Raw genomic sequence first — 60,989 nt, forward strand, 5'->3', positions numbered from 1 at the left:
AAATGTCCAAGTTTGGCATCAAAATCAGCCAAAATTTCTGAGTTTTTCAAACGAACACTCTGATTACAATCTTTCTCATTCATTTCTACACTCGTATCACTTTCAATATAATTTTGAATAGTCTTAGCATTGGCTAAAGTGGAAACTGGTTTTACAGAATTTCGGTCACACCTTTCAAAATACTCTTTTAACATGTTAATGTGACAAACCCGTTTCTCTTTACGTCGACCTGGTGTCTTAACTACATAGTTTACATCACTGATCTTGCTTTCAATTTCATAAGAGCCATAAAATCTGGCCTGTAAAGGATGACCAGGAATAGGTAAAAATACAAGAACCTTATCACCTGGCTTAAACACCCTATTTCTGGCATCTTTGTCATACCACATTTTCATTTTCATCTGAGAATTCTTCAAATTTTCTTGTGCTAATTTACAAGCATTGTAAAGTTTTTCTTTGAAATCAGACACATAATCTAAAAGATTAAGATCACTAGTCTCAGTCAGCCACTTTTCCTTCAACAATTTCAAAGGACCTCTAACTGTATGTCCGAACACCAATTCAAAAGGACTGAACCCAAGAGACTCCTGGACTGCTTCTCGTGCAGCAAATAGCACAAGATGAACCCCTTCGTCCCAGTCTTTTTCATATTGGTAACAATGGGTCTTCAGCATTGTTTTTAGGGTTTGATGAAAACGTTCTAGCGCTCCCTGGGACTCAGGATGATAAGCAGTTGATCTATATTGCCTTATACCCAACTCATGCATGACTTGCTGGAACAACCCCGACATAAAATTTGAGCCTTGATCCGACTGAATTGCCTTGGGTGCTCCTACAAAACTGAAAAACTTGGTTAGGGCCTTAACTATGCTCTTTGCCTTTATATTCCTTAGAGGTATGGCTTCAGGAAATCGAGTGGATGTACACATAATGGTAAGTAAATACTGGTTTCCAGATCTGGTCCTAGGCAAAGGTCCTACACAATCCACTAATACTCGACTAAACGGTTCTTCAAAAGCTGGAATGGGTTGGAGAGGAGCAGATGGTATCTTCTGATTTGGTTTACCTACCATCTGACAGACATGGCATGACTTGCAAAACTTCGAAACATCCTTTCTTAGCTTAGGCCAATAAAAATGACTCAAAATCCTATTATAAGTCTTATTGATACCTAAATGACCAGCCATAGGTGTATCGTGAGCTAAACTCATGACATCTCGATGATAAGCAGCTGGGACCACTATCTGGTGAACAACACGCCACACTTCATCTGGAGAAGCATCAGGTGGTCGCCATTTTCGCATAAGGATGCCATCTTTCATATAGAAGCATTCTCCAACTTTAGTAGCCTCTTCTGGTGGAAGTGCCCTCTTACTAAGTTGAATGATATCTGGGTCTTTATGTTGTTCAGAGAGTAAACGTTCTCGGCTGAGGATGTCCTTGCCTTTGCTAACTAGTGGATGCAACTCATCATCCTCACCACCAAATTTTGGTAACAGTTCTTTCTTCTCTTGCTTCTTGATATTGTGTGGTTCCATGTTTGTTTGAGTGCCATTAAGGTCAGATAAGAAAGTGTCATTCAAATCAATATCAACAGAGGAATTCGTCTCGTCAAAGGCTTGAGTATGGTCTGCCTCCATTTCTCGTCTTCTGGCCATCGCTCTAGTAACAGCACAGGCTGGATAAATGTCATCATCTTCATCATTATACATGACATCTGGAGTGATCTTCTCACAAACTATAGGATCTGGTACAACTTTTCCACCAGCCAGATCGTTGCCTAACAACAAAGAAATGCCTGGAACGGGAAGAGTAGGTCGAACACCTACGATAACAGGTCCAGTAACTAAATCTGACTTCAAACTAATTCTATGCAGGGGAACATCAATGACGCCTAGCTCCACACCCTGTAATAAAACTGACCCACCAGTAGAAGTCTGCTCAGACAAAGGAAGCACGCCCTCTAACAATAACGTCTGTGCAGCACCAGTATCTCTCAAAATCTGGACAGGTTTTATTTCGCTAGAGTCACCGAGTGAAACAAATCCCTGAGACATAAAGGGCTTATAATCCTCCATAGAATCAATAGAACTGGACTGTGAACCCTGGACATCAGGAGTGTCAGAACAAATCAAAACTAAGGCTTCTCTATCACCTCTAACTGCCGCACAAGCATGTGGTTGAGTTTTATCTAAATCATTTTTTCTCTTAAGTTTAAAGCATTCACTGATCAGATGACCCTTTTTCTTACAATAACTACAAGTAGGAAGCGACCCTATTCCAGACGATCCTTCAACACGTCCTGAACCGGACTTAAAACCACCTTGGGATGGAGACTGGGAACTTGTGAAAGACTGAGACCCTGAACCACTCTTTTTATATGTGTCTGAATTGGTAGAATTACTGCTAGTCTGAGATCTTGAAACAAAATTCTTTTTATGAGACAGAGCATAAGTATCAGATATGACTGCTGCCTCTTCAAGAGTTTTCACATTCTTATCTTCTAAATGTGTTTTCAAATCTTGAGGAACACATTCCTTAAACTCTTCTACCAGGATGACTTGGCGCAAATTAGCAAAAGTTTTATCAAGTTTCTTAGATCTAAACCAGTGATCGAATAAATCTTCTTTCTCTCGTGAAAATTCAACAAATGTTTGATTATCAAACTTTCTATACTTTCTGAACTTTTGTCTATACGCTTCAGGTACTAATTCATATGCTTTTAATATTGCTGCTTTGACCTTCTCATAGTCTGAACTCTCAACTACCCCTAATGCAGAGTATACCTCAGCCGCTTTTCCAACCAGTACACTTTGTAACATTGTTGACCAAACATTTCGTGGCCATTTAAGATTCTCTGCTACCTTTTCGAATTGTGGAAAATATTTGTCTACAGATTTTTCTTGAAATTTTGGAACTAATCTGATATTTTTTGCTGCATCAAATTCAGTTTTGACAACTGACGGTTCTGGTTGGTTCTGTAATTTTAATTTCTCTAATTCAAAGTTCATTTCACGCTCTCTTTCTCGCTCTTGTCTTTCTCTTTCTCGCTCTTGTCTTTCTAATTTGTCTAATTCAAATTTTCGTTCACTCTCTCGTTCTTCTCTTTCTCTTTCTAATTTTTCTCTTTCAAATCGCATTTTCTCTAACTCTAATTGAAACTGATATTCTGCCATTTTATAAGAGCCTAACTCTGATTTAACTGTATATTCTGGAAGATCGTATTTTTCAAAGATGTTTTCTTCTACTAGTTTGTTTGCAACCTTAATTCTAATGTCTTGCTTTTTCTGAGAGGATTTAACATCTAACCCAAAATGCAAACCTAATGCGATCAAGTCATCCTTTTTTAAAGTATCAAAAACCTGAACACTTGGTGAACTAAGAAAGTCTGTGACCGAAAACACCATGTTGATTTCTGCTGGCTTATAATTAAATTTAAGGTTCAATTAACAAAAATTCTGACAATAAACTGCAAAAGTGCAAGAAATTCTTTATCCCGGACGAGCCCCCAATTCTGTTATGGGTCAGAATTACCCGAAATGCCAGCAAAGATCAATAACACAATTTAAACTTAACAATAATTTATTTACAGTAATATATAATAAATATATCAAACATAAAGTACAAACTTAGCAAGAATCTAAAAATACATACATCAGAGTGTCCGTTTCTGCACACAATGTCCCAGTGAAAATATATATCCCAGTTATATCTCAATAGTGCTTATACGACAAAGTATATTTATGCATCGAATTGACAGGGTATTTATACAGTATCATAAATCTAGAATATTCTAGAAATTGTTAAAACATGATATTACTGGAACAATCTGGACATACACAAAATTTAAGAATGTTCTAGATAAAATGACCAAACATGTTGACCACTCTGGAATGTTCAAGAAACTTAATGTTACTAATTATATACATAATGAAACAATACACATCTCACAACAAGAATTTCTTAGATCATTTGTTTAAAAACATTGTAATCATTGTAGTTCCACATGTAACAACTGTAAGAATGTTAATATCTTAAGAACTTTTAACAGTTTCATATGTGCTTTAGGGAAATATTGTTGAAGAATGTCAGTTATCCGTTTATTTTTCCATGTCCAGTTGTTTTTTATAATGTTCACTACAAAAGATATCTTGTTAATTTCGTGGTAATCATCATAGCTCCAAATATAGCAACTGTAAAAGTATCCCAGGTAGCTGTTATGGTTGCGTTTGTGCTTCCGATAATTCTTTCAGGAAATGTCGTTGAAGACTGTGAGTTATCCGCTTTAGATTCTGAAATATGAATTTCACTTTCACGTTACCAAGCAAATTCTAAGTGTTTGTGTTTTAGTGAATGGTAAGCCATTAATTATGGCAAATTGTGTCAAATTTGTACGCACTATCATATGTCATGAAAAACTTATCACCAAAGTTTAAAAGATTTGAAATTACGTCAAAAATCAAAAGTAAATATTGTTCGGAAACATCTTGTACAGGCAATACACGTGTTATAGGTTAAGGAAATGAAGATAGATAACATTTTTAACGAGGTCGTGTCTAATTCGAGTGTGCGTGACTCTTCGCAGCTTTTTGACTTCATGCAGTCATAAGTGCGATAGAACAGCTTTCCCATATATTGTTATTTTAATATATAATTAACATTTTCTGTAGTGACTACTGTTCTGAAAATAAGATTTAACGACAATAATTAGGGGAAAAAAAGCTGAAATGGCTAAAATTACGTCACTGTTTTCCGATTTTATGAGCAAAGCACAGCTGGAATATGATACATAACTCGCATATACACAGGTATGTTTTAGACGTTTATGGATACTGGTGACAGAACATCAAAAGAAGAATACTAGCAATCGAAATATTGCTATTTCTTTTTTTTACCAAAATAATTATTTGCGCCTATTACTCATCTGCACCAAAATGTATTCATACTGTAATATTGCAATTTTAGAGGTATTTGGCATAAAAAAAACGTTAACTAAAGTGTCAAACTTCTACATCAAAGTCATTTGGTTACTAAAGTGGGGGAAAATAATGGACATTGCCCAATTCTTAACATTTTGTATTTTGACTTGCCCTGTTAGACAAATTTCATAATGATTATACCCGCACTTTCTAAAGAAAGTTCGGGTATATTGTTGTTACTCATGTCCGTCCGTCCATCCGTCTGTCACACTTTTCTTCCCTGAACTCCTCTTACATTTTACACAGTAGCTTAATCATCTTTTGGGAGATGGTTGGTGGAGTCATGTAGATGTGCAGTAAGGTTTTGGAATTTTGATTTTGCCCTGGGGGTCAAATGGGGGTCGAAAATTGATGTTTTTAATGCAAAAAGCCCCGTCTTCCCTGAACTCCTCTTACATTTTACTCAGCAGCCTAACCAGCTTTTGGGAGATGGTTGGTGGGGTCATGTAGATGTGCAGTAAGGTTTCGGAATTTTGATTTTGCCCTGGGGGTCAAATGGGGGTCGAAAATTGACTTTTTTTAATGCTAAAAGCCATTTCTTCCCTGAACTCCTCTTACATTTGATTTTGCCCCAGGGGGTCAAGTGGGGGTCGAAAAATGACGTTTTTTATGCAAAAAGCCCCATCTTCCCTGAACTCCTCTTACATTTTATTCAGCAGCCTAATCATCTTTTGGGAGATGGTTGGTGGGGTCATGTAGATGTGCAGTTAGGTTTGGAATTTTGACTTTGCATGGGGGGTCAAATGAGGGTCGAAAAATGACGTTTTTTATGGGAAAAGCCCAGTCTTCCCTAATATGCTTTTTCGTTTTAAACAGTGGTCTTATCCTTTTTTGGGAGAGTTCACTCTTTTGAAATTTTGTTAAAACATCAAGGTCAAGGGGTAAAAAATCATAGCATGTTGGGAAACATCTTGTTATGGGTAATGTTCACTTGAAATGTGAAAGTTGTATCTCTTTTCATTGAAAAGGAAATACAAGATTAATGAAAACTAAGTTAAACTTCAAGGTCAAGGTCACAGAGTCAAAAAGTCATGATACATTTGGAAAGGTCTTATCACAGGTAATATGAATGCCCTTTCATTTATCTTTCAAAATGATCAATTTAAAGCAATTAATTTGTTTATATTAAACTTCAAGGTCATGGGTAATAAAAATCATAGTGTATGTAGAATGGTATTGTCCCATTTAATACTAATACTCATGTTTAATATAAAAGTCCTGTCTCTTCTCATTCAAAATATACGACCATGATGACCAAGGTTAAATTTATTGTGACAGATGGGCAGATTGACAAACAAATGAGATTTAATGTACCCTACCTTTATGCATACCGAAAATCAAAAGTTATGGGGAAAAACAATAAAAATGTCTTTGCTGTTCATTTGAGAAGAAGATTTATGTTGGAAAAAGTCCTTATCCTGATGCATATTTAAATGTAAATTGGTTGAAATTGGCGCAGTGGTTCTTAAGAAGTTAATGGTTCAAAAGTGAAAAGTTTAGCATATGACAAACAGATGGACCAACAGAAATTAGTACATGCTTACCAAATAGAAAACAGTATGCTTATAAATAGTTAACAAACAAGGACAAAAACAATATACACCTTTGGGTAGCAAAATAAAGCTAAACTGGTATAATCTGAAAATTTCACATTTCAGAAAACAGAGCTTATAAATAGTTAATAGTGTATTTTAATATGCACAAGCTTAGTATTTTCAACCTTTTATCATGATTATTTTTTAAAATTTATATCACCATGTCTCATTCAAGGGAGAACTAGAGATATGACCAGATGTATATCTGTTGAATATAAAATATGTACATGTATACTGTGTTTTTTTAGTACAGCAACTGTTATGGCAGCTTTTGGCAAAGGTTGAAGTTTCTCAAATGTAAGTCAAACTCCAAGGTCAAGGTCAAAGGGTCAAAATTGTTGGTATCAAAGGGAAAGTCTTGTCACAAGGAATACACATGTGTAAAAAGAGAGAAATCCCTAGAACTTCCTCACCTGTTCAAAGGTTATTGCCAAGGTTAAAGTTAAATTCCATTCAACTCTAAGGTCTAGGTCAAAAATAATTATACCTGTTGAAAGTTCACAATGATTACACATGTTAGAGCATGAAAGTCCTAGCACCACCAGTTCAAAACTTAGGCCAAGTTTAAGGTATTTTTCTTGTAAAAGTGGGTCAAACTCCAAGTTTAAGAGATCAAGAGGTCAAAATTGGTGGTACCCATTAAAAGGTTTTGCCAAAAGAAATTTACCTATAAAATATTGAAGCCATGTGTATAGCCCAATCCACTTAAAACTTATGGGCAAGGTTCTGTGGACAGACAAACATACATAAACATAGGAAACAAAATATGTATATATAGTCAAATAAAATTTTTTTTTACTATTATGGAGTCATAAGTTCAATTGTCATTTCAGGTACAGGGAGTCAGTGGCTAGGGAGATCAAACCACCCCCCCCCCCTGGAATTAGCAGTTATTTAAATAAGACTATATATGTACTGTAGAGAATAAAAATGACTTTGGACATCCTCCCCCTTAGAAAACAGGGACTCCACCATCATTGTTTTTATTATCATTTTTTATTTGCTTCTCAGGAAATCTTGGGCTGATTGACTGAGGTGTGACACCCCCCCCCCCCTTTCTGAAAAAAAATTTCTGGATCTGCGCCTGTATATACTGAATGTCCGCAACGGGAGATAACTTGACAATGTGAAATTTGTCGACTGTGGCATGCGATGATCTTTGACCCTTTTTGAACTTCAACCTAACCATTTGCATTTATTTATTTTTATGCAATCTATACTAAATCTTGTACTTACCGAATGTCATAGGTCATGACAACGAATTCATGAAATATAATCCATATAATCCAATTAAAACACAAATGATTTTAACTGACCACACTGCATCGTCAGCATACATGTGCTATATAATCTCATTCGACAAACCGTTGCTGATTCCGTTGCCAGCATGAATCGGCCGAGGTGTGCCGAGAGGTGATATCTATAAATATGATAATGGGTGACGCAAACCCAATGTGAATGTAGAAAATAAGATGTTCACAAGTAACACTGTTTAGTACAAGAACAAATTTCAAACTATCATAATAAACTATGTTTTAACATAACTTTGCCATCTAGGTATATTTTTAAAAAATGTGAGAGTGAGAGAGAGAGCGTGTGTGTGTGTGTGGGGGGGGGGGGAGAGATAGGCATTGACAAATTAAACGGGTTGTATTTTCAATGGGTTTTTTTCCCGACCAAGTACTAAAATCAGTTTGCACATTTTGATAAATTCATCATTTGTACTAAAATTATATTTTATGTCGTTGAGAATGTAAATTTAAAAAGTTCCAAATTATGGGCAAAATATTTATCTGAATCTAATTAAGTAATTTACTTCAATCATTAATTAAATTCTGTTATTTCAGACTGGTAATGAATTAAGTATTCAAAATACATATGTGAGGCTCATAGATCATATGGTCACCTGAAAATTTTATGTTCAGTTTGACGAATACATGTACGGTGAAATTATAGAATTATTTTGACTTCTTCCTTGGAAAGTCCAATATGAAGGAGTGTGTATTTAGAGGCAAATACCATAGTGCGGGTATTACTGTCTCATGACAGCATCTAGTTGATTGATAGATTGTTTGCGTTTACCGTCCCTCTCGAGATTTTTCTCTTATTTATAGACGCCACCACTTGCCGATGAGGGATAAAAATTTTTAACATATATATTCGACACTTAAGGCCATTGAGCAGTGACTTTATTGTCAGTGGCTTACATGTACTAATACACAAAAACAATGTTCAGAAGCTCTTTTTAAGCAGTGAATTAATATTTTTGGAATGTCTTCGGTCCTATTACACACCTGGCCGAAGACATCCCAAAATATTAATTCAATGCTAATATTTATATTCTCTAATTTTTCCTCTTCATAACTGTTTATCTCGGTAATCTTTAATGTGGATTTAAATTTAGCGCCCTTCAAAACTTGTGTGCTTTGTAGACGTAAGAATCGTTTGTGACGTTTGTGACGTTGCAAAATTAAATAACGCAAACCAACTTTGCGAGAAAAAAAGTGACAAATTAATTTTAAATGCAGAATTGTTGTATTTTAACGTTAATGTCGGGCTTCAAGGGAATTTAATCACGTGACCAACTAAGAAATCATTTCCCAGAGAACTTTTTAACAATGTTGTTTATTTCTTGAATATCCATTTTTGAACATAATATTTACATATCCTCTATTTTACTGACAGTAATTGTCATTTATTTCATTTAAAAGTTGGCTATTACAAATAAAAATATATAATTTTTGAAATTTTTTAAAAGAGGCATTATAAACATTTAAGACTTACCTTTGCATGTATCATTTACTAAGTAATAATTTTCACAGCATTTTGTGATTTTTCCATCTTTAATTCTAAAAGAAAACAGTTATTCAACTTGATATAATTTATCAATTAAAACTAATTAACTATTGAAAACTTTTTCAAAATATTATGTGGGGATTAAATTGCCCTCACCTTTGATAGCACATTTCACGAGCAGCACTCCAGGTACATAAAAGTAGTAAATGAATAAAAACAATAAGGTAACAAAACCTCATACTCAACAGCGTCAAATGCTTCAAAACTTGTGAAAATGAACTTGTTAGTAACACACTACCTCTTAATTAGCTCAAAGATGATTAAAAATCGGAAATGATTTTTTAAATATACATGACATTGTATTTAAAATCTTTAAATAGAAGTTCTAATATTTCCTTATAATAACACCAGTCGATGAAAAATATAATTAAGTCTTTTTGTAAAGTTCCCTGAATATTAACGATACCAATTTAGATATCCGATAAAAAAGCTGTAAAATTTCGAAGAGCTGAAAAATTGGCTAAACATCAGATCCTTAAAAAGAGTACATGTACAAAACAATTAAATAACATCTTTGGGCAGAAAACCAATCATGCGTGTTATTTGGGTACTGTACAAGTATAAGTGTTACACAGAGTATTCCAAAAGTATGGAATGATAGGATCTATTTAAAGCTAAATATGGTGGAAAATAACCAATTCAAGTTTTATTTTCTGTATGAAAAATTAGTATGGGAACCAGTATGAAACACAGAAAATAAAGAAATTGAATATAACTGTTATTAAAATATTCATGCTCATTCTAATTCTTACAAGTAGGTGTGAAAACCTTCCTTAAATAAATTTTTTTTTCAAATTGTTTCTATGGGCGTATTGATCACAAATGATTTTCACTTACATGCATTCCTGGCGTACTAATCAGAATCAATTTTAACTGCCTTTTATAGTTCCATATTATTTATTTGACAACTCATTCCTGAGTAAGCACGGCCCATTGAATTAATAAGCCTCGCCCACTTGGACTGCTTTCTGAGACTGCTAGGACTGCTTTCTGGGACCGTTGGGACTGCATGGACCGCTTTGGGACTGCTGTGGGACTGCTCTGGGATCCCTGTGGGACTGCTTTATCAGTCAAAGAAAGCAGTCCCCGAGACTACTCAGACTGCTTTGTGTCAGGTTGGGTCTGGTCGGTACTGTATATAACATCACGCCAGTGAATTAGATTAAATCTTTGATGATAAAATGCTCATGTCAGGTTTCCTTTGAACTCACTTTAAAAATATTGTTTTCGTTATTCAGTTATTCATGACGCGTTTTCACCAATAGAACCCATGGATTTTATTATTGTCGATTTTTTTTTATATCTGTTATTTATTCTCTAAAAGCCATAATGATTGAACTTAAACATTCTCTTTTAATTGAAATACACGTCCGTAACATTTCAACCAATCTCTGATTGTTTTTAGAACTCATTTATGAGTATGCCCCTACGTTTACTGGAAATGGAAAATCCTATGATTTCCTCGACTTGTTTCTTCTTTCTGATAGGTGTTTTTTAGGTTTGGAAAATGAATCAAGTCAAAGGTTTACAGTACTGAAGATTTTTGTTGGTATGATAAAACATTAGATTTCTGTTTATCCACAAAACACTTACTCTTCAAGGAGGGTGAGTTTGGACGCTGTCATGAAGAAATATAACGTAAGGATTCCTGATTCTGTATCCTTACTCTCATAAACCTTTGACTTTTTTTGCAAAAACTTTGCATTCTAGACACCTGCAAAATCTGAACTGCCTCCCCGAATAAGTATTTCAACAATAAGACCACTAACAATAATATTTAAGAAACTGGCATATAAAACTGTCTTTGTCCTTTTGCAATAGTTTGCTCTTTTCAGACGTTTGCTGTTATTTTCAAGTGTATTTTATTGTAAATTTGTTTTGAGGGTTTTAAGCAATGGATGAACGTTTACTTATCTGTTTGAATTTTCAGATAAACGTGGATATCTACAATTTCTGATTTTTTAAATAATGGTTTAGATATTCTTACGTGCAGTCGTTTTCACTAATTTTTCGAAACATAGGGTGGCCATTGAGTACTGGGCTTTTTTTTTTTACTGTCAAATGTTTATTTAAAATAGTGTGCCCTACCTCCAAATTGTTTATGTTTCTAAAAGTCAAATATCTTAAGTGATAATTTGTTGAGTTTTGGCAAACGGAAAACTGGTACATGTAGTTGTAAGTCCTTGTCGTCATGGACGGTACCAACCCTTTGATACCCATCATTACGAAATCCCAGAAGGCTCATTCGAGGTTCGAGATTCGAAAGACGAGATTCGAAATTCGAGATTCGAAATTCGAGTTTCGAGATTCAAGATCCAAATCAACCAATCAAAAGGCAGGGTAAACTTTGATTACTCCCCTTTATTAAGTTTTACTATCAAGAAATCGTTGAATATATTCATATCAAATGGGTCATTTGCTTAAATGATAATGCAAGAAAAAAAGATATATGTATTAAAACGAAATGAAAAGGAATTTTAGGTTACATTTTGGAAAATATATATACATTCTTATTTTTCCTCATTAAACAAAACAATAGATACGTATATAGAATATTATATGGTCTTATCGTTGAATTGCGGAATTCTTCGGTTGACTTTTTTTTTAATAAGAACATTGATGAGGGAGAAAATTATTATTTATACGAAATACTAATGAGGGTACCTTTCGTTATATTGTGCCCCCCCCCCCCCCCATAATTTTGCCGATATATAAAATACTATAGAAAGCACAACTACCATATGCTTGTGCCCCCTCAATTTTGTGCCCCCTCATTAAAAACATCTGATGACTTTTTTTGCTTTGTTTTTGGTTGTCAAGAAATTTTTGGTTGTTGAAAACTGAAAATGTGTGGCTGTGCCCCCCCCCCCCAATAATATGAGCATTATGGTTTTACTAGTATATTTGAGTCTTTGACCATAACGCTATGGTCAGAGACTAAAATATAAAATAATAACGCCACAGTTCTGCAGCTTAGCTAGACTCATCTACTATTTGATATAAAATAAAATAAATTCCAGTCTGTATTGTATCTATGATTTTTAATTAATTCAAGTTATCAAAGCCTTAGACCAAGATAATTAATTGAAAACTTAATTTTTATGTATTTCCTCTATTAGGAAACCTACAACATATTTTGTGCCCTAGAAAAACGAAATAACGTAAATAAGAATATCAACAACTTGATTAATAATGATGGCAAATATGTAAACTAACAACAAGAGATCTTGGAAGAAGTTAGAAAATTTTACGAAAATCTACATAAAAATAAAGATCAAGAACTCGATGATCCTGAAGATGTATGAACTTGTGTAATGAATGGGTATGTATCTTGCTAGACCCGAGCGGTTTCCTTTTAAATAATTATCGAATATATATTTATTGTAACTTGAATGTTGCCCCCCCCCTCCCACTTGGCCATTCCCGTAATATTTTTTCTTATATAATATACTATAGAAAACAGTTACTTAATGCTTATGTCCATTCAAAAATAACTTCCAATTACCATGATAACCCCTATTTGAGGTTGGGGTGGGGATAAGGGGATTAACAATGATTTTTTTAAATTTATTATTCCCAATGGTTCATTATCTTTACTAAGCATGCATGTTTCAGCCATCCGTATTTAAGGGGCTGTCTATTGGTTTCATAAACTTGGTCACTGGCCACTTTCTAATACCGTGTCACAAACACTATCCACCTTGAAACCCGTAGTACTAATTATTACAGAGACGAAGCATCGATTTTGAAAATGGGGTGGAGTGGGGGGGGGGGGGGCAGACAAAAATATTATAATTTTCAAACCTGGAAATAAAAACTGACAGAAAAAAATTGTCCAAACCCGAAAATCCTATTTCGTGAAAGGGGACGGGGGGGGGGGATCGAACTTCATTTACAATGTAGTACCTAATTTCTTTTAATACACTACTACTTAAACTTCTTTGACTATACTGCACTACTGTACCAAAACGTGGAGGTTGGGGGTGGGGGCTTGGCAACCGACCTTTCGATGAACATTTTCAAGAGTAAAAAATTATGTTCGGAAAAAAGGGGGGATGCATGTACTGTTAATCTAAGTTTACTATTATGTCAACAACCCTGTATACAAAGTAGATAACACGAAATATATATATTCTTTATATAAATATCTTATGACATTTAAGAAGCTATTATAAATTAATTAAGCATATCTTGTAGAGCAAAATCCAATATTTCTTTAAATTTCGTTTTGATAATATGTAACACTTTTTCTTGCGTTGTAATTTAATAAAATGACCTCCTCGGTATTAAAATAATCAACGATTTCTTAATAGTAAAAATTAATAAAGGGGAGTAATTGAATCTCAAACCGCCTTTTGATTGGTTATTTTGGATCTTGAATCTCGAAACTCGAATTTCGAATCTCGAATTTCGAATCTCGTATTTCGAATCTCGAATTTCGAATCTCGTATTTCGAATCTCGAATGAGCCTTCTGGGCTTTCGTACCATCATATCATTATTGTTCATTAAAATCCACCTGATCATGTGTCTGTAAAACAGATATATTGCTGGAAGTTTTACAATTTCAGTGAATTTTTTTTTATTCTTAACAAGTTTTACAGCAGCTTCAATGAAGCATTTAATTTCGCTATAGTTTACTAATTCTTTAATTACTATTCATTTTTATTGCAGTGTCTCTAATAGCCTATGTTTTCAAGCTTCTCACAATGAAAATATGAGAAGATAAGTGGTCATATAAACTGATATCAATGCATTCGATCATAAGAGAAAGCCAAGCTTAACATTGCATCATATCTGTGTTATATGTCTTAGAGTTCATGTCATTATTTATTAAACAACTCTCGGATAGAACAGTAACTCAGGATTTTTTGCACTTTATGTTTAACAACATCTTCCAAAATTTCTATTTCCCGTTTGACAAACTATAGAGAGGGAATTGAAGATATCTAATAAACATAACTTTTTAAAGATCAATATCATATCTGACAAGCACTTCTACATACACCAAATAACAAACCCTACATTTATTTGGTTAGAGTAAACTCAGTACTTTTATGTTTCATGTATATTTCTAAGGAATCTGTTATTATCATTGGTGTTGTTCATTTCTGCGTAAATATTTTCCTCATTGGTATTAACATTCACTTTTCCATTCTCTTTTAACACTTTATAGAAAATGTACAACTCATACAAAATCCACAAAACAAGAAAACTTGATATGACTGTACAAAAATAAATTAAGAAAATCCTGAGGACAGTTGCATTTTCCACCGCTTTTTGGCGATAAATTGTATAAGAGTCAACAATTTTTGTGGTATGAATTTTTCTTTCATCAGTTTTTTTCCGCACTGAATGCTACAAAAAATATATAAAAAGAAAGTACTTTAACCTGAACAAAAAATCGACATAAAAGAAATTCAGTCAGTTGAATTGATCACAAGGTGTCAGTAATTTCACTGAGAATACAACTAAAAGATTTCCATTTGCTTTTAAAATGTTGATCGTTAGAACAACCCTTTTCATTGTGATACTGTGAAATCGAACAATCACACTTCAATGCACAAGATTTCCCATACTCCGGATATATACACTTCATATCACACTTGTCTCCAAAATAGCCTGCTAGGCATTCTTTGTGAGAAAAACATCTTATATTAGGCACAAAATATAATTAGAAGAAGAAATTTGCCAATTAACTCAAAATTATACTTTTTATCCTTAGAGAAACTCGAATTTCGTTGGTATTTTACCAATTTCTTTTGATAATTGTACTCAACCTTATTTTCTATTTTTATAAAATACCTATAAATATGTCACTGCCCAAAAAAATAATAACTAATTTTTTTTATATAGAAAGTGCTCTTTTTAGGTTTTTATTTGTTATTTGTCTTTATTACAATGAATAGGTAAAATTTCATTCTAAACAAATGTCTCTTTCAAATCAAATTTCAGATTTGCATACAGAACATGTGAAAAAGTCATTGGAAAATTATTTCATTCGATGTTTTTTTTTAGAATTTTTATTTCCACTCTTATTTCATCTTTTAAAAACAGGTTACTCAGTACAAATAATATTTCGTATCTTGGCAAATATTATTTACTTTGTAAAAATTGTAACAGCATTCGGAATCGGAATCATTTGCAACTGGTCTGAAGTAGAACCAAAATTGTTTTAAAGAAATTGCATAAATATGATTTTATTTTGACTTTACTCTTTAAAATCAAAATTTCATAAAAATTTAACAATCCGCTGTTAGGAACAATTGTATAAGACATACTTACCCAACCAAACAGGCGTCTAAACCAGCACATCCAAAGACTAAAATTAGAAGCTGAAGAAGCAAATTCACGCTTGAAAACTGCGTAAATATCCAACCCATTTTACCTACTATAACTGATATTTTTTGTTTCTTTTAAACATTCAATTAACATATTCTTTCATTTCGGGCATTGAATGTTACTGTATTTGCTCCATACCAATGTTTGTTTTTCTTCCGTATAAAATCGGAATTTACTCCAACATATTTGATAACAAAATATTTCTGTATCGTCTGGACCTTTATCGTTCAACATCAGCCTTGCACTGTTTGAAGTTTTTTTCCTCTTTGGTGCAAGGAATTTGCAATTATGTGCATGCGTGCAATGGTAAATATAAACGGGTTATTGGATATCGTTTTATTAAAAATTTATTCCATATTTGTAGCTGAATTCAAAATACTTAGATTTTATTTTTAGGGTATCTCGCATATGTAACAGTTTTCATCATTCAAACATAAAATTTATGATTTGTGAACTTAACACAATAAAAAAATCATTCATTCGGGTATCAACCATATTTTTTTAGTCATTGTCTCTTTATGAAAGATATGGAGATAACGAACAATATTCAATTGCAAACTCCATAAAACAATACAAAATAGGAGCAGAGCAATCACGGACCTCTAAACATCAGAGGTGGGATCAGGTGCCATGGAGGAGTGAGCATCCCCTGCTGACCGGTCTCACCCGCCGCGTGCACCCCGTCACAACCAGGAAATAACGGAAAAATCCGTCGTCAATTCTGTGTATAAATTATGGACTAACAATTGGTATGAAAAAACGTCAGTCTCATCTTTATCTTCACAATGGCCAAGGAGACTGTAAAATGGGAGGTGATTATAAATGCAATATAAGAAAAGGGAAATTGAAAGGAAACATACTAGTACGTATCTCTTATCTTCTTATATTTCAGATCATATTTTATTCTAAGGGAAAGCAAATTTCAACTTGTGAAAAAAAATTAGAAATTTAAAATAATAAAAAAAAAATAAATGATTTTCTTTAATTTTGTATGAGATTGTGTTATTATTCTTTTTTTATTATTTCATTGGAAATTAAAACACTTTTATGATGATGCAATGATTGTAATTGGCTATATCGAGGGACATGCTGGTATTATCATTAACTTTAATGCATAATTAGAGAACTAGATATAATGTATCAATCTTCTTGAAAATATTTTTCTATTGAAACTTTTATTTAAACTTCTGTGATTGGGAATAAGAGCCATATAATGCGTATTACCATTCTAAAAATATGTATAAAAGCTTTGTGTTTGTAAAAATCGTACATTATTATTAAATAACCACTGAAACGTTCAATCTTGTGTAAGTCAGTCTGATAAAGCTGTAATCATTTACATCAAAGTAATCAGATCATGAATCAGCTGTATTGTGAAGAATCTTCCAGACTCTAAGATGTGTCAAATTAAAGTTATTTTTATTCTTTTCAATTCCAAATGCAGATTTTATTGACTTATTATGAATACACACACATAAACACAAATATTTTTTAAAACAATTTGAATTGAAGCAAAACAACTAAATAGTTGCTGCAGGATCATTATTAAGCAGGAAAACGTTGATTTGTAAATAGTGGAGACAGTTTAAAAATATAACATCATATTTGGAAAGTATCAATTGAACAAAAATACTATAAATGTGAATTAATGTCCTTTTTTTGAATTCATAAAGTCATAAGAATTTCATTTCAAACACCTGTTTTATCTATACTTTAAAGATAATTTAGGTCAGATCAGTCGTAGCTGAACGGATAGGATATGGCGAAAACGAACAATATTCAATCTCAAAGTCCATTAAACAATATACAAAATAAGAGCAGAGCAAACACGGACCTCCGAAACATCAGAAGTGGGATCAGGTGCCATGGAGGAGTGAGCATCCCCTGCCGACTGGTCACACCCGCCGTGTGCTCCTTGTCATAATCAGAAAATAACGGAAAAAATCCGTTGTCAATTCAGTGTATAAATAATGGACTAACAATTGGTATGAAAAACGTCAGTCAGCATTTGACTCAATGATAAATTGTATTTGCTGACAAGGTCATTGTATCGACCATATATCCTAATGAATCCTTGTTAATTTCTCAGGTCACTTTCTTTAAGAACACAGTGAGCATTATAGATCCATATGTAACACGTGTAAGAAGATTCCTAGTAGCTTTACTGATTCCATTTGTGCTTTCGATAACTCTTTCAGGAAATATTCTTGAAGACTGTGAAGACTGTGGGTTATCCGTTTTAGATTCTGAAATATAAATTTCGTTTTCATATTAATAACGGACAATTACTCTAATTAGACTTTATTTCCTGTTTAGGATCAACTAAAATATATGTAAAAAAAAAAAATTAGGGAAATTATTTACTCTTTTAAAACTCAAATCTTTTGTTTTTATCAAATATATTTACTGATTGTCATTTATGCTAAGATCATTTTGTATATTGACAAACTCTTTTAGAAAAAAAATTGTAAAGTGACTTATTTCTTTATTCTCTTTCATCTTGTTTGCTAAGGGGACATATTCTTAATATTACTTTTAAAACATAAAACCCTTTTTTAAGATCTTTAAGGATTACACAGCAGATTTTCGCTATTGTATATCCATAGTTGAACATTATATTTACATACTCTCTATTTACATACAAGCATTTCAATACATCAAGATCCATACTTTCCTATCTCATTTCTCAGAAAAAAAAACAACAAGAGCCACTTGCAAGAAACTTAGATAGTTTTCTGACTATAATTGCCATTTATTTCAATTGAAGGTTTGCGTTTGCAAATAAAAATGTTTATTTTTTAAAGATTCTTAACGAGGCATTATAAATATTTAAGACTTACCTACATGTAGTATACATGTGTTATTTACTAAATGATAATTTTCACAACATTTTGTGATTTCACCATCTTTTATTCTAAAACAAAAAAAATCAACTTAATATCATATATCATTTAAAATTAAGTAATTAAGGGAAAAAACTTTTAAAATTAAAATTAAGGAATTTAATTGCCCTCACCTTTCGCAGCAAATTTCACGAGCAGCACACCAGAAACATAAAAGTAGTAGATGAACAAAAACGATAAGGTAACAAAACTTTATACTTAAACAGAGTCAAATGCTTCGAAACTTGTGAAACTGGATTTAATTGAAACAAACAACCTCTAAATTAGTGCAAAGATGATAAAAAGCAGGAAAGGTTTTTCTCCTAAATAAACATGTATTTAAAATCTTTAAATAAAATTTCTAATATTTCCTGTTGTAACACCAGTCGATGAAATATTGACAATACCAAATTAGATATCCGATCAAAAAATGTCTGAAAATTCTGGAAGAGCTTGAAAATTGGCTTAATGTCAGAGCGAGAAAATATTTAGTAATTTCAAACGATATTACAAAAAAGTACTTTATCAATGTCATATATTGAATAATTTACATGTGATATTTCCGAAAAGTTTTAAAGGTCAAGTACCCATTTCCATGAGTGTTTAAAAATTTGGCGTTGGAGTTTTAAGGTCTGCTTTCAATTAATTGCAAAAAAATCTTCAATCCCCTTTGTGTCAGAATAGAGAGCAATTAAACGCACTAAAGTAGGAAGGTAACCTTAATATACATTTTTGACATAAAAAGAAAACCTTTTAACATGTTGTCAGAATGGATCCAAAGAATCAGATGCATATTAAAATCTTCCATTAAGCGAATGATTGGTAAAATACAAAACAAAACAAAACAAAAAAAAAAAACCACCAAACAAACAAAAAAAAACAAAAACAAAAAAAAAAACAAAAAACAAACAACTATCCCTCTGTGTTCAATAATTCAGAATTGAAAACTAAATATAATTGAATGCACGATCAGAACGTATTGTCCCTTCTGACAAAGTAGGTATCAACATTATCTTTCTTTGAAAGGCTCACTTTTTAAATCTATATTTAAGAGGAGTGCAGATTTAATTCTACATATGATATGCAACTTATACCAATAGCTTCCTTTCTTATAAGGAGGAAATTCTTTAAATTATATACCAGTTTTGAATACCTTAAATATTCCCAACAACCAAAATGGTTGATTTAAGATATCTATATGGATTGCGACCTTCATGAAAATGCTTACAGACAAAGAAAAATAGCCTCTTTAAGTTAATATAACACCAAGCCTCTCTCTTTACTACTCAATAAGATATAAACAGTTACTGTAGTACTAGTGAAGGAGAGACATACATGAGGAGTACTGTGTAACAATATTTTCGAGAATTGGTATATATAAGATAAAAAATACATAAAAATTGTAAAGAACTTTTGTAAAATTTGAAATCACAAAGTTTTTGCAAAATTACAAGCATAACAATTTACAACCTTTCAACTTAAGGATAAATAACACAAACAAACTTTTTTCAGAAATCAGCATTATTTTTCATAGATTTACATTTAAATTGACAACCTGAATAATGTTTACCAAGTAGAGTGGGAGAATTATATAAGATTTTGTCATAAGGTTAAAAAATTGTGCAAAATTTTGTATGGAATTATATAGAAGGCAAAACAAAATCTCATATATAAGCACCAAGGAAATCCTACGATTTCTTTATATTTCAGGGATTTATTATTTATGTCATTTCAAATCAAAATCAGTCAAAAAATATATATCAACCCGCGCATCCATTTTTTGTTTGTGGTAAGTACCCTTAATATGCAACTTTTCCCAACAATAAATTAAAGCCCTGATTTTTTTTTACATTATTGAGAGCTTTTTTAAAATGAAATTAGAACTCGTAAATTTACAAACATTTTCAATAGTCATTGGCAAAATTTATTAAAAATCATTCTGATTACACACACGAGTACTCTGAAGTTGATATCAAAAAGAGGCTTGGGTTTCTGATTGACAATATCTTTGCAGTTTTTGGAGACCAGGTTTACTATGAATCTATAGGAATTCCGATGGGTACCAATGGCGATCCGTTATTACCAGACCTATTTTTGTATTCAAATAAAGTAGAATGTGTTCAAAATCATGAGGGCGAAAAGCTTTCTACTCGACATTTTGATACAATGTATATCGACGGCGTATTGTAAATTAATAATTACAATGCTTAATTACATCCTTATTTCTATGCAATAAAACTGTTAATTGTTTCCATGCTTATTTCAATACGATATTGGATTGAATCCCACTGTATATATGACGTATAGAGATGTCCCTCAGATTAGACCGTATGAATTGAAATCCCGTGTTGCAATGGTGCTGGTACGAAAATCCTCAATACTCAATAGCTGTGAGTGTCAAGCATAGGATAAAATTAGCTTCTCATCTCCATATGAGTGAGATTATGATAATATACGTATCAGCTCTCATTCATTACAAATCTGAAATTAAATGTATTCGCAGCACAGTTAAGGTTAAAAATGGAAATATCGGCGATTTTTTAAGATAAAATATACATACTTTATTAGGATGGGCGATTCTTTTTAGGAGTTCACTGATATAAAAAAAATGTAATGAGGTTTAAATCTACATGTTGGGGACATTTAGATTTTTTACTTAGACTTGTCATGTGATGTCGACGTCACATGACTTTGGCAATTATAGTTGCAGTTTAGAGGTCAATTATAAATTTTAATATTGCAAGGGCATAACCAAGTTAAAAATCTTAGTTTATTTTATAATCCCTTTCAACACTATATGTAGTTTGTGAAAAGTGCTGCGAACCTATATAGATTCCCTTTTTTAATTGGTAAAATTTAATTTATTGGACGGCAGGTTGAATATTTTGCTGGTCAACTACATTAAATATAGCTATAATTAATTCATTTGCAAGATTTCAAGAGGTTCGCAGCACTTTTCAAATATCTTAATGCTTCTTGAGTTTATGTGTAAAATTTTAACAAGATACATTGAGGGTATGCCCTTGCAATAAATCGATTTATTAGGGCCCTTCCATTACATTTTCAATGAATCTGCATACAAACACACGACAGTATCGCTTGTCTGGAGAATGCACGCACAGTTAATAAATAAAATACTAAAATATACATCGCATCCATGTTAACAGCTTTTTATTTTACTGCAAATAATATTTAATTTGAGAACAAAAGACATTTTTCATTATACAAAATGTGACTTGATTAGTCTCTCACTGTGAACAAACTGCGTCATTTTTGCGAGATGACATCACATTGACAAGTGCATTGCGATCGATGCATCGTTTATATACTGTTGTGGGATTTAACAAACGACAAAACTGCATGTAAAAGTAAGTGTGTATGTAGTATACAGCTATCCAGCTGTTTGAAATAGCAAATAATTTCATTTTGTGGTATTTTGAAGACCTTTTATTATGCATGACGTCATAGTAAACATTTCCCGTACAAATTAGGCCCCGCCTCTTTACTGTAACCTTAACTGTGCTGCGTTGTTTCAAAAATCATTTTTTACCTATAGCTTGCCCTTCTTGGTAGCCTAGCTGTTGAGATCTCTTGGTCGGGAAACCGGGACCCGGATTTTATTGTCGTTCTCAAAGCCTCATTATATCATACATCTTTATGTGAATTACACTTTTTGCACATTCTGGAGGGAGAAAATATAAACTCAACTCACGTGGATTTGCACATATTTCAAAAATGAAGAAATATCAATAAACAACATTAAAAGCAGTTAGGATAAGTACTTATGAGCTTATTGTCGTTGGTGACATACGTACAGTGTTTTAAATACCAAATCATTAAGAAACCCTAATTGTAATCTACATTACGTTATGTGATCTGAGACACATTCTGACGTTTGAGAAACAAAATGAGGATTTTATTTTAGCAGAGGGAAAAGTTGTACCTCATAATGGATATGTGCAACGAGATAATATGTCCTTTTCCGCTGACAATCCTGAAGACGTGAGTGGATCCAATCTTTGATTGGATTGTGACTGTCTGTTATTTTGTTTGTACCCCCCTTATTTTTCGTTGGCAGACAGTTATTCAGAGCATTTTATTTTTTTAAAACTTATTTTGTTTATAGATTGGTCAACATGTAATAAATGAATATTGCACTTTAAAAAAAGATTACAAGGTTTGAAGTCGTATTCTAAACTGCCTGACCTCCCCCCTTTTTTTCCTGTGTACATCATGTAACAATGTCATTATTGTGCCGAGGTTCAGATTGTACAATATTCTGCCTTAGGTGTTATGCTGTATATTTTAGTCCCCTTTTTCTTACCCCCATTTTTTAAAACTGTGTTTTACTTCTTTCGTCATTTACTTTAATAAACGACAAATTTCACTTTTATATGATGATATTTGTTTTTGCCTGCTTTTATATAAAAAAAAGCTCAGTCATATGGCAGGAAATCTACGGAACATAATGTATAACATGCCCTGTTATACATGAAGTTCAGTTCTTAGTTAATATTCTTTTACTAAAATCAACAGAAGACAAAGAAAAAGAAAAAAATCGAAATTACGTCTAAAATTTTATGAAAACTTAAATAATATTATATTTCTGTTTGTATCGAGTAAGCCTTTTGAAAAGTCTTATATTAAAACAAGGAACAGTCAAGACACTTTGGACTAACTTTAAGAGTTAGGACATATAACTTGCTTTAACAGATATAAATGATTTCACAAGACACATTTGCTTGCATGATACAGAAGTTGTATTGCATGTTGTTTAGTTTTTTTTTAAGGATGTTCACTTTTGAAATGGTTTAATTTTAGTCAAGTAGATCATATACATTCATCAGATATCTCAATATTTCTTGACAGGGCTTTAGAAATATTCTCTTAAATTCTTTAAAAATATTAATAATGATATTGAATTTAAAATAATATTTCCGAAAATAATTGAAATCAAATCTCATTAGGATATTTCATTAAACCTTAAGGATATTAAGAAAATTCATTCCGATTTTTTTTTATTTATCACAAAAAAGTACAATAAGATGATATTTAACTTTTGATATTTAATGTTCACAGAGTTTCTTCTTGCTACTTAAAAGGTTTTAACTGTGTTTTGTTGAAACAAAAATTCGACAGCAGATATTAGAACAGATGTTGTGCATGATGTTTACACGTATGCACAAAATGTAGGTACGTGCTTTTTAAATGTGTGACATACATTTAGTTACAGGTTAACACATCCTTTCAAAGACCTATGAAATATTTGTCAAGTCAGACAGTCAAGATTTCAGTATGACAAATCTCTGAGAAATGACTTTCTTTAACATTTTCTCCTCAGTTTTCAGTTGGTACAGTATTTAAGATTTGAAACAACAAAAGGCAAATAATCATACATTATCACATAAAAAATCCTGTAGCTCTCTCATTTGGATGTTTTCAAGATATATGTATATTTCTGTTGAATAAATCCAAAAGCTTCCTGCTAGAAATGAATTAGATCTACTCTTCTCTTTTGATATGAGTATATTAATTATTATTCTGTCTGTTAAGATCAGGTATTCAAACAATCTGTCTACCTTCTAAAACCAATATTATCACCTAAATGTTTCCGCCCTGGAAGAAGAATCCTTCTACGTGGAATAAAATTATCTTCATACGTTTCTAGTATCGCCATTGAGGCAAATCTGATATCAGTGTTACAACCAAAATACGAGTATACCAATCCATGCTATTCTGTAACACTGTCATTGATACAACTTAAGCAAATTTACTTTTTTATATACTTCGAAGAATTACTGCTTCAACACCAGTACCATCTGTATTTTCATAACATTGTGGATCAGCATTATTTGCATGTTGAGGTTGCATCGATTTTTTTTCGAAATTTCCGCACTTCCCTGACTAGTATTATTAAAAATACAACAGTTAGGAGAGTTCCGACGATAATTATAGCATAACTGTAATTGGAATGTGATATGGTATTTTTTGATGGTTTTGTGGTTTGAATGATTCCTTCCAATTTCGTTGTTAACATCTGAGAGGTGTTGAAATGAATGAATGTGTTCGTGTTGGAACCTGTAATATCATTTACTTTAATAAATAACATATTTCACTTCTAAATGCTATTAATTTTTTTTTTGCCTGCTTTTATTTTTAACCAAAAAAAAAAAAAAAAAAGAAAAAGAAAAAAGAAAAGAAACAAGCTGGTCGTTTGGCAGGAGAATAAATGAACACACATGTAAGATATATTTCACTTTTAAACCTTTATATATTAATATTGCATCATTTTAAAAAAATCATTAATTTGATGAAAAACTGAAAGGCGATCGCAACATGCATTCTTCAAAGGAGGTTTACTTTGATGCAATGAATTATTACATGACATTAATTTAGTTGTAAATACATGATTTTATTATTATAAAAAATACTTCAGGTTTTATGTATATATACGCTCTAATGAGAGTATACATAAGTTCAGATGTGATGTAAACTTTGTACGGACAGATGCACGGATGGACAGGACGATTTATTTAGTACAAAAAAGAATTACAACCACCACGAATGATTCCTGCAAAGTCTATTAAATTGAAACATCTACCTAGAAAGTTTAAGATAAAATGCAAAGATTTCTTTTTATGTACATGCATAGTGATAAATATGGATTCGACCTCAAACCTGTACAAAAATAAACCCAACATTACGACATGCCTAAGGTATTCAATGTATAACGACCATATTTTGTACCTAAAAGTGAATATTCTATATGAGAATGCTTCACCAAAGGAATTAGCAAAATGTTGATTATTATTTTGCACAAAAATGATTTTCTAAGAAATCTTTTAGTGAAAATGCGTAAATTCTCATAAATTATAATTATCACATACATGTATATACATAAATTCTTATTATCGTGTATATAGTTGGAGGCTTGTACCTGTATTTTGCTTACAGTCGAACGTTTGTTTACAGGCTGGACAAGAACAGGCAGCATCACATCCAGATCGTTGCATCAATCCCTCACAAGCTTGAAAACAATTACACTCAGAGCATCCGGAAGGGCACACTAATATAAGAAAGAGTATTATACATTAAATAAAAGTAATTTCCTATTACAGTAAAGTGTTCTCTTGAAAACATCTCAATTAGTTTGACATTTAAACAAATCTTTGACTCACCTATACAAGTATTGTTTACTAAGTAGTGATCTTTACAGCATTTCGTAATTTTTCCGTTTTCTAAGCTGAAAATATTTTTAAAAAATACAGCAAACTTTACTTTTTTTCTTACATCTGAATTATTATATAATCATTCTTTTTTTAAATTCTCTGTATTATATAAAAAAGAATGAATATTAATTTTTACCTGTCATAACAAGATTTATTTTCAGTCCGAAAACATGGAAGTAATATATAAACAAAAAGAAGGTTTACAAACTTCATTTCAACAGAGTGAAGTTTGAGGTAAATGTTTTGAAACTATATGGAAACTCTGTGTATCAATCCACTCTTTAAGTGTTTACCCACATGTTAATCATTCAAAAGGCGGAAATGTTGAGGAATTTGATTTTTGTTTTAATTTTGCAAGTTTTATTACATCCAGAGAATAAAATAATAAAATATAATTTACGTTTTAGTATACTCGAGCACATATAAGTAGTTTGAACTTTTGTTCAATGGCTTTGTTTGATGAATCATTCAAAATGCACCTGCATCCTTTAACACAATTGATTGAATAATTGTATATTGTTTAACGTCCCTCTTGAGAATTTTTCTCTCATATGGAGACGTCACCGTATGCCGGCGAAGGGCGTCAAATTTTGATCTTTACTGTGCACTCAGGGCCATTGAGCAGTGAACGCGGGTATGTTACTATGACGTCATAACATATAGGCAAGTAGAATATTTGGTTGTAACCTTAACCTACCTGCGAAGGATCTTTATCGTGCCATAACCTGCCGCTGACACGGGGCATCGGTTTGTAAGGTCTCATCCGAAGGACCCGCAACTTTCACTTCAAAGTGCCGAGCGCATGGCGAAGGAACAATTGCTACACATTTTATCAACTAGGTCAGTCGCGGCCGCGACTCACGACCTCCCGATCACGGAGTGAACGCTTTACCGACTGAGCTACCGTGAACGGTCCTTTAACACGAACATGTATGTCAAAAACCAACAACTAGTTACAGGTATACCTTTATTTATTTTGTTATGAAATGGCTTTTTAAAAATCATCAACAAACTGTATAACAATGAGACAGAAATATATAGAAATTTAATATATAACTCTTTGAAAGTCAGTAGTCAGATGATTGAATTTTTTTTTCATAAAGCCATTTTAGTTGTAACAAGCAGTTTTCTCATTCTCAATGCATGATCAGGATATTCCTACCGATGGAGACAACGTGTCCTAAAAATGAATCGTTTTCTTGATTACTTTTTTTTTTACGTACTGATATTTTTTTCTACAAAATATAAGACATTATCAAAGTACTGATGTGTTATCTTTTATAAAAAGCCCCTTGGGGATCCGGGTTAGAATATGTCCTCAGTACCCCCTTGCTTGTCGTAAAAGGCGACTAAATGGGGCGGTCCTTCGGATGAGACCGTATAAACCGAGGCCCAGTGTCACAGCAAGTGTGGCACGATAAAGATCCCTCCCTGCTCAAAGGCCGTAAGTGCCGAGCATAGGCCTAATTTGCAGCCCTTCACCGGCAATGGTGACGTCTATATAGTGCTAGTGCTAGGGCGGAGCTATATATAATATAAAGAGGTTCATTCCAATTTTATCGTTATCTAGCAACACATTTTAACTAGTTAAAAATTACTGTATAAAAAGTTGCTTTCTCCCCATATTTCACATTTGGAAACATGTTTGCCCCGTTTTGAATTTGCCCAGAAAGATTTTTGTTTGAGATAGTACACTGTTTACTTATATTTCGCCCCGTTGTAAGTTCGCCGACTTCCGACTAAGGTGAATTAAGGGCGAAAATTAAACGAGTGTAAAATATATAAAGTATTCAAAATTGTGCAGAATTGTTAAAAAATTCTCCATTATACACTGAATGCATAAAATAAAAGTGTGTTAAAATTTCAAGCACCTGTGATAGGGAGGATGCTGAGAAACTGTGACAATAATTTGGTACAGAAAGACACACCCGGGCGGAAACACAAGGGTAAAAATAGTATATCAACTCTCCTTAGGGATATATATTTATGATCTTGTATAAAGTTGGAGACTTGTACCTATATTTTGCTCACAGTCGAACATATGTTCACAGTCTGGGCACATACAGGCAACACCACATCCAATTCTAAACGTCAATTCCACACAAGGATGAAAGCAATTACACTCAGAGAATCCGCAAGGGCACAATTGTATTATTCCTTCATATAAGTGATGTTCTTTTACAATATATTTTTCTCTTGAAAATATCTAAATTATTCTGACTTTTAAAAAAACATTTGACTCACCTTTACAAGTATTGTTATTAAGTAATAATTATTACATTATTATATTATTAGCATGATATGAAATAAGAAGTGATTTGAGGTGTCTTGCAATGAAAGCAAAACCCTTTTACACTACGTATCATAGAATACATGACGGAAATAGAAGACAAAAAATGTCAAATAAGTATAAAAATCATGACAATTTCTCTGAATGGCTGGATACCTATCGTTAACATAAAATATATTTGTTGATCAATTTGAAATTAGAAAATGCATTGCTGATGTTTCAATTCTCTTGTTCTGCAAAAATATTGGATATTTGACAATTTTACCTATATCATATGATTAACTATAATCTTCAACCTTATAAAAATACTTTGGATAAATTCACATAACTTTGTGGATTCAGAGGTACTTTCATGAATATTTTTGATTACTTACATTGTAGTTGCTAATTTTATAAACCTGAGGATCGGAGTACCTTAAGCAATAATTTCCTTTTATTTTCAATCATTATAGTATATTCCTATCAAAATTATCTGCATTATAAAAGTATAAAAATCCTTTTTTTTTTTTTTTTTTTTTTTTTACTTTTCATAGCGAGTTTCAGTTATATCAGTTCGAAAACATGGAAGTAGCGTATGAATAAAGAGAAGAATGTTCACAAACTGCATATCAACAAGGTGAATTTTGCTGAAAATTATGCGTTTGAAACTCAACTGGAAACCCTGTGTATCCATATTTAAAAGTTTACCCAGATAGTTATCATTGAAAAGCGGAAGGTGTTAGGGATTTGATTTTTTTTTTCTTGATTTAGGTTTAATTTCAATTAGCAAAATTACAATTCAATTTCTAATACACTTGCGCAGGTATTAGCAGTTTATACTTGTATATAAAAATACATGTAGCTCATTCAAAATGAACCTGCATCAAGATGCAATTTTCCTATATATCTATTGAACAGTGAATTTGTTTTACACAGATGTCAAAAATTCAAACACAAAATTTGTTACATGATTACTGAACTTAGTTTTGTGGTGAAAAAGCTTTAAAAAATCTCAATAGCCCGTTTTTTATCTGTATGACAATAGGATAGAAATAGATAGAAATGAAATATATGACCCTGTGAAAGGCATATTAATGAGTCAGGTGGTTTATTTTGTATGAACTAATTTTTGTTTTTACAAGCAATAGTCTTATTCTCAGTGCAAACTAAAAATACTCAAAATACGATGTGATTCATTCGTTAAAATCTCTCTCTCTCTCTCTCTCTCTCTCTTATTAATACTAAAATTTGAATAAAAATTATAACAAGCTCTTATAAAAAAATATCTTAAGTTTGATGCTCGAGAACTCTTGAGATCAATTTACATGTGCAAATAAATTTCAAAAATTATAATCTCACCTTCGGACTTTATTCGTGATTCGTCAATCCAGGAATCTGACTATGTTATGTAAATAATTTTACGACACGGAGACATCACTTTATTGTACAAAAAGGCATTTTTTTTCAGGTCTGTCTTTTATTATTTCTATTATTCAAAATTCAAATTTTTTGTCATATTTTAAATTGAGATTCATTTAATGTGCTGAAAAAAAAATTGGGAGAAAAAAGATTTAGACAATGAAAATGAAAATAAAGAACTTGAAACAAAAATTCTTCAGTTAACAAAAATCTTTTTCTTTTTCTCAATAGTATCATTTAAAAGGATTCCGTGTTTAATAACTTCGTTATCTTTACATTTCTTTATACGAAAATTAAGGATCTATTTTTACCAAATGTAGACTTTGCTTGATTGAGATGAATAACATTTTGGCTTCATAACTACTTTCAAATACCTATTTTACTTAACAAATTGACATAGTGTAGGATTATAGATTTTTGCACAAAGAAATATACCGAATTATATATGAAATAAGAGAACTCTACTCCCATCGTAATAATTGAATTTCCTGTATTGATTTAAGTCAAACATATCCAAATGCAAATGAGGAAATGCTGAATTTCACTTTTATGAAGCTGAATTTATTTAATTCTGTACATCTACATAAAAAATATCGGACAGGAAAAGATAAGTGACTCTTATTTATTTCGAGGTACAATTTTTATTTCTTTATTATCAAGCAAATATTTTTGTATAATTCAGTTTCAGTTCTCTTAAAAAAATTCTGCTTTCTAAAAGATTAAAAAGAATTCTGACTTCTGTTAAAGAAAAAAGTTAAATTAAGCTAGATGACAACACAATTCCCCGATTCACCTCTTACAAACATCGTCACGGTAATTTACGTGGCACATGTATTACGCTCATCACATCTAAAAGAGAAATTCAAATAGGGCAAGTTATTCTACGGACAAACTGTCTTAGGTTCGAACTCTCTAGTGTTCTGGCGCATGTGTAGCCTGACATATAGATATGACATCTGGTTTAAGTTGCTTATATATTTTCCGTGTGGACCCTAGAGTCCACGCAATTTAATATTTGATGACAAATGCTCATGTCAGGTTTAGATTTTCTTTTGAACTCACTTTTGAAATATTGTTTTCGTAATTCAGGCCGCTGTAACGTTGACTTTTGACCCCGGTTGAAAATTGACCCGGGGGTCATTTTTCAACGGTGAATAGTGAGACCAAAGGTATTGAATTTAGACCCTAGTATGTTACAGGGATGGGGTAATTGAATAAAGTAATTGTAATTGAGCGTAATTAATTACATTTTTCAAAGTAATTGGAAGTAATTTGTATTTGAGCGAGCTTTCAATTACAAGTAATTGAATGTATTTAAAAACATTTCAAAAAAGGTCATGTATTTTCAATTACTTTTCAGTTACATTCTAATTACTTTTTTCAAAATGAAAGTTTATAAAAGAAAAAGGTGTCTTATACTGATGCACAGTTTTATACTGGTGGGTTTATACTACCTGTTCCCACTTTTAAAAAATCGCAATTCTTATTCCCATTTGCAAATATCAATGATTGTTTAGATAGTTAATTTGTTTTTACAGCAATTAGACTAACTACATTCAATTTTAGATTTACCTGTATTCTATTCATTTTATGATAGAAAATAATGGATGGATTTATGAGAAATATGATTTATTTCCTTCAAAAATATGGATTTGAGAAAGTAACAAAAAAGATCTTGCCATACACCATACAGGTGTAGCATGGGCTTCTGTTTGTACAATAATTAAATGTCTCATTAGTGTTTAATTTGTTTATTCAGTGTGTCACACTGCCCAAGGCATTAGGTAAAGGTCTAATTTTGTATAGGTGTTAAACCCTCTCATACCCAAGAACAAAAACACTGAATAATTAAAGGTTCACCATAGAAAAAAAATCTATTTAATAAAAATATCTGTATTCTTTAATATAAAATTAAAACTCAAGTAATTGAAAAGTAATTAATTACATTTGTCAAAGTATTTGAAAGTAATTAATTACATTTTTAAAAATCTATGTAATTGTAATTGCAAGTAATTGACAAAATCATCCGTGTATTTGAAAGTAATATAATTAATTACATTTCAAAGTAATTGACTCCAAGCCTGGGACTCAGTTGAAAACTGAGCCGGGTCGTGGGATTTTGATGATGAAACCGGTTCAAAATTCAACAGCATAAAAACACATATTTATGAAATATTCATAGTTTTCACAACTGTGATTTAATTCATAGGCGTCGGGAACGGGGGAGGGGGGGGGGCTAAGGTTTCTTACCCCTTTTTTGCAAAGATAGACACAATATAGGCCTTGAACAATGTAAAATTGGCTTACTTTCCCCCTGCTTTCAAAAGGCACGTTACAATGTAGTCAAAAAAGAAAAGTAGTGTTAAAAAAAAGAAATTGGATCCTACCCCTACCCCCACCCCCCACCAACCCCCCAACCCCCAACCCCCAACCCCCATAGGATTTTCGGGTTTGGACTACTAGTTGGACAATGGACATTTTTTTTGGTCAATTTTTTTTCCGATTTGAATTTGTCTTTCTTTTTCAAGTAGCCCCCCCCCCCGCACTTTCAATTTTCTTCTGACACCAATGTAATTAATGCAAACTTAATTCTGTAATTCAGTTATATTCTTAGAATAAAATATTTTTGAAAATATCTTAGATTTCAAAGTTACATGTAGCTTAATATCGCAAAATTTCGTGTAATATTTATCTAAAAAGAAGTACATTTATATATGTAAATCCTGAATATTAGTAAACATAGTTACACAATTTAGTTCATAAGTTTGTTTATTTATAATTTTTTTGCTGTCAGCACTTCATTTATTTTAATTTTAAAATTCCTAATATTAGTATAAATTTGGGAAATGGTGAGAGTTTAACGCATGATGCACGTACGTTTTAATGCGTATTTAGTTAAGCACAACATTAATAACTTTTATTTTAATGCAATAAGTATTTTGATACCCCGGTTACCCATCAACTGGTTAATTTCTTTCCATAATCCTTTCAAAGCTAGAACACCTTATCTTATCCTCCTCCAATGAGTAAAAAGTCTGTAAAACAGTTTGTCGTGTGTTGCCACCTTTGTGACGTTTAATAATTTGTTTGAAATTCTCAAAAGTATTATTAATAATGACATATAAGTTTTAGCAGACACAAGATATCAAGATGAGAAATAAAACCAATTTTGTAAAGGGAGATAATTCAAATTTACAGTAATTACCACTTAGATTTAACAGAAAAATCATGAAAATGGGTCTGAAAACGCTAAAACATAAATTTAAACAACAAAGAAATGGCGGAGGCGGGGCGGCAGGAGGTAAATAAATACCGAAACAAACAAATTGGCAGATATTTTTCCAACAAATTGTTTTCTTTTTATACAGAAAAAGGATAAATCTGGAAGGCATCAACATGCACTTCTAGACTCATCAAATAAACAAGCGATGGAAAATAAACCGCCGGGGTAAAAGTTGAAACTAAAACGAAAAGACCCGCATGGGTACAAACTTGCCAAGTACAAAAGACTGCCTGAAACTTGTACTTAGGACTTGCCTAAAGTACTGTAGAATTCCACAATATTTTAGTAATCAACTTATACCGAAACAAACGAATTGGCAGACAATTTCCAACGATTTTCCTTCACAGAAAAAGGATAAGTCGATCTGGAATGCATTGAAATACATTCATAGACATCAAATAAAAACCGATGGAAAAAATCGCCATATGCATGGTAAAAGCTGAAACTAAAATGAAAAAACCCGAACGGGTTTAAACTTGGCAAGTACAACAGACTGCCTGAAACTTGTACTTAGGACTTGCCTAAAGTACTGTAAAAATTCACAATATTTTAGTAATCAACTAATACCGAAACAAACTAATTGGCAGACATTCTTCCAACGAATTTACTTCACAGAAAAAGGATAAATCTGGAATGCTTTAAAATACATTCCTAGATATCAAATAGAAAAACGATGGAAAAAATCGCCATCTGCATGGTAAAAGCCGAAACCAAAATGAAAAAACCCAATGGGTTGAAACTTAGCAAGTACCAAAAAACTGCCTGAAACTTGTACTTAGTATCTGCCTAAAGTACTGTAAAAATTAAACCAACAACGAAACAATCAAATTTGCTGATACTTTTTCCAACCGAATTTTCTTCACAGAAAAAGGATAAATCCGTTTTACATTATTAGACATCCTCAATGCCTATCGTACTGTTAAGATAACAAAATGTTGTATAATTTCAAAGAATATCTATCTGAAAAATTGACGAACAATAAAAGTAACAAAATGGTGACAAACTTTTAATACTTAGATGTATATCTATTTTCTCGCTGAAATTAAAGCTCCCCTTATACTCCTATATAAATGAACATTCCCCTGACTGTTCAGATGAACTCCGTCGTGAACAAATTTACGACTGCAGTCTCCTTCACGGGGAGAAACGAAATAATTCCCATGTTCCCAAAATACGCAGTAACCCAGTGCTGGCAATGCATCTCTCAATATTGCGTTTACTTTGTCTGCAATATTATTGTACCCAAAACGAACACCAAATCGTGGCAATAATTTACAAACAATAATTTTTGCAACTTTATAGCGGCGATGCATTACCGATACCACAGATTCAATTTCTGCAGCTAACAAGGTAGCGTCGGTACTAGGACTAATATCGTTCTCCCCAATCATTAGAACAACTACATCTGGACCTAAAGCAAATACGCTCTCCATATCCTTAGATATTACATCACGAACCTTTCTTCCACCCACACCCCTGTACAGAACGGAATGCGTTTCTCCCAGACCAAGGCTCGCAGAATACCTAATGTCACCATATTTCAAGAATTCATGAAAACGACGCACAATTGAGTGTCCAAGAATGACAACTGAAGTTTTACTCATTGAAGACATAATGAAATAAATTTACTCACCAAAATCTTGATAAAATAAATAACAAACTTTGAAACAACGTCCGTCCTCCAAGGATGTAGATGGGAGAAAAGGCAGAGTAACGCACCGCATGGTCAGAATTTCATTTGTTAGATTTTAATTGGTCAGATTTTGATTGGTCAATCTCTGCCTCTCCTACCACGGTAAGACATGGAACAAAATTAACATTACAAAGCACAGCTATACAGTATTTCAGACTTTCACATTCAAGGAGGACACTTATTGATTACAATAAAAATTTTTAAGTAAACTTAAATTTATATAATGTTCAACTTGAAAAAGGGATTTTTTTCAAAATATAAGGTTTAGTGATCTTTTTCGCATATAGTTATTCAAACAGTTCAAGAACGAACCTCACAATTAATACATACTTATTTTATTAAGTATAGGATGTAAAAGGGGGGTAATCTCCCCTTTTTGGGATTATTTGAAGAATGTATTTTTTTTTCATTTGTGACTGGGATGTTTCCTTCATTTTTGTAGTTTTTTTTTTATTTATTAAATGTTTGCCTTAGATATACAACCCTTACTTTCAGCGTTATTTAATATTTGTAATGAAGTAGCCAAAATATAACATTGACCCACCTCCACCCCCGAATAGGAGAAACACAGGATTGTTTGTGAGGAATTTTTGAATCGGCCCTTCCATCAAATTAGTGAAACATGGTTTGGTTTTCAACTTTGGCTAGTTTCCCTTTCCTTTTTTGTTTGCTTGTTTGTTTATTCCGTTTCATTTATTTATTTTGTTCATGTTTTTTGTCACAATATTTCAGAGGGTTTTGACACCATACCCCCGCCTCCGATAAAAACTTTAGGATCCTCTCTCTCTCTCTCTCTCTCTCTGAAGAGGAATGGCTTTTTAGTTGTTTAGATCAAAAGAAGTTGCAGGGGCGGCGGTTTTTTTTAATTGTTCATATCAAATATGGTGGGAAGTGCAGCTTCTAGTCCATCCCAGAATCTAACTTAGTTCTCATTCTCAGGATTATGATCCGAAAACGATCGATTCGTAGGCAAAGGCAAGCTACTGACAAATAATTTTGTTACAGGGATTTCACCAACCTTGTTTAAAGTCAGCATTACTTACATGTTATGGTCGCTATATTGATCTTTTCACAAATATAACCTTACATTGGATTCATTTTGAGCGATGTGTTTCATTCTAATTTTTTGGCTTTTAATTTTGTTAATTTTTATACTGAATTTGACTAGATGGGATGTTCTGCCCACCTGATCACTATAATGTTATATACGGCTCATTTTCTAGACACCAGGTTTCCAAGATTTTTGTTTTATGCTCTATTCATGGTTTTGTACATGTAGTTATTTATGGATGTTGATTTTAGAAAATATTGTCAAAAATAAAATTGTCATGCTTGAAGATTACTGAAATCGTGTATCCAAATGTACATATATACATGGGATGATAAATTTATTTCTATTATTCTTGAAAAGGGGAAAAATTAAAACCGAAATATAAATATAGAGATACTGATAAACCCCGTAAAACAACTTCCCAGTTAAAAAAAATACTCAAACTCTGAGGTGGGGTCAATATTCCACAGGGTCTGTTTTCAACTCGTTGAAGTCATCGGGGATAAGAATAAGAAAAAAAATATCAAGCTGTTGAAAAATGACCCCGAGTATGAATTCAACGACTTTTGGTCTCAATTTTCAAAGTTGAAAAAACACCCCTGGTTCAATATTCAACGTTGAAAAATGACCCCCGGGTCAATTTTCAACTGGGGTTAATATTCAACGTTACATCGCATTTTCACCCTTGGAACTCATGGTTTTTTTCATTATCGATGTTTTTATTTCTGTTGATTATTCTCTTATAAGTTTCATGTCACGCAGAAAAAGAATTTAAATATATGTGCTTAACCATGAAAAGCATAGAACTTGGAGAGATCATTAACTCAAGAATTATTTTGCTCTTTAATCCTTAAACACATCTTCCAGATTTTCTACTTCCTGTAGACAAACTAAAGAGAGGAAATTTATAATATCTAATAAAAATAACTTTTCAAAGATCAATATCATATCTGACTAGTACTACAATATACACTAAAGTATCAGTCACATTATCCAGCGATGGGGTATACGATGAGAAACCGATGCGTTTTTGATGAAAATGGCGTGGTTGCCGCCCGGACACCATTAGTGATCGGACGGTGACTAAGGCCATTTTGCGAATCGGTGGGGTCATCGGTAGGAAATAATTCGTAGTTAAAAATCAGCGATGCCTCCAACGATGCCCCTCATAGCTCCTCATCGGCAACCCATTATTAACACATCTTTCACGGATCGGCCGATGTATGGCCGAGCATCACCCAATATCCGTTGAATCTGAGGTCATCCGAGTGGTGTTCAACAGATAACGGCCGATCATCGGTCGATGTTCAACCAAACATTGGCCTGTAGTCGACCGATGTTCGAACGATGTTCACCAACGTATGAGCGAAGTAATATACATCGGCCGATTATCCTGGAACATCGTTTTATGATTAGCAATGCATCGCTTGGCCTTTGTAAGTCCGGCCGGCAACCACGTCATTTTTATAATAAAAAGCATTGGTTGCCCATCGTATACCCATCGCTGGATAATGTGACTGATTCTTTAAGGACTACTAGTCCGATGTGGACCGATGTTTAGGCATCGCTCACACCATGGATTAAGTATCAGTCACATTATCAAGCAATAAGGTATACGATGAGAAACCGATGTGTTTTTTGATGAAAATGGCATGGTTGCCGTCCGGGCATCACTAGTGATCGGACGGGACTGAGGCCATTTTGCGAATCGGTGGGGTCATCGGTGGGAAATAATTCGTAGTTAAAATTCAGCGATGTCTCCAACAATGCCTCACATCGCTCCTCATTGATAACCCATCATTAACACATCTTTCAAGTATCAGCCGATGAATGGCCGAGCATCGTCCAATATCCGTTGATTCAGAGGTCATCCGGGGATTGAGTGATGTTCAACAGATAACTGCCGATCACCGGTCGATTTTCGACCAAACTTTGACCCGTAGTCGACCGATGTACGAACGATGTTCTTCATCAATGTATGAGCGATGTAATATACATCGGCCGATTATCCTGGAACATCGTTTTTTGATTAGCAATGCATCGCTGGGCCTTTGTAAGTCCGGCCGGCAACCACGCCATTTTTATCATAAAACGCATTGGTTGCCTATCGTATACCCATCGCTGGATAATGTGACTGATACTTTAAGGACTACTAGGCCGATGTGGAACGATGTTGGGGCATTGTTAACACCACGGATTACCACCAATTACAACCCGTCTACTGCCACCGGCCGGGAAATGTGACCTAGGCATAAATAAAATGTTTCACAAACTTGAAAATTGTAGATATTTTAAAATCATTTTTTTCAGAATTTAGTGTGTTTCAAAATATTACGTTGATTAATTAATAAGTCTTGTAGAAATTTTTAAAGGGGAATAGATTAAAGTTTTCATAATAAGTAATTAAGTCATCAATTTATTTAAAGTGACATGTGTACCTATATTTATATATGAACAAATCATATAAAATTAAAATTAGCACCTGGTCCATCTTGCCTATATGCCACTTTCATTACAAACTTGAAAACAATATAGAGAATAAAGATCACAAAATTAAAATTTTTTAATTGATGAATTCAAGCGTTTTTTTTTTACTAAAAAATTCAATAAAGGGTATGAATGTTTCGTCGTTGAATATGGAATTTATTTCACGAGTGTGACAGGAGTTTTTAATAAGATCACAAGTGAGAAGCACGTGTTTATGATATTTTCTTTGATTTTTCATTAGCCGAGCTGTCTTTTTGTAATATAGTTATAGGCTACATCACGTCATAGTTCTGCGGTCGAGACGTCATAGCTCAGTAATTTGAGATTTGAAACATTGTAAACATGGATTTTAGCAAAATATTTAATGAATTTTGGAAATTGTATTCTTTGTCAGAATAGATTATTTATCTATATCTCTCTTCCAACAGACCAAGGAAAATTTTTCAACACTCTCCGTTATGGGAAGAAAAATCACTAGTTTTACCGCACTTCTGATATTTGTCACACAAGAAAATGGTTTCATTAAGGTCTTCCGTTTCCAACGGAAGACCTTCTACTGATTCTGATGATTAAGATTATTCTTATTATTCATTTTTTCCTTTTCCTAGACGCCAATTTTGAGGCCTTATATTTCACTCACTTCTCAATGGATTTTGTTCAAGTTTTCAGAGTTTATAGACGTTACTAAACTCTTTCAGAATTTTGTCTAGCATTTCAAAATTTCACTTCCGGTTTTGAGTTATTTCCCTTTAAACGAAAATGTGTAGGCTTTCATTTCCAGACAAAGGCTCGGAGAGTGCAAAAGCTGGAGCAGAAACTTTACTGATTTTACACAATAGAAGGTTTGAAGTTGTACATAGCGGTTTTTGTTTTTCGATTTCTTTATTCAAAATGGTGCTATATAGGGGTCAAAAATTAGAACGCCTAAAAGAGCGAAAATTTACACATATTTTGCTTTTTATCTTCTAAACTAAACATATTTTGTTGAAACATATAGAACAAAATTTGTGCAGAATTACAAGATCTTTCAAATTATATCTCGAAAAAAGGGCTGACTCCTAAATTAAGGGATCTAGAGGGGCCAAGATTTTTTTCAAGAAATCTCAAAAAGTATTGAGAATTTGTAATTCGTCTAAGAAGCAAAGTTGTTCAAAATGTCGAGCTAAATCTTTTGAAGTCGTCAAAATGCGTCCGGCGACGTCACTTCTGGTCTAAATTGGAAGTCGTCAGAAAATGCATATTTTTGCCGTTCTTGACAAGGTTTTGGGTAACATATGTCACTGGAAGCATAAAACTTAATTTTCCGTCCGTCGACATCACTTCCGGTCGAACCGGAGGTAGCCAAAAATAGCTTAATTTTTAAGGTTTTGATGCAAAATTGAAATCATAAAGTGACTGGAGACGATTCAGCTCATTGTTTTCTTTTGTTGACGTCACTTCCGTCAAAACAGGACGGAAAACCTACTTGTTGCTTTGCAACGAGCTTTGCTCTAGTTTTGAAATACTTTCACACTGTCACAGAATATCATTTTTATTCAATAAATAATACAGTATTTCATTGTAGTAAAGTTTATAACTCAATATCTTGAAGCTAACCAACAACAACAAAAAAATAATTCTTTCGGATATCAGCTTTGCCTCACCGCCTCCTCTCTTTATTTTTTAAATGACTCTGATGATAACAACAAATACAATGAAATGCATGATATTAAGAATAAACAGCAACAAAATGTGGGTCATACTCTAAGGTCAAATTTTAAAATTGTTGGTATTCAAAGAACTGTCTTATCATAGGAAATACACCAGGCTTGGGGTCAATTACTTTGAAATGTAATTAATTACTTTCAAATACATTGATAATTTTGTCAATTACTTGCAATTACAATTACCTTGATTTTTTCAAATGTAATTAATTACTTTCAATTACTTTGACAAATGTAATTAAATACATTTCAATTACTTCGGGTTTTATTTTTATAAAAAAAACAAACTTTTTTTTAATAAGATTTTTTGTATAGCGATCGAATTCGAACTTTCATTCAGTGTTTTTGTTCTTGGGTATGAAAGGGGTTCACATCTTTTCAAAATTAGATCTTTACCATATAATGAGTGTGACACACTGTATAAACAAATTAAACATTATGAGACAATTAATTATTGTACAAACACAAGCCAATGCTACACCAGTATGGTGTATGGCAAGATCTTTTTTGTTACTTTCTCAAATCCATATTTTTGAAGGAAATAAATAATATCTATCACAATTTCATTCATTATTTTCTATCTAAAAATGAATAGAATACAGGTAAATCTAAAAGGGGATGTAGTTAGTCTAATTGCTGTAAAACAAATTAACTATCTAAACAATCATTGTTATTTGCAAGTGGGAATAGGGAGAACTTAGATTAATAAAACATGGGAATAAGTAATACAAACCCACCAGTATAAAATAAACTATGTATCAGTATAAGACACCTTTCTAAATATAAAATTTCATTTTGAAAAAAAGTGATTGAAATGTAATTGAAGAGTAATTGAAAATACATGACCATTTTTGAAATGTATTTAAATACATTCAATTACTTGTAATTGAAGGCTTGCTCAAATACAAATTACTTCCAATTACTTTGAAAAATGTAATTAATTACACTCAATTACAATTACTTTATTCAATTACCCCATCCCTGAAATACACGTGTGAAATTGGAAAGCCATTGCAAAGCCATAACTCAAAAGTTATAAACAGGGTTAAAGATTTTGCGGACAAACAAACAGACATATAAACATGCAAACATTTAAACAGACAGACAGACGGATAGGGCAAAAACCTTTTATCCCAAGAATCCTCGATTATGTGTGCACAAAAATATATCAAACTTATTGTTGAATAACCATTTAGATGTTAAAACCATGTGTCTATCAATCTTATAAAGCTGTCATCATTTTACATCATAGGGATCAGATCATGAATCCTTATTTGTGAACAATTAATCTGACATTCAGTTAGCAAGAGCATGCTCTTTCTAAAACGAGGTAATATATTGATAAGCTAGTTGATGAAACAAGAATATCAGCAGTCTCGTTTAAAGTCAGCATTTAGTAAGTTCTATAGTCGACACAATGACCTTGTCAACAAATACAATTTATCATTGAGTTAAATGCTGACTGACATTTTTTATAATAATTGTTAGTCCATTATTTATAAACTGAATTGACGACGGATTTTTCCGTTATTTCCTGACCATGACAAGGAGCACACGGCGGGTGTGACTGGTCAACAGGGGATGCTCACTCTTCCGTGGCACCAGATCCCACCTCTGATGTTTCGGAGGTCCGTGTTTGCTCTGCTCCTATTTTGTATGGTTTTATGGACTTTGAGATTGGGCATTGTTCGTTATCTCCACATCCTTCTTCATGCGATAAATGAAAGCTATTTTTATTCTATTCATTTACAAATGCAAGTAATATAGATAATTTTATGACGACCCATATTAACAATAGTTTTTTCCCGTTGACCGTCATCTTGGTAGTCAATCTTGTAATTTTCTCTCTTTGTCCTACCTAATATGAGAGTGTGTAGCAGAAGCATTTGGGGGGATCTTTATGGAATTAATATTATGAAATAAAGGAGGCTCTAACTAATATATATTTATCTATTTATCGGAAAAGCAATGCTTCTCAGCCCACAATTGCCAGTATAAAAAATTAATGTCGGTTGAATTATGAAGGAAAATGAGCTTTAAAAGCTTTACAGAAAATCTAATCATTGGGGGTTTGAAGAAAACGAAGTATCATCAACCAATGAAACAACAATTTGAAGAAGATAAAGAAAAAGAATATTACCTAAGAAAATATTCCAGATACTCTATATCTATCAACTGATGACGTTTGTTAACTAACTATAAATTTAATTTACCATTAATTTCTTGTAGTTTTTTTTTTTTTTTTTGATTTTACATCTCCTTATTTCTTTTGTATTCTTGTGCGTTCCATAAAAAATAAACTCTACACAATCTTTAAACTCCAATTTTGTCCTTATTTTTTCTACATCAGGTTCAACAGTTATTTATGGTATTGAGACCACGTTTCAGAAATAACTTTATTTTGCTTTATGATAGTTGAGAAATTTATTGAAGAAATATAAAATGCATAGATTTTAAAACATTGCTTTTATAAGTTCAACAACTTTAAAAATAACAAAATAGGCTGCAATTATTTGTTTTTGTATTCTGATAAAATGTAACATATAATTTCTTATGTAAAAGAATTTTTTTTAAATACATTTTTTCAATTTTTACAATGGTTATCAATTTTGATGATCGCGGTATCGCGGTAGAATAACAAACGCAGATTTTTCTTTCATTAGGTAGGGTAATCAACAAGGCTACTACTTGCACATTTCCTGAACGTGTGAGTGACGATTCTTATAAATGATAACTGAATGTGACAACTATTCAAGGGAGAATATATTGTTATCTTTACGTAGTGTTGCACATTTGAAAGAAATAAACTCCTGGCTTTTGCAAACTAATATCACTTGAAGACTGATGGTCATACAAAACTACGGCAATAAGAGTAATTCCATTTTGTCTAAACATTGCAACGAACATTTTTCTTACTGAATTTTTACTTCTAAAAAATGGTGATAAACTAAACAGATGTCATTCCTAACCATTGATGACTATTAATAACCATGGTTTTATAACGTTTTAAAACCACTAACTTTGCATTCATTTTAACATTGGTAACAAAAACAGTTTATTGCAAAATTGATCCTTGCAGCAATGTAAAAATTGTGTCCGTCCATCATGTAGTTAAAAGCCCAGAACTACAAGGTCAACCTTATCCGTATGAATACTGTTCGGTAAAATGCAACATATCATGTAATATATTTTAATTAATCAAGCCCTTAAACAATGCTTGAAAATAAATTTCCTTGTGGCAAATTTATTCTGATAAATCTCATTCATTTCCTTGTTGATATGTTTTGCAATTTGGATATGGTTGTGAAGCAACATTTCATGCAATTTATAATTATTTCCATTTTCCGATTTACGTAAGTTAGCTTTTTGATTGAGAAAGCTCTTTCTAATTCTAATCCTTTCAATTGTACATCAGTTTTGTTAATGAGCATATTTACACAATCGTTAATCTCATGATATAATTAACTAGAAATAATAATTTACCTGTAGGTATGGTTCAGTGACTGTAATGCAAATTTTCAGAAGGTTGGAGACGTTTGTATAGGTAATTACACATGCTTTTGTGTTAGGACAGTAAGTTAAATGGTTTAAACATTTCAGAAAATTGTCTGTAAATGAATTACTTTGAAATCATTTTTATTCGTGGGGTTCAATGTTCGTGGCCAAGCAAAATTTGACCTGTTCATGTGGATCTGATTTTGAAGGTTAATCTTAACTACGATGGTTCAATGAATCAATATTTAAGCAAAATGAGCATTCGAGGGGATGTATATTCGTCGATAAGGGTGACCTACAAAATCCAAGAACATTGGCCACCCCACGAACATTGATGATTATACAGTATCTAGGCCAGAAAACAAATATATATCATGCAGAATGTCCACCTGGATATTTTGGACGTGAGTGTAAGCAAAGTTGTCCACCACCAACATATGGCAGTTTATGCGGAGAAATATGTGACTGTGCACCTAGTGAATGTGATCCTACTTATGGATGTCCCGACAAAGAAAAGGGTAAGAACTGCATTTCGAACACATGTATTTTTCTATTATTTCAAAGTTCCTGACTTCTGTACTCGCAATTCAAATGTGTTTGTACACATGAAATTGGTGTCTGAGGTATCTGCGAACCTGTCTTTGCTTTAGTAGAGCACTTAGTAGAGCAGTTAGTAAACGTAAAATAATGATATACAGCCTTTACGTTCAAAATTATTAAATTTTCAGGAGCAAACGGCTGTTCTCAGGGGTAAGTTACATGTACTTTTCTGATCTTAGTCACATAAGTAGTTAAAATTGATGCATCTTGTTATAAAATAACATAATGAGTGAGAATTTATTGTTTTAATGCAGATTACTCATGGATGCAAACCAGGGATGTTGTTACAACTACCAAAAAATAAATAATACTTGTCAAGGTATTTTTGTTTATTCTGAAAATTCTTTAAGACAAGAACCATATCAGAACATGTCTCATACCTCAGAATTTTTTTTTTGTCTTTGTTTATGCCCTATTCTTAGATTTGTATTGTTTGTAATTTCTTTATAGATCGATTTGCGTTCGTAATCTTCATGTTTTTTCTTTCATACTATAAAATAAATGAGTGTTACTTTTTTTTTTAAATATTTGAACTTTCAAAAAACATTAATACATTAGTTTGCTTGTTTTAAAAAAATATTATTAATTAAAAACATCCTGTTTTTTTCCTAGCCTGTCCTCTTGGTTATTTTGATTTTGAATGTTCTTCTCCATGTCCCTTTCCATCATATGGTTTTATGTGTGCTTATCTGTGTAATTGTTCCAATTCTACCTGCAATCATGTGACTGGATGTGTTCCAACGATAGGTATTCTATAATTTGTATATCCAAATTATTTTAAGATGCATTTTAGTATTGTTTTGCAAGTAATGTTAAGAAATGCTTCAAGATGCACGGGTGATCTGGATTACCCGATGCAGCAAAATGTATTTGCAATGTATTTGCAATTCTTAAATGTAGCAATATTTCTCTGATTATCCGTAGCATTCTACAATTTTTATTTGATGTAGAAATTTCTTTCAGGTACTAATGAGATAAAATTAATACTTCGATAATTGTGCTTTAAAAATGTATGGGAAAAGTATATAAAATAAAATTGAAATTTCAGTTTATTACTTTTAAACATTGCCAAATTATCACCAAATACATGTACAATAATCCGCCATCTTAATTATTGAAATCCCTGATGCCTGGTGTTTGATAACTCTGGATGCATTTTATCTCAATCTTGCCTGTTGAGGCAATTCCTGGTTATATTTCCAGAGGATAAAACAATATAGAATGGGGAATTTTTCAGATGGAATTATGGTTTAGCTCTTAGTATATATACTATTATAATTTTTACATAACAATTAGATTTTATAGACAATGCAGAATTGGATAAACACTATCAAATTTTAAAAAACAAATGCATAACACACGAATTATTAACATTCGTTCAAATCTTAAAGCAAGAGAGATTTTCTCCATTAGATTCAAAAGGAAATTACGTTAGTTGTGTTGCCTCAAAAAACTATTGCTTTGTAAAACAATAACTATTTGTGTTTTTGGTAAAAAGCGGTATATACATACATATACACGTGAGTGTTCCATAAAAATATCGTTTTGATAAAAAAAATTTCGTTTTAGAATCTTCTCTGTCTATCAAACGTACCACAGAAATAATAGATATTGGTAAGTATAATTATATTTAAAAGCAAAAAAGCATGCCCCTTATGTTTTAACCATAACCTTGAAAAGATACTATGAGCCAGTTAAAACAATTTTATAGACTATAAGTATAAATAAAGATAAAAATGATGTCGGTTTATTTAATATAGTTATAATGTATAAAAGAAATCTTTGAAATGTTATACGGTTTCAATTTAACTGAGTTTTCCCACTTATTTTCTTATAATCACTCGAAAATTTGTTTTTGCAATATGGTAATATATCGTTATAAGTGTGGTCGTATAGTATTTATGATTGTAAATTTTTTTTTTAATAATTCTCTCGACTTTTTCAGGAACAAATTAAAAATATATTTAAATCGTCACATTCCTCGTGGAATTATTATGCAAGTTTAAAGAACACTGTTCAAAAATCTACTCATAAAAAACTACTTTTTAATATTTTTTCAATATCAGATTTTAACCAAATTACAACGAAGAAATTGATAATACATCTGGAATATATTGTGTAATATATGTTTGAAAATTAATGTAATTTGACATTGAAAACAGCTCTTATGACAAACGGGAAATAAACAATTATTTATAGAAATTACACTATAAAATATTTTACTAAATTTGTAATCCTTTAGTTGCTAATAAAAACTCGCATATTTGTGTGATTATAATTTTCCGTTTAAAAGTGAGATCCCTCTGTTGATAAGTGTTATCTAGATATTATCTAGAATCAAACTTCAAGCGATTTCCTGTAACCGCAAACCGTGCTGCAGTCTAATGGTTTATTAGGAAAAAAATAGAGGAATTTGATATGCATGATACGACATTTTTATTAAGGTACTAGTATACCTTTACTCAGATAACTAAAAATCCCACTGAAAAGAACGAAAAACCCCCTATTACACATTGTGCACCGATGATTCTTGTGTTAAATTTCCATTTCAAATAACTAGGTCAATGACCTAATTTTCATGCTAGTGGCTCCTGAGAATTTCTCGGAATTTCTCGGAATGTATCTCAATTAATTTATCACACTATGACCAATATTTTCTTCACTCACAAAATATTACGAGCAGCACAAATCTTTAAATAATGAAAACGTACAGCGAAAACAGCGTTGCTTCATATAAAAGAACGGTTAGAGTTTGGGCCATAAACTCAATAATTACTAATATTTTTCCAGATTTGTAATCGAATATTTAAAGATTTGAACGATAAGAAATCTAAAATATTTATTGCTTAGGTAACTTTTTTTGCCTCAATTCTCATGGTATAAAATTATATGGGGTCAATAATCAAATTATTGAGAGATGTTGTCTAGAATGGTTTTTGTTCATATTTTTGAATTCTTTATTTCATAGCATTTAATTATTTGAAATAATTTATGAGCTTTAACAGATATAATATTTACAAAATGATATTAAATAACACAGTCATGTAATGTTTACACTGTAATAATTATTGCAAGAATAGTAAATTTTGCCAAAAATGGAAAAGTGAAAATTTAGTCCGAATTTCCTCTGCATTTTTTACACAATGATATTTTTTTCCTGTTTATTTTCTTCAAATAATAAAATATTTAATTTTTAAATTGATATTGAGTAAAATCTTGGTTATTAAATCATTTATTGATTTAACATATTATACTTTATAAATTTTCCTTTCTGATTTCTAAAACGTGAGTAAACGTCATCCTTGATCAGATTTGTTGTCAAGTAGTACGATTCTCTGTCATTCTTGGACTTTCAGAAAGGCGATGCATTCTCGACCTTACTTAAATAACGTTTCACAAATGGAGAAAAATTCTGAATGATTAAAAAGTATTAATAATAGCAACTTTAAATTATTGTTGACAACGAAGAAACGACTTACATGTGTGACCGGTCGGCAGGGGATGCTCACTCCTCCATGGCACCTGATCCCACCTCTGATGTTTCGGAGGTCCGTGTTTGCTCTGCTCTTATTTTGTATATTGTTTAATGGACGTTGAGAATGAATACTGTTTGTTATTTCCATATCCTTCTTCTTACATGTAAGCCCAACCTTTTTTGTAGTACAAAAAGCGGCTAATGGATCATCGCTTCAATTGTTGACATTCGCTCGAATTTCTATCCAAGAGGCTGTGTAAATTTCAGGCCCTTGTTATGTAACGTGGTGAATACCATGCCTTACTGAAAATTCAAGGACAACGGAGGATTACTGAGTATACTACATGTAATAACGAAGTCGACCGGTCATATTTGCAACTTTCTCAGTTGCCTGATTCCCCATTTTTATTTCCAGGGGTCGTGTTTTATTCACCCTTCTCAAATATATGCTGTTTATAGAATTTATGAGAACGATAATCTTTCATTAATTTAACATTTTTTAAAAAGAATAATATTGAATAAATTTTATTTGAGTTACAATAACCAATTATCTCTTGTAATGACAGTAATTATAATATTTTTTCTTATTAATTGTTAATTACCAAGAATATAGTAAAACATGCACTATGCATATACATGTAGATTATCATATTTTTTTTTAGAAAATTTAATGATCCTTATATCAAGATTCAAAATAAATATTTAGATTCCAGGTAAAATATGTTGTAATAAATTAGTCTTAATAATCATATTTGATTTAGTGCCCAATCAAACAGGTGAATTGAACAACAGTAATGCTTTCAAAGATTTTACTTTGCGTCCTGCAAATGCGTACCATTCAAAGACAGCAGTCATTGTTTCAGTAGGAACAGGCATAATATGCATGCTCATATTCTATATAATATACGAGATCCGAATATGTCGACGTCAATGTGTGCCTAAAATTACTCCAAGAGAATGTGATACCATTTAAAATGTTTACGCAGACCTTGTTGAAGTTAATGTTGAGGATCATCAATAGAAAATGGTGAAACAACTTAATTTAAAACGTTTCAGCAGACGAACTGGTGATAAAGAATAAGAAAGAATGAAAGACCGACTTGTTTCGGCATTTTCATCCTTAAAATTATGTTTTAGAAAATTGTGTTCATGAATGCAATATAAGTGAAAAAACATTAAATATATAATATAATATATATGATATTATAATAGTTTAAATATTTTGATCAATAATTTGATCTTATACAACATGAGAATAAATACTATTCATTCTACATTAGTTCCTTTTTTATTGTTGAAAGCATAAACATAGCTAATAATACTAATTCGTTTTATGCTCATTTAATTTCTCCTTTTTTATTTATTATTATTTTCAAGAAGAACAATGTATATTATTTTCACATTCAATTTAGTAAGTAATAAATGAATGTTGGATTCGCTCTTTTTACATACAGCAAATTAGATTTTTATGAATAATTTAGATTTAATAGGGATGTGTGTTGGGCATATGAAAGTTAACTAGGAGGTTTCGTTTAGATCTTTTGTAGCAGACCCCTAAAAACTTCTCTAGATCAAATATTAGTGTACAGAGATGTATGTCATAGGAAAGTCATTGACATGAGAGGTCAGCCGAGGTCGAATTGTTAATTAATCCACTCTGTCCTTAAAATATTATTCTATACATGTGGATGAAGATGTAAACCAATATTATACCAAAACATTTTCTCAGTGCGGTTTCCAGAAGTGTTAACAATATGCTCTCATTTACTATTAAATGATTAAATACTCAAAATATAGACAAGAAATATATCGATAAGACTGAAATTTGTATATTTGTCTGTTGTGAACTCTTTTTCTTCTGTTTATGCAGGATGCTTAGTATATGTGTTATGAAATTGACTTTTTCCACTAAGGTCATCAACTAGTAAATGTGGGCATTTAAGTTAAAGTGGGCTATTATTGTCATCTCCCTCGGGAGATGACACATTAAGATTGTATGCCGGAAGCGAAGTCCTAGTGTAAGCCTCCATTAATCTTTCGAGAATCCTCGAGTTTTACAATATCTCAAGTGAGAATCTACACAAGGAGTTCCAAGTAGCATGTAAACTGGTTTCCTTTTAGAAGAACTAGCTTAGAAGTGTGTGATCTACTTTCGGTTTAGGCCTATTTGAAGAAAGCCAAGGAAAATTTAGAAAAGAAGTACGATGCTGATGAATATCTATAGTTTGGGTGTGTCGTATCTATATATATTGAATCTCAATACTGAGGCCACCCGAGGATCACCGACTGTCAGTTTGATGATGATGCGATTTTCTAAATATAGATTGAGCGCTAAAGAGGCCTTATTATTCAGAAAGAAAACAAGCTGCACAGAAATCATAGAGAGTCCGACACACATCGCCTGGGTGGTGGGGGTTCTTCAAAATATACATGTGCACTGTACATGTATGTTCTCAGACTCATGCATAGTCTTCTTGGTTATTACGTAAATGATGGTCAGAACTTAACAGAATTTCCTAACTAGGTCAGCGCGTGTGTAAAGATCCTCTGCGGCTTACGCGTGGATCCAAGAATTCACAGATAAACAGCATCAAATTTAAAACATTGATATAAGTAATCGCATTAACTGATATGGATTGATGGTGAAAATTATAATTTTTTGGTTCATTAGTCATTCTATAAAATTGCAGTCATTTTTTAAATATAATACAAGTCTGATTAAGCGATCGAATGTATAATTAAGTGAGTAAATAAAGAAACTTCAGAAATTAGAAGCACATATTATAAGCGGATACATTGATGTCAATAAGAAACATTGGAAGATTAAAGATCATGAAGAATCATTATGAGTATTTTCTTGCATGTCTAATTCTATTCTTTTTTAAGGAGTTTTCATGTTTATAATTAAAGAACTTGCAATTAATCATTTTCTTAATGCAGTTTTAATTGCATTAATGGCAACAAAGACATCAAATCATTTTCTCCTATATTATTGAAATGAGGCCAAAATTATAATTATACAGAATTGTTTAAGTTTAGTATGCAGAAAAAAGTTGACTCTCGTAAGTTCGGAGTTTCCAAATGAGGACTCTTTCCAGATAATTTGAAATACTTAATTTTGGTAGAGAGCATTTAAATGTTATTACTTGCCTAATTTTAAAAGCACGTGTGCGTTATTTCTTTGGATAAGCTAAGTGTGTATAAAACGAAGGTTTCATATTTTAAGACTTATATGCGCTTTGCAAGTTAATGACGTTGATCATGCTGATGGCAGTTTTCACTATCCTGTGCTTTATTTTGACAGTACCGTGTGCATGTGCTTATATTTTATAAAGCGTTTATTAACAGGTGGATCCAGAAGTCTTGAAAAGGGTAGGGTCCCAACGTCCCACCAAAAACTGAATTACCGGTATTAAATCTTATGGATATTTTAGACACAAAATTTTACAAAATACAAATGACATTCATAAAGTGACAAATAATTTCCATATGAAAGAGTTTTCTTTTAAAAAACATTATTTTAATTATTATCAATAGTTCAGTGTGAAATGCTTTCGGAACATATGAATCATGACATTATTCAGATACATGTAATTTAGGAAAATCGAATCTACAAATCTGTGCCCTAGCTCTTTTAACCCTGTATTGTTGTAATTGTTCACTTGAATTTGTAAGCAACTTTTGATTGCTTTAGGAGGTTTCTACATTTTATAAGATCTACTCAGATACAAGTTTTGTTAAGTTGTTTGTATGTTGTTTAACGTCCCTCTCGAAAAGTATTCACACATATGGAGAGGCCAACAATTTGCGGTTGAAAGCTGCAAATGTTGTCCTTTACTCGGCACTTAGGGTCATTGAGCGGTGAGGGAACATTTTCGTGCCAGCACCTACTGCGACACGGGATCTTGTTTTAGAAATACAGTCAAATCCGAAGGACCAGTCACCGATTCCCACAATGGAGTTCGAACCCGCGACGCAAGGATCTCTGCAACGCTCTAATTAAACACTGTGTCATGTGTGCGACCTCAGACACAAGTAGTGATCTGAACTCGGCGCTATCAATTACTGTTGAAGTGACCTGAACCTAATATCATAATGACATCTGATCCTCTCTGGAATAACTTGGAGGTTTATGTATGCTCCACTTCTAGTTTGTATTGTTTTATAAATGTTTGAGCTTGCATAAATACTGTTTGTTATCTCAATATATATATTTTTCAACGCCGAACATTATTATCACATGTATTTACGAATGCATGTATAGTGCATTATATTGAATTTCATTTAGAGACATCAGCATTAATCTGTGATCGTTATACAATGACAAATATGGAGAGACCGAACATTTTTCAAGCTCAAAGGTTTATTAAACTATACCAAATAGGAGCAGAGCAAACATGGACATCAGAGGTGAGATCAGTACCATGGAGGAGTAGGCATCCCCTGCCGACCGGTCAAACACTTCGTGTCTCTCTTGTAATGATGGGAAATAACGGAAAAATCCGTCGTCAATTCAGTGGGTAAATAATAGACTAACAATCAGATTGAAAAAAAAACGTCAGTCAGCATTTGACTCAATGATAAATTGTATTGGCTGACATGATTATTTTACCAACCATAGGCCTTACAAAATAACGACTTTAAACGAGACTGCTGATATTCTTGTTTCATCAACTTGCTTGTCAATAATTTACCTCGTTTTAGAAAGTGTACATGCTGTATCGAATCTATTGAGATATATAATAAACTCTAAATGCAGATGATGAAGGTGTATTGCTGCATAAGTAAGGGAAGATGACGATAAAAAGGTTAAAGTACATGTACATGTATCATAGAGCTTGGTTGTTAATTATTATTACCATCTTTTCAAGTAAAATATTTAAATAAGAAACAGATGTGTCAGAATCTGTGGTATCATTTATCACAAACACACTTGGATATATCGCATGGACATAAGAATGGAAATAATCATTTATATTTTAGAATGTATTTAAATGTCGAGTTTAAGTTCAAAGCAAGAGAGCATGTGAGAAATATGGCGGCCGACGGGAAATAACTCTTGTTAATCTTGGTCTACTAAAAACAAATATCTATTGATTGAATAAGACTACGAACACATCTAAGCAAGTACTTCTGAACTATCAGGAAAAATAATTGCTGCGGGATCATTACCAACCAGGGATTGATTGATCTGTGAATAACTGAAACCGTTAAAATGAGGCAGTTACATGTGCGCTTATATAATTATGTAAAAAAAATATGATAAAAATATGATAATCGTGCATAATGTTAATTCTTATCTTTTATTAATAAAGTCAAGAGGGTTACTTTTCAAACACCAGTTTCATAATTATAATATTTTGAAGATAAACTTGGTCAGTTCTATAAGTGCACATGTACGCATTTGCACTGTATCTTAAGACTATCTGTGAACTTTATGAATGTCTCCGATCACTTTGTTCAAAAATAAAGTTACCATAGTTCCAAACATAACAACTGTAAGATTATCCAAAGTAGCTTTTATGGTTCCATTTTTGCTTTTAAAAACTCTTTCCGGAAATGTTATTGAAGACTGTGCGGTATCGGCTTTAGATTCTGAAATATGAATTTCACTTTCATGTAAACAACTGAAGCAAATTCTAGTTGTTGGTGTCTTTGTGGATGAGATACTATTGATTACGGAAAATTGTGTCAAATTTGAATTCCTGTCATATGTCATGCAAAACTAACCACCAAATTTAAAAAAAAATATTTGAAAATTAGGTCCAAAATGAGGTCACGATGAAAGGGTAAAAATTAATAGGAAACTAATAATAAACATCTTATTACAGACAATACACAAATCATAAACAAAAGCCGTTTTTCTACATTTTAAAGGGAAAGTATTTTTTAAAAAGTAGATCGAACTTCTAGGTCAAGGTCATTGGGAAGAATTTTAAATATTTCTTCCAATTTTGAATGTAATCATTCTTAAAACTTTGATCACCAATTGTGGCCGAGCTCTTGTCATGAGTCATCACTTGAACAAACTTGAATCTATACTACCAGGGAATGCTTTCATAGAACAATGGCGTTGCAATTCTTAGGAAAAAGATTTCTAAAGATTTTTTTTTCTAAGTATTGCTACATGTATGTTATACATTGATACCCGAATATGGCCCCCGCCACCAAACCCACAGGGGTCATGAATTGAACAAACTTGAATCTACACCATCAGAGGATGCATCTTTATCACAATAAACAATCATGGCTTTGTTGCTCTTCAGAAGATTATCCTAAGTATTCCTATGTTAAAATTTGATACCAAATTGTGGCCCCACCCTTGCTCCGGGGGGTCATGATTTGAACAAACTTGAATTTATACAACTAGAAGATGCTTCCACTTGAATTTCCTCTTTTTTGGTATATTTGTTCTTGGGGGAATTTTCAAATATTTTATTAATATGTATTCCTATAAAATCCCCCTTTATACAGTTTTTAATTTCTGATGATTTTTAACAAGACGTTATTAAGATTTAATACTTACCTCGGCAAGTATCACTAACTAAGTATTAATTTGTACAGCATTTTGTGACTATGCCATCTTTAATTCTAAAACAAAACAGTAATTCAACTTATAATATCATTTATTAATTAAAATTAAATAATTATCTAAAAAAAATCATAATAAAAAGAGGAATTTAATTGCTCACACCTTTGATAGCAGGTTTCACTAGCAGCACTCCAGAAACATAAAAGTAGTAAATAAACAAAAACGATAAGGTAAAAAAGTCATTCTCAAACACTGTCAAATGCTAAAAAAAACTTTGAAAATGGGTTTATTTAAAACTCAGTATCTCTTAATTAGTTCAAAGACGATTTAAATCTAGAAATGTTTTTTAACAAATATTCAGGACAATATATTTAAAATCTTTACATAGAAGTTCTAATATTTCCTGTTGGTAACATAAGTTGATTGTACATGATTTAGTCTTATTGTGAATTTCTTTAAGCTTGAACAAAAACAATAGCAATTTAGATATCCGATTAAAAATCTTTAAAATTTTGAAAGAGTTGGAAAATTGGCTAACGTCAGAGTTCAGAATATACTAAGTCCTTTCTAAAGAGATGTTTGAATCAATTTTATTTTTTGATAAATTACAGCTATCCAAAACAAAAACATATTTTACTGGTTTATCAGAATTTTTTTACCAAGTTTTTTGACTTGAACAAAAAAAAACCAATACATTCCTAGAATTTATTTAGTTTACTTTTCTCTCCATATACTCTGGTATTTTTTCCAAATTAACGGCTCTTACATGTACGTCTTAAAGTACATCAGCATTAAGGACACCAGTTCTGAAAGGCACTTTAAGGAAAATAACAATTGTGAGGGAGGGACAAAAATCTGAATATGTATAAGCATTGAATTCTTATTTGTAGATTTCTTCTGTTCTATAACATCACCTTGCGTATCAACAACGCGTATGTAGTACTACATGTATAATATATTTCTGATGATACGCAAGGAATTGTCAAGAAAAGCAACACTCACGAAATTCATGTTGCTGAAATCTATGTAAATTTTAATGATCAACTGGCTTTTAGTGAATTATTATTCCCGCGAATTGACTAAGAAGAGCCATTTTTCTATAAAAATAAGTAATCCAAAAAATTAGGAATCTAGAGTAATAATACATATATAACCGACGACATTAAAAGTAAGATTCCATTGCTGAAAAATATACCAATTAAAAATTACAACACAAACGCATTAACCTATAGATGTTTGCTTTAGTATTAAACTCTGATCTTTGATAAAAATTACAAAACAATTAAAAATTGGCAAGAAAGAAGAAAGTTGCAAATAATTACAAAATTGGTTACCGAAATAGAAAAGAATTTGTTTCAAAGATAAGTAGTTATGGTAATGAAATCCTTTTCTGTATTTCAGAATGCATTCTTATCAATCTTTTTCTGGAATTCAACAAAATTCAACAAAACTAGCTCCCTTGTCACAGTAATCAATGAGCATTCTATTCTAAAAACGAATGAGTGACACGACGGAATTTTAGCTCTGTAGGATGAAGCTGAACAATAAACAATATAAATTTGGCTGCATTTCATTCCCGGAAACTTTTGTAATTATCAACACTTAATTTTCGACATTTTTTAGTTTTCATTTCTGACATTCTGTTTTTGGTTTTTCATTTCCGAAATTTTTCAGATAGTACCTTTAGTAACAGATTTGTAAGACTTTTTCTTTGAAAAATTTAAAGGAAGGAATCATAAATAAATCCTTGAATTAAATCCAATTTATGAGTTTTATAAATTTCTCAATGAAGCTGTGAATAATAATTTTCCCGAGGGCACATATGTAAGTGTTGTGAACTTACAACGGATAAAAATGGTTTGGTGATAACTAAGGTAGATTCTGGAAATGAAAAAAATTAAATGTCGGAAATGAAGTTTAAAAAATGTAAGAAATGCAAATGTAAGTATACAATATCCTGCACTCCTCCAATTGAAGTTTCAGTAGTAAACAGCTTGGTTTTGAATCTTTAAACTTCATGCTAAAAATGAAAAGCTTTAAGCCCAAATCACGAAAATAACCGGTAATCTCTCTGATTTGATATGAGCATATTGATAATTATTATTATATTGTCTACAAGGACCAGGTCTTCCAAAAACCTGTTTGTCATTTTAAACAAAAATAATGTCCTTAGTTTGTCCTTCTTGAAAGCAGAATAATTACACAAGAAAAACCTTCTACGTGGATTGATTGTATGCTCTTTAATGTCCTCCTCGAGAATTTTTCACCAATACGGAGATGCTCCTTTTACGTGGATCGGAAGAAAAGTACATTTATCTTGCTCTATTTCTTATATCGACATAGAAATATTTTATAAGTGGCATTGAAAGCAACAGAAACTTAAAAATATATACAAATCCATACTTATATTTTTGTCATCACTACCATTGATGTATATGTAGCATATTAACATTTTTTAAATACTTCAAAAAATTTCTGCTTAAACATCAGTGTCATCTGCATTTTCATGACGTTGTGGATCATCATTATTCATCAGTAGAGGTTGTAATAATATTTTGCGAAATTCCAGCACTTCCCGGCTCAGTATTACCAATAATACAGCAGTTACGAGAGTTCCGACGATAATTATAGCATAACTATAATTGGAAAGAGAAAGGGTTCTTTTAGATGGCTTTGAGCTTTGAATGTTTTCTTCAAAGTTCGCCGATTTCGCCGTTGACGTTTGAGAAGTGTTGAAACGCATAAATGTGCTCGTGATGGAACCTGAAATATGTATTTCTCTGTTAGCCTTAAAATATAGACACTGCATTTTTTCTGTACATATACAGGATTTTAAAAAAACTGAAATTTGATTATGACATTCTTCAAAGAATGGTTTGTTTGATGCAACAAAATATATTATTTATTTCAATCTAGCGATTAATACTTTTTTTTTTTACATGTATAATGAAAATATTATCACAGCACTGATGTGAACACAAGATAAAAAGTTTTATCAGTCCACTTTAAGTCCCCGGAGGAGCAAAAAGAAAAAGATTTACAAACGTGAAGGAAAAAATAAAAAAAAAAGAGGAAGAGGATCCAAATGATACAACAAACTGGATCTTACATTTAATGAGAGCTCTCTTTATGTACATGTATATTCCTGTCTTTATCTTAAGTAGTTTTACAGAAATTAAGTAATATATCTTAAGCATTTTAAACCGTGGGGGTTGACATACCTAAAACATCACAGGGTTTTATGTCAAGATAGTTAAGAACGAAATTATTACAGAAATGCCATGAAGTAACACCATTTTGGTTTAGTGTTTTAGAACATATAAAAGTCTCATTAAGTAAAGGAAATTCACAATCTAGTTCCTCTAATCTGTGCCAATATAAAACATATTTTTAATGATATCAAAGTGTACATTCCATCGTCCTAGCTCTGAACCATACATAATTATGAACATATGCTAGTATACTCAATGAAATATAAACTTTGTATGGACAGTTGATCGGATAAACAGGAAGATATATTTCATACAAAAATAATTACCACTGTTTGCTTTTTTTTTCATAGCGAGTGTAATTTTAAACATCTACTGTTAGAATTTCTGATAAAACTGAGAAAATTTTGTACGGACATACTTACTGATAAATAGGGATATTACATAAAACCCGTACAAAATGAAATCGTACAATATGGCATTATTAGGGTATTCAATGTATTATGACCATATTTTGCCTATGATAAATGAATGATTCGATTTTTATAACCATGATAGAATATTGATTACAGAAGATGTTATTACATAAACATGTTTGACCAAAGGAATTTACAAATTTGATTTGATTACTAGAGTCATGAAAAATAATTCGAATTTCCAACAAATCTCTTAGCGAAATATACACAAACTTTCTCTTTATTAAACTATGTGATAAAATGAATTATTTATCGTAGAAATTGTCTTCTGTTCATAAAGGACAGCTAACTCTTAACAAACTTTTAACGTGCAAAATAACCGTCTCTGTTATCAGTCTTGTGAATTTTGTTCATTTCCATTCTATTGTTATCTAGCAACACATTTAAACTAGTTTAAAATTATTCAGATTTGTTCAGAATACCTTCATTAAACATTGAATACCTTATAGAGAGTGCTAAATTTTCAAGCACCTGTAATTGGAAGTTGCTAAGAACACTGCGACGAAAATTTATAATAGAAAGACACACTTTCGGACAAAAACACGATGGTATAATGGAATACCGCTTCTTCTTCGGAATTTTTCTTGATCACCGAATATTGTTGAAGACCTTTACCTGATTTTTGCTTACAGTTCAACATAAGTTTACAGTCTGGACAAGAACAGGCAGCATCACATCCAGATCTTTTCGTCAATCCCTCACAAAATTGATAACAATAGCACTCAGGACATCCGGAAGGACACACTAAGAATCAGTATTATACCTTTCAATTAGTGATGCTTATAATTTTTTTTAATAAAGAGTTATTGAAAAAAAATCATTTGTTTAATTTTTTTTTTTAAATTTGTGACTCACCTTGACAACTATTGTTTATTAAGTAATAATTTTTACAGCATTTCCTAATTATTCCATTTTCATAGCTGGAAACAAAAAATGTAGTTATTTCTTTTCATCTGCAATTATTATAATAAATCTTATTAAATTCTCTACATAATAAAGGAATAAAAATTAATTTTTTTTCACCTGTCATAGCAAGTTTTATTTTCATCCGTCCGAAAACATGGAAGAAATATGATATGAATGAAAAGTAGAAGGTCTTCAAACTGCATATCAACAAGTCGAAATTTGCTGCAAATTGTGCGTTGAAAACTTTATTGGAAAGTCCGTGTATCAATATTCAAATGTACACCCAGATGTAAGCGGAAGATTTTCGGGACTTGATTGTTCAGTTTTGGCCAGTTTGGCATTTTTAAGTATATTCGAGTATATTGTAGAAGTTCATACTTGTATATAAAATTTACTCATTAAAAATTAACCTGCATCAGGATACAAATTTCCTGCAAATCTATTTAACAGTTTATTTGTTTACACATATGTAAAAAAAGAGGCCCATGGGCCTTATCGCTCACCTGAGTAGCTTTGACCATGCCGTTCTTTACCAAAATCCCCCTTGTTATACATATTGTGAACCAACCCTACCACATTGGTCATGATTTGGACGACAATTTTAATTCACACTACACACGGATGCTTTCACATAAGTTTCAGCTTTTCTGGCCCAGTAGTTCCAGTGAAGATTTTTGAAGTATTTTCTATATATTTCAATTTAAATCTTGTGTTTCCTATTGTGGCCTTGCCCTTCCCCCAGAGGTCATGATTTGAACAATTTAGAATCAACACTACCTCATGATGCTTCCACATGTTTCAGCTTTTCTGAAGTGGTTCTTGGGAAGAAGTTTTTTCAAAGTTTTTCCCTATATATTGCTTTCGGCTCAGGTCAGCTGAAAACTAAAAACAAAAATTGTTACATGACTACTTACGTAACTTTACTTTGTTGTGAAATAACTTTAAAAAAATCTCAGCAGCGCATTTTTTATCTGGATGACAATAGGGTAGAAATAGATAGTAATGAAATGTATAACCCTGTGACATGTATATTTGCCAGGTGATTTATTTTTTCAGAGACTCATTTTTGTTTTTACAAGCAAATTATGTATTTTTAAAAATATTTCCAATTTTATCCGAATTAGAATTTTTGTTATCCTTCTAGAGTTATTTGCTCAGAATTTGAATCCAGGATGGAGAACTTGTGATAATTGATTAGTAACTCATAAAGGATGGTTTTCTTGCGATAGCCTGTCCACTTCTCTAAAGAGAATAACGCAGGGTGTGAAATGGAAATCCATATTGGAACTCAACTTCGCCTCGCCAATACGGATTTCCATTTCACACCCTGTTTGACTCCGTACGTATTAGGTCACTAACTGACTGTGTATACATTGTAATAATTGATCTTCCTATACTGTTTTGAATCAAACATATGCACATGAGGAAATGCTGAGTGTCTCCTTCAAGAAACTGAATTTGTTTAGTTCTGTACATCTACATAAAAAATATCTTAGGGGAAAGATAAATGAATCTGATTTCTATCGAGGTACAACTTATTTTTCCTAATTATTTTGCAAATGTTTGTATATAATTCGGTTTCAGTTCAATTAAGAAAACTTATGGTTTTCTAAAGGTACTACAGCTGGCGTTTCCTTGTCAGAGAATCATCTTGGCTCAATGATTTGAAGGAAAAGTCTACTAATACAACATTTAATCTGCATCTGGTAGAAAAAAACCTAACGACTTGGGCATTTATTCGAAATTAGGAGACCATGGTGTAACCCTTGTTTTCATCGGCGGCCGCTTTAAACCTAAAACATTAACTTAAATGCAGACTTTTTCTTTGCCAAGCGCCTGGCATTTGCAAGTCTTTCGAAAGAGAACTTATTGACCAAGGTCACTTGAAACGATAGGCATTGAACGATATGAAACTCTCACTGCTCAATGGTCCTGTATACCGATTAAAGCTATTAATTTGTATATGATGACTTCTCTTTACGGGTGCAAAATTCTCCGAAAGGACTTAAAATAACAATTAACTGCACTTTATGAACGATAAGTAAATGTCTATATTTTTAAAGGAAGACTATCAAGAAAAATTCGTGAAATCAATGGTATTTACTTAAGGTACATAAGGTATTGTGAAAAGCAGATGAATAATTGAAAATAAAAATGAGGACCAATTTGAAAATATACAGGTAACTTAATTAACGTGCTACAATTTGATTTTTTAAAGAAAAAAAAACCCTCCAAAATGACTCTTTTCATGGGTAAATTTAATAAGAAAACAATGTCCCAAGCCGCCTTGTGGGTGGTGCGTGTGCTCTTTACAATCTAAAGGTGTATTTTGCTACTTAAAAAAAAAATATTGGAAATTGGAATTGGAAAATACGCAAACATTAACGCTTATAATGATGACGGAGAAAAGCAGTATAAATATTCTTATTGCAATGAATTGTTGTGATGCATAAAAGATTTTTATCTCTTACCGGTACATTGCTTCCATATTTTAGAAAAATACAAGGTCA

General features: G+C 32.0%; 1 protein-coding gene and 2 long non-coding RNA genes across 4 annotated transcripts; 1 reads left to right on the plus strand and 2 right to left on the minus strand.

Moving 5' to 3' along the window:
• Window positions 1-17,489: 17,489 nt before the first annotated feature.
• Window positions 17,490-19,164, minus strand: LOC134266580 (uncharacterized). Its single transcript, XR_009991999.1, has 3 exons — window positions 18,787-19,164; window positions 18,611-18,684; window positions 17,490-18,016 (listed from the first exon to the last, which is right to left on the minus strand). It is a non-coding gene; the product is annotated as an uncharacterized LOC134266580 (long non-coding RNA).
• Window positions 19,165-24,534: 5,370 nt separating this feature from the next.
• Window positions 24,535-58,504, minus strand: LOC134266581 (uncharacterized). Of its 2 annotated transcripts, none has more exons than XR_009992001.1 (3): window positions 58,429-58,504; window positions 25,590-25,718; window positions 24,535-24,730 (listed from the first exon to the last, which is right to left on the minus strand). It is a non-coding gene; the product is annotated as an uncharacterized LOC134266581 (long non-coding RNA). The 2 variants fall into 2 exon arrangements; XR_009992000.1 differs by lacking the exon at window positions 58,429-58,504 and adding an exon at window positions 25,831-25,897.
• LOC134266573 (scavenger receptor class F member 2-like) lies at window positions 32,847-48,409 on the plus strand. Its single transcript, XM_062748798.1, has 7 exons — window positions 32,847-32,870; window positions 43,276-43,330; window positions 43,662-43,799; window positions 44,010-44,031; window positions 44,136-44,200; window positions 45,451-45,495; window positions 48,118-48,409. Exons 1-7 carry the CDS (start codon window positions 32,847-32,849, stop codon window positions 48,327-48,329), a joined length of 561 nt encoding a protein of 186 aa, XP_062604782.1. The 3' UTR covers window positions 48,330-48,409.
• Window positions 58,505-60,989: the final 2,485 nt, after the last annotated feature.

Source organism: Saccostrea cucullata, unplaced genomic scaffold (assembly GCF_032062105.1).
Source record: "Saccostrea cucullata isolate Sc308-1 unplaced genomic scaffold, CSIRO_AGI_Scuc_v1 ctg1139, whole genome shotgun sequence".
Taxonomy (NCBI): Eukaryota; Metazoa; Mollusca; class Bivalvia; order Ostreida; family Ostreidae; genus Saccostrea; species Saccostrea cuccullata.

Coding starts and splice junctions, on each gene's coding strand:
- LOC134266573 (XM_062748798.1), top strand. CDS start 32,847: ATGGCGGAGGCGGGGCGGCAGGAG. Junction 43,331..43,661: donor GGTTGGAGACGTTTGTATAG/GTAATTACACAT, acceptor TATATCATGCAG/AATGTCCACCTGGATATTTT. Junction 44,201..45,450: donor AATAAATAATACTTGTCAAG/GTATTTTTGTTT, acceptor ATTTCGTTTTAG/AATCTTCTCTGTCTATCAAA.